The 72,089-nt window shown below is 38.4% G+C and overlaps 1 protein-coding gene across 1 annotated transcript; it reads left to right on the top strand.

Moving 5' to 3' along the window:
* Window positions 1–13,853: 13,853 nt before the first annotated feature.
* Window positions 13,854–60,228, top strand: LOC309817702 (H(+)/Cl(-) exchange transporter 4-like; the record flags this gene model as incomplete). The annotated part of the gene is made up of 5 exons (XM_082646967.1): window positions 13,854–14,002; window positions 18,381–18,480; window positions 22,718–22,905; window positions 42,216–42,324; window positions 60,155–60,228. Exons 1-5 carry the CDS (start codon window positions 13,859–13,861, stop codon window positions 60,226–60,228), a joined length of 615 nt encoding a protein of 204 aa, XP_082503093.1. The 5' UTR covers window positions 13,854–13,858.
* Window positions 60,229–72,089: the final 11,861 nt, after the last annotated feature.

Here is a 72,089-nt window from a genome sequence, read left to right as displayed (position 1 = left end):
TGCTATGCGGCTGCTTCCCACTGGCTATCTGTTTTACATTTGGTAGTGTATATATGTCCATGCCGCTCTCTCACTTTGTCCCAGCTTACCCTTCCCCCCCCCCATATCCTCAAGTCCATTCTCTAGTAGGTCTCCATCTTTATTACCGTCTTGCCCCTAGGTTCTCCTGACCTTTTTTTTTTTTTTTTTAGATTCCATATATATGTGTTAGCATACGGTATTTATTTTTCTCTTTCTGACTTACTTCATTCTGTATGACAGACTCTAGGTCCATCCACCTCACTACAAGTAACTCAATTTTGTTTCTTTTTATGGCTGAGTAATATTCCATTATATATATGTGCCACATCTTCTTTATCCATTCATCTGTCGGTGGACACTTAGGTTCCTTCCATGTCCTGGCTATTGTAAATAGTGCTGCAATAAACATTGGGGTACATGTCTCTTTTTGAATTATGGTTTTCTCTGGGTATATGCCTAGTAGTGGTGTTGCTGGGTCATATGGTGGTTCTAGTTTCACATTTTTTTTTTTTTTTTTGCAGTACATGGGCCTCTCACTGCTGTGGCCCCAACCCGCTGCCGAGCACAGGCTCCAGAAGCGCAGTCCCAGCGGCCACGGCTCATGGGCCCAGCCACTCCGCGGCATGTGGGATCCTCCCGGACCAGGGCACGAACCCGTGTCCTTTGCATCGGCAGGCGGACTCTCAACCACGGCGCCACCTGGGAAGCCCCTATTTTTACTTTTTTAAGGAACCTCCATACTGTTCTCCATAGTGGCTGTATCAATTTACACTCCCACCAAAAGTGCAAGAGGGTTCCCTTTTCTCCACACCCTCTCCAGCATTTATTGTCCGTAGGTGTTTTGATGACGGCGTTCTGACTGGTGTGAGGTGATACCTCATTGTAGTTTTGATCTCCATTTCTCTAATAATTAGTGATGTTGAGCATCTTTTCAGGTACCTCTTGGCCATCTGTATGTCTTCTTTGGTGAAATGTCTATTTAGGTCTTCTGCCCATTTTTTGATTGGGTTGTTTGTTTTTTTGATACTGAGCTGCGTGAGCTGTTTGTATATTTTGGAGATTAATCTGTTGTTGGTTGCTTCATTTGCAAATATTTTTTCCCATTCTGAGGGTTTTCTTTTGGTCTTGTTTATGGTTTCCTTTGCTGTGCAAAAGCTTTTAAGTTTCATTAGGTCCCATTTGTTTATTTTTGTTTTTATTTTCATTATTCTAGGAGGGGGGTCCAAAAAGATCTTGCTGTGATTTATGTCAAAGAGTGTTTTTCCTATGTTTTCCTCCAAGAGTTTTATAGTGCCTGGTCTTACATTTAGGTCTTTACTGCATTTTGAGTTTATTTTTGTGCATGGTGTTAGGGAGTGTTCTAATTTCATTCTTTTACATGTAGCTGTCCAGTTTCCCAGCACCACTTATTGAAGAGACTGCCTCTTTTCCATTGTATATTCTTGCCTCCTTTGTCATAGATTTTTTGACCAGAGGTGTGTGGGTTTATCTCTGAGCTTTCTGTCCTGTACCATTGATCTATATTTCTGTGTTTGTGCCAGTACCATACTGTCTTGATGACTGTAGCTTTGTAGTATAGTCTGAAGTCAGGGAGCCTGATTCCTCCAGCTCCATTTTTGTTTCTCAAGATTGCTTTGGCTATTTGGGGGTCTTTTGTGTTTCCATACAAATTGTAAAATGATTTGTTCTATTTCTGTGAAAAATGCCATCGGTAATTTGATAGGGATGGCATTGAATCTGTAGATTGCTTTGGGTAGTATAGTCATTTTCACAATGTTGATTCTTCCAGTCCAAGAACATGGTATATCTTTCCATGTGTTTGTGTCATCTTTGATTTCTTTCATCAGTGTTTTATAGTTTTCTGAATACAGGTCTTTTCCCTTCTTAGGTACATTTATTCCTAGGTATTTTATTCTTTTTGTTGTGATGGTAAATGGGATTGTTTCTTTGATTTCTCTTTATGATCTTTTGTTGTTAGTGTATAGGAATGCAAGAGATTTCTGTGCATTAATTTGGTATCCTGCAACTTTACCAAACTCATTGATTAGCTCTAGTAGTTTTCTGGTGGCATCTTTAGGATTTTCTTTGTATAGTATCATGTCATCTGCAAACAGTGACAGTTTTACTTTTTCTTTTCCAATTTGTATTCCTTTTATTTCTTTTTCTTCTCTGATTGCCATGGCTAGGACTTCGAAAACTATGTTGAATAATAGTGGTGAGAGTGGACATCCTTGTCTTGTTCCTGATCTTAGAGGAAATGCTTTCAGTGTTTCACCATAGAGAATGATGTTTGCTGTGGGTTTGTCATATATGGCCTTTATTATGTTGAGGTAGGTTCCCTCTATGCCCACTTTCTGGAGAGTTTTATCATAAATGGGTGTTGAATTTTGTCAAAAGCTTTTTCTGCATCTGTTGAGGTGATCACGTTTTTTATTCTTCAGTTTGTTAATATGCTGTATCACATTGATTGATTTGCGTATGTTGAAGAATCCTTGCTTCCCTGGGACAACTCCCACTTGATCATGGTGTATGATCCTTTAATGTGTTGTTGGATTCTGTTTGCTTTTGTTGAGTTTTTTTTGCGTCTACGGTCATCAATGATGTTGGTCTGTAATTTTCTTTTTTTGTGATATCTTTGATCTTGGTATCAGGGTGATGGTGGCCTCGTAGAACAAGTTTGGGAGTGTTCTTCCCTCTGCATATTTTTGGGGGAGTTTGAGAAGGATAGGTGTTGGCTGTTCTCTAAATGTTTGATAGAATTCGCTTGTGAAGCCGTCTGGTCCTGGACTTTTATTTGCTGGAAGATTTTTAATTACAGTTTCAATTTCATTACTTGTGATTGGTCTGTTTATATTTTCTAACTCTTCCTAGTTCAGTGTTGGAAAGTTGTATCTTTCTAAGAATTTGTCCATTCTTCCAGGTTGGCCATTTTATTGGCATATAGTTGCTTGTAGTAGTCTCTTATGATCCTTTGTATTTCAGCGGTGTCAGTTGTTATTTCTCCTTTTTCATTTGTAATTTTATTGATTTAAATCCTCTCCCTTTTTTTCTTAGAGTCTGGCTAAAGGTTTATCAATTTTGTTTATCTTCTCAAGGAACCAACTTTTAGTTTTATTGATCTTTGCTATGTGTTCTTCTTTTCTATTTCATTTATTTCTTCTCTGATCTTTATGATTTCTTTCCTTCTACTAACTTTGGAGTTTTTTTTGTTGTTGTTCTTCTTCTTTCTCTACTTGCTTTAGGTTTAAGTTTAGATTGTTTATTTGAGATTTTTCTTGTTTCTTGAGGTGAGATTAAATTGCTATAAACTTCCCTTTTAGAACTGCTTTTGCTGCGTCCCATAGGTTTTGAGTTTTTGTGTTTTCATTGTCATTTGTTTTTGTGTATTTTTTAATTTCTTCTTTGATTTCTTCAGTGATCGCTTGGTCATTTAGCAGCATAGTGTTTAGCTTCCACGTGTTTGTGTTTTTTACAGTTTTTTTTTCCTGTGATTGATTTCTAATCTCATAGCATTGTGGTCGGAAAAGATGCCTGATGAGTCCAGGAGGGATATGAACTATTACTGTACCCATTTTACAGATAAGGAAATTGAGGCACAGAGAGTTTAAGGCTTGGGTAGAACCCCATGGCAGACATAAGTTGGCCTGGACCTTAGCACAGAAGTCTGGTTTTTCCCGGGAAGCAGAGCCAATCAGATTTAAGAGGATGGACAAACCAAAAACTGTTAAAAGAAACTTTGTTGTTAACTTGAATGCTGATTTAGTAACTCAGAATGAGGCGTGGGCTAGAATTTTCAGGAAAGGTGCTCTCTGTTCTCTGTACCTGAAGTGCTCCTGGAAGCCATGGCACAGAGCCAGGGACTGCTTGGGGGTGTTCTTGGTGGCTCCTACCATCCTTTTCTGAGGGTCAGATGTCCCCCAAATCATCCTGAGGATGCCAGTGCAGAGGAGACTGGTCTGGACTCATGAGGCTGTGCAGGAGTCAAACTGACAAGCTAATTCTCTTTGTACTTTTCTTTTTTTCTAGGCTGTCTCATCTGCTCACATATTTATTTTTGAGTCTGTTTATCCTATGTGTGATAAAATTGGGACTTAGACATTTTTGGTAGGTGCGTAGATGGAACCTAAAAAAATTCTGTAATGGGGCCTTGCCTTTGTTACCGCGGCGGTTCAGAGATAACCACACACTTAAAGGAACTCAAAACACTTCAGTGAAGATTGACCACATGCCAGAGACAGTGATGGGAGTGCAAATATAAGTAAGTCATTTTTCGTCACTGCAGAGGGTCATGGTGGAGTGGGAAGATGTTCCAGCCACAATGTAATTAGGAGTTCTGATAATGCTTTGGGGCAGAGTGACATCAGCAAAATGGTAAGATAGAAAGCTGTGGCTATTGTTCCCTCACAGAAACAGCAATAACAATGATATAGAGACCTTTATGAGAATTCTAGATTCCAGTCAGGAAGTTGCAGGACCCCAGAAGAGCACAAAGCCAAAAACAGTTGCTTTGAAACAGATAAGAGGAGTGATTTCACTTTACCTGTGTCGGCCCCTCCTCCAAGATGGCACAGTTCAGCAGTGAGAGAGACTGCCTGCAGTTTCTCCTCCTGGGGAAAGAGAGAGTAGAACGTGTCTCCAACGTCTCAACCTTTCAGAGCCCTACCTCAGGGCTCGCCTTCCTCCCCACTTATAGCACTGATGGAACCAGCATAGGTTGGAGGCCTGAGGGTAGCTGAGAACAGTGAAAGTGGTGGGCGGCTTGTGGCAGCTGGCATGGATTTGCATGATTGGGAGAAGACCCTCAACTTGAGGCTTCTCACTCATGAGGGAGAGGAGTAAAGAGTGCGTCCAATGTCCTGGCTTTTCTGAGGACAGCCTGAGGGGACTGGTTTCTGTTTAACTTCATTCCTCATTTGGAGCAAGAGACAGGAAGAGAGGTGGAGTTTGCATCCAGCTCTCTGGATTTTTGCAGGGCTGCCTGAGGAATTGATTTCTCTTTGGTCTGATTAGAGGTACGGACAAGGAGCTGCCTGGTTGCCACTGAGAACCCAGGAGAGTGAGGTGGCTTGCTGCTATAGAACCAGAGAACTTGCAGAGCCAAGGACAGATACCAGAGGGAGCAAGAGAACAAATCTCGTGAACAAATAAACTGGCAAGTTCCTTTAATTAGTACTTTACACGCACAGGTCCAGAGAAAATGCATCAGCAGAAAAGGTTTGAGAGGCCTCCAGATTTTCTAGTTGGGCTGACTAGTGAAGGTCCTTCTCGGTACAAAACTAGTTTGTAAAGACTGGGAGAGGTGGCTCTCTTTTCACATGTGTAGATACCAATAGCAAAGTTGAAAGAACATGATGAATGGGCAAACACGACTCAACCAAATAAACAAAATAAATAACCAGAAACCAATCCCAAAGAAACACAGGTATATGATTTACCTGATAAAGAATTCAAAGTAAACTGTCATAAAGATGCTCAACAAGCTCAGGAAAACAATCCATGAATAAAACGAGCATTTTAACAAAGAGATAGAAAATATAAAAAAGAAACAGAAATTTTGGAGCTGAAGAATATAATAGTAGAACAGAAAACCTCACTTGAGGTGTTCAACAACAGACTTGATGGAACAGAAGAATCAGTGACCTCAAAAGCAGGTAATTGGAAATTATCCAATCAGAGGACCAAAAAAAAAAAAAAAAAAAAAAAAAGAGTGAAGAAAGCCTAAGGGACTTAAGGGACTCCATCAGGTGAAAAAGTACATGTATATGGGAGTCTCAGAAGAAGAAGAAGAGAAAGAAAAGGGCAGAAAGCTTATTTAAAGAAATAATGACAGAAAACTTACCAAATCTGGGAAGGAAAATGGACATCCAGATCCAAGAAACCAAAAAATTCTGTAAAAGATGAATGAAAGAAGTCCACACTGAGTCACATTGTAATCAAACTGTCAGGAGTCAAAGATAGAACTGTGAAAGCAACAAGAGAAATCCACTCATGTCATACAAAGACCCCCATAAGACTGTCAGTGGATTTCTCAGCAGAACCTTTGCAGGCCATAAGAGAGTGGGATGACATATTCAAAGTGCTGGGGAAAAAAAAAAAAAAGAAACCCCAGCTAACCAGGAATTCTATATCTGGCAAAACTGTCCTTAAAAAAATCAAGGATAGATAAAGACTCCCAGATAAACAAAAGCTGAGGGAGTTCATCACCAAGAGACTTGCCTTAGGAAATGCTAAAGGGAGTCCTTTGAGGTGGAATGAAAGGATGCTAAACAGCAACACAAAAACATTTGAAAGTCTAAAGCTCGCTGGTAATCATATGGACAAATACAGAATACTGTAATGCTGCAGTGGAGGTGTGTAAATCAGTGAATTCTGGTATAGAAGTTAAAAAAATAAAGTATAAAAAAGAACTATACCTATAAAAAATGTTAACAGGTGCACAATATAAAATATGTAACTCATGACATCAATAATATAAAATGTGTATGGGGGGAGAGGTAAAAGTGTAGAGTTTCTGTATGTGATTGAAGTAAGTTGTTATCAACTTAAAGTAAATTTTTATCACTATGTTTTATGTAAGCCCCATGGTAACCACAAGAAAATACTTATAGAAGATACACAAAAGAAAATGAAAAGGAATCAAAGCATGTACCTACCAAAGAAAAAAATCAAATGAAACACAAAGGAAAACAGTAAGAAAGGAAAAGAGGAACAAAAGAGCTACAAGACAGGCAGAAAACAATGAACAAAATGGCAGTAGTAAGATCTTTCTTATCAATAATTATTTTAAATGTAAATGGATTAAACTCCCTAATCAAAAGACTTCACGTGGCTGAATGGATTAAAAAAAAACCAAGATCCAACTCTATGCAGGCTGTAAGAGACTCACTTTAGAATTAAGGACAAATAGAAGCTGAAAGTGAAAGGATAGAAAAAGATATTCCATACAAATGACAACCAAGAGAGCAAGATGGCCAGAAGAAACAGAGGACTTGAACAGTGGTATAGATCAAGTGGACCTAACAGACATTTGTCGAATGTTCCACCCAACAGTAGCAGAATACACATTCTTCTCAAGCACACACAACATTCTCCAGGATAGATCTCATGTTATGTCAACAGAATAAGTCTCAACAAATTTAAGAAGATTGAAATTATACCAGCTATGCTCTCTGATCACAATGGAATGAAACGATAAATCAGTGGAAGGAAAATAGGAAAGTTCACAAACATATGGAAATGAAACAACGCACTCTTGAACAACCAGTGGGTCATAGAAGAAACCAAAAGGAAAATTAGAAAATATCTTGAGACAAATGAAAACAAAAACACAGCATACCAAAACTTATGGGATGCAGCAAAAGCAGTATTAAGAGGGAAGTTTATAGTGATAAACACCTACATTTAAAAAGAAGATTCTAAATAAACAACCTGACTTTACACCTCAGTGACCAAAAAAAGAACAAACTAAGCCCAAAGTTAGCAGAAGGAAGGACATAATAGTGATTAGGGGAAATAAATGAAATACAGAATAGAAAAGCAGTTGAAAAATCAATGAGACTAAGAGTTGGTGTTAACATCAATTTTTTGTTAAATAGCCCCATCTTTTTGTTAAAGGTCAACAAAATTGACAAAGCTTTAGCTAGACTAAGAAAAAAAAGGAGAAGACTCAGATAAAATCGGCAATGAAGGAGGAGACATTGCAACTGATGCCACAAAAATAAGAAGGATTATAAGAGACTCCTATAAGGAGTTATATGCCAGGAAACTGGATAATCTAGAAAAAAATGATAAATGCCTAGAACTATACAACCTGCCAAGACTGAATAATGAAGAATAGAAAATGTGAACAGACCTGTAACTAGTAAAGAGGTGGACTTTGTGATAAAAAAGCCTCCCAACATAGAAAAGCCCAGGACCAGATGGTTTCATTGGTGAATTCTATCAAATTTTTAAAGAAGAATTAATTCAGTTTCTTTTCAAACTCTTCTAAAAGAAATTGAAGAAGAGGGAACACTTCCAGACTCTTTTATGAAGCCAGCATTACCCTGATACCAAAGCCAGAAAAAGACACTACAAGAAAATAAAATTGGAGACCAGTATCCCTGATGAGTATAGATGCAAAAATCCTCAACAAAATACTACAAACTGAATTCAACAGCATATTAAAAGGATCTTACACCATGACCAAATGGGATTTATCACTAGGTGCCATGATGGTTCAACATCTGAAAATAAACCCATGTGATACACTACATTAACAGAATGAAGAATAAAAATTACATAATCATCTCAATAGATGCAGAAAAAACATTTGACAAAATTCAACACCCTTTCGTGATTAAAAACATTCAACAAGCTAGGATAGCTTGTTGAATATGAAAAGCCCACAGCTACCCTCATACTCTGTAGATCCTCTCTTGCCTTTAAGGATTGGATAAAAGACCTAGGTGTCCTTTGTGTCTTCCAAAGTCCCTGTGTAAATATGGTTGTGTAAGAGAGATGCTCTTTCTTCAGGATGGTCACCTCCAGTGTGAAGTTCGATTCCATCCTGTCTCTGTTGCCAGCTGTGTTATCTGTTGCTGCAACTAAGTTAGTTGTCCTCCCTTGCAACTAACTTAGCCATCTTCATTTCTTCTCTCCCTTGGAGCCCACGTAAACCATACCTGTTAAACATTGTTATGATGCTGCTACATGACAACCTTTTCAAAAAAACCCGGTGGCTTAAAACAATAACCATTCATTTTTCTCACGGTCTGCAGGTCAGCTGGGTGGTTTGATTGGGTCAAAGCCAGCTGCTCTTGGCTGGGCTCACTCATGAATCTGTGCTTGGTGAGCCTGGATGATCTAGGATGGCCTCAGTTGAGATGACCCACCTTGACTCCCTGTGGTCGCTCATCTTCCAGCATCTAGCCTGGCTTCTGCTCATGGCAGAAGGCCCAGGAAGAAAGCAGAGGCCACGTCGCCTTTGGGGTCTAGACTCAGTACATGCATGCTGTCACTTCCACTGCATGTCCCAAGGCCAGCCCTGATTCAGGAGCTGGAGAAATAGACTCTACCTCTTAATGAAGAGGAGCCGCAAGGTCCCACTGAAAATGCTGTAGATGCAGGGACAGGTAGAGAATCTGAGCTGTTTCTGTGTTCAGTCCACCGTGTAGATCGGGAGTCAGCAAACGTTTTCTGTAAATGGCCAAATAGTAAACATTTGAGGCTTTGGGGGCCATTTGGCCTTTGTCATAACTACTCAACTGTGCCGTTGCGATGTGAAAGCAGCCATAGACAATATGTGGAGTGGGCATGGCTGTGTTCCTCTAGAACTGATTTACAAAGTCAGGCAGCAGGCCGGATTTAGCCCACAGCCTGCAGTTTGCTGTGCTCTGACCTCGACGATCCAGACCAAGTAGGAATCTCAGATGCAGGATCTAGGATGCTGTCCTTCCTGAAATCATAAGCAGAGGTGTCATCTGCCAGCAGAAGTGCTCTTATTGGCGAGAAGAAATAAAACCAGGTGAGAGGAGCAAGGGCTCCCCTCTAAGGTGCAGATGACTATAGTTGACCCTTGAACAACGTGGGAGTTAGGGACACTGACCCCCAGCGCAGTCGAAAAGCCGCGTCCTGCTCTCACTGCCTCAAAACCAAAGGAATTGATGAATGACTCACCCAAGGGCAGGAAGCTGAAACAGTCTGGATAGAATCAGAACTCAAACCCTAGGTCTTGTGATTCTACATATTGGGCTCTCTAATCGAACACAAACTTTTCCCCTCACATAGGTAAAGATCTGTAAAACGAAAATACAGGTATGATATTTATCGAACTAAATCCACGTATAAGTGGACCCACCCAGTTCAAACCTGGGTTGTTCAGGGGTCAGCAGTCTTTGCATCCCTTTGGGTGCCGTATTGAACTTACACAGGTTAAGTTTATTTCTCATCAAGTCCCTGGAGTTCATTCCTTTTTGTTCCTGTGTTTGGCTGGATTCTCATTTCCTATCCATCTATATCTCCCAGGGGATCCCAGACAGAATTCTTTCCATTTTTCTTTTCTTAAAGTTTTTGGCCATGCCACACAGCTTGCAGGATCCTACTTCCTTGACCAGGGTTCGAACCCCTGCCCTCAGCAGTGAAAGTGCTGAGTCCTAACCACTGGACCACCAGGGAATTCCCTCTTTCCGTTATTTCTGACCTGGATGCCCTCTTCTTACGCTTCTGGTCCTCCTGTCTTTCTTAACCCGAGCTTCAGAAGCGAAGTCACCACCTCCTTCTGGGCCCCCAGGGAAAGCCTCCAATTAGATCTACGGATTAGATCATGTTTATTTTCCTTTACCAATTATGCGTCTGATTGTCAGGACGATGACATGCTCCACCAAAGTTTAAAGATACATTTGTTCTCCAGAGTGACTTTTTGTTTCAATCATTATTGCCTGGAGTTGTTGCTTGACTAGAGATTTGGTTAAATTTCAGGTAACATGAACTTCTTTTTTTTTTTTTTTTTTTTTTTGCGGTACGCGGGCCTCTCACTGTTGTGGCCTCTCCCGTTGTGGAGCACAGGCTCCGGACGCGCAGGCTCAGCGGCCATGGCTCACGGGCCCAGCTGCTCCGCGGCATGTGGGATCTTCCCGGACCGGGGCACGAACCCGTGTCCCCTGCATCGGCAGGCGGACTCTCAACCACTGCGGCACCAGGGAAGCCCATGAACTTCTTTTTAATAGAATGTCCAGGTCTCTGCAATTCTTCGATCTGCTGGCTCGGGTTTTCTTACACGGGCTACCCATTGTGGGTCAGCAGCCTGCCATCTTCTTTTTCCCCTCAGAGATTTTCTTTACCGCATAAAATACAAGGCTATTACCATCTTGTTTTTCTAGAAATGAAAATGAAATCTTTGCTTTCTAATTTTATTCCTTCCCTTTTATTATTGGTTGCCACTGACTTCTGCAATATGATTCTTCCCTGGACATTAATCAGTGGGTATAGTTTTCAGCTTGACATGGCTCAGACTTCAAACTTTTAAAGTAGCAAAGTTGCATAGACAGTCAATAAATCAATAACTATCGCCATTTTATTGCTTGTAAGGTGATTACTCCACTTTGCCTGTAGCGACTTTTCAATTTGATCAAAATGCAGTTTTGTCAGGTCGTGGTTGAGTCCTCCAGATATAAAAATACATAAAGCAATTGAGAGAAGCCTGTGCTCAAATATTTTAATAACTACCCTGCACTTCTTTAACCATCTTATTCCGGCACTTTTGTGGTTCCCGTCCTATAATTCAAATTTCCATGCTCTTTGCCAAAGAAATTTTGGTTTAGTGTTTATTCCAACCTCTTGTCTTTGTAAGAGTGTATTATTTTTCTTGCTAACTGGTGGTGAACATTGGTCCTGCTGCAAAGCGTTTTCTCTGTGTCTGATTATTTCCTGTGTGATCTGTAAATCAGGTTCTGATGGTGGTGTAACATGGAAGATGACTTGGTTTATTTGAGATTGTTTTCCAGACAATGGGAGGCGGAATAATAGGAGCGGAATTATTATCTTAGGCAGGAAAGGAAGAAATCCTCCACTTTGCTTACTGCCCTGGCAGCAGGCACCCTTTTGACTGTATTTTAAGGAAAATTAGAAGTGAGGGCCTGCACTCAGGGCTGCTTGCCCGGGGCAGTGTGCTGCCAGCCTGGTATGGCTCTTTGTCTTAGTCTGTTCCTGCTGCTATAACAAAATACCACAGACTGGATGGCTTATAAACAACAGACATTTATTCCTCACAGTTCGGGAGGCTGGCAGTCTGAGATCAGGGTGCCAGCATGGTCAGGTGATGGTTCTTTTTCCAGTCACAGATTTCCTATTGTGTCCTTACATGGTGGAAGGGGCAGAGGAGCTCCCTGGGGCCTCTTTTATAAGGGCACTAGTCCCATTCTTGAAGGTACTGCCCTTATGACCCAGTCACCTCCCAAAGACCCCATCTTCTAATACCATCTTTTGGGGGTTAGGCTTTCAATGTATGAATTTGGGTGGGGAGACACACACGTTCAGACCATAGCATGGCTCACGTGGCAGGTTGTCCTGCCTCCTTGTCATCCCCATGGCATCCCCCCCGCCCCCAGTGCAGAGGACCACTCCCTCTGTGGATCACCTTGGCTCCCACCAGTGAGTTAAGTCTTAGCATTTTCACTCTGCTGTTGCTGTACGTCTCGAGTATCCGCAGAGGTTGTCTGCCTCAGTGGTCCGCTTTATCTCCCAGGAGAACCGGTTACTGGTTTGACTACAGTGATTTGGTTTTGAGTGGTATGCCTCAACCCTGTTTCCCCCAGGCCTCTCATGTTGATGCCCTGCTTTTGCAGAAGGTGAGGTTTTCCAGAAATGGTTATAGTTGACCCTCATTATGAGCGGTTGGTTCCGTATTTGTGAATTTGCCTGCTCACTAAAATGTATTTGTAACATCCAGAGCCATACATGGGGCGCTTGCCCAGTCATTCGCACAGTGCACGTGCAGAGCCTCAAAAAGTTTGAGTTGCCAGGAATGCACGATCCCAGCTAAGGTTGGAGAAATTGGTGCTCTGCCGTCTTGTTTCAGTGCCCAGACCGGAAACAAGCGTTCTTTTCACAGTCTCTTTAGTGCCATATTTTTCGCATTTTTGTGCTTTTTTTATTGGTAATTTTGCCGTTTGCAGCGGCCTTGAAATGCAGGGCAGGAGTGTCTGTAGTGTTTCGAGAAGCCTTCTGTCTGTAGCCTTCACGAGAAGGCTGTGCTGGGCCTCATGGAGAGAATATGTTTGTTAGACAAGCTTCCTGCAGCGTGAGTAACAGTGCTGTTTGGCTATGAGTTCAGTGGATGAACCAACGATATATATTTGATAAGGTGTCTTTAAACAGAAACACACAAAACAAGGTTGTATATTGATTGGTTGCTGAAGATGTTCTGACCAGAGGCTCGAAGGGACCTATCCCTGTAATTTCTCTTGGGGACGGTGATTTAGTACTCACTAATTAGGTGGCCATGGTGACTTTATAGCACAAAACTACCACAAATAATAAGAAAGTAACATTTGTCAGAAACAGACTCACAGACTTAAAGAATGAACTTACGGTTACTGAGGGGAAGGGTGGAGGAAAGGGATAGTTAGGGAGTTGGGGATTGACATGTACATCTGCTGTATATAAAATAGGTAACCAACAAGGACCTACTGTGTAGCACAGGGAACTCTGCTCAATATCCTGTAACAACCTAAATGGGAAAAGAATTGGAAAAAGATACATGTATATGTATAACTGAATCATTTTGCTGTACACCTGAAACTATCACAACATTGTTAATCAACTATACTCCAATATAACATAAAGATTTTAAAAAAAAATTAACGTTTGTGTCTCCCCAAAATTCATATGTTGAAACCTAATCCCCAATGTGATGGTGTTGGGAGGAGGGGCCTTTGGGAGGTGATGAGGTCATGAAAGCTGAGTCCTCATGGATGGGATTAGTGACCTTATAAAAGAGACCCCAGAGAGCTCCACCAGATGAGGACACAGTGAGTAGATGGCCGTCTGTGAACAGGAAGTGGGCTCTCACCAGACACTGAATCTCTAAGTAAGTGCCTTGATCTTGGACTTCACAGCCTCCGGAACTGTGAGAAATAAATGTGTGTTGTTGATGAGCCACCCAGTCTGTGGTATTTTTGTTACAGCAGCCTGTGCTCACTAAGACAGACTGTATGTATCTTTCATCACAGCAGAGGTGCCTATGCTGAAATGTCTTTCCTGTGCAAAAAAATAGCACACGTGGATTGTTCTGCCAGGTCTGTGCAGATGTTCTGCTCACGTTTTTAACGACAGGTTTTCTCTCCCAGGTGTAAGTAGCATGGTCAATGCAGGAGCGATGAGTGGCTCTGGAAACCTGATGGATTTCCTTGACGAGCCGTTCCCTGATGTGGGGACGTATGAGGACTTCCACACCATCGATTGGCTGAGGGAGAAGTCACGGGACACCGACAGACACAGAAAGGTACATGCTGTTCATAAGGACACTGTGAGGGGAATCCCTTCGGAGGGCTGGGCCATGCTTCTATCGGACAGTCACTGAGCTAGAGCTTGGGTTCATGTGTCATGTGCTGAGCTAGGTTCTAGAGAAGAGAAGGGCTAGTGGGAGAGGCAGAGATGTGGACAGGTAATTCTAATACCAGGTGCTTTGGGTGGAAGGCTATGTCATACAGAGGTGTGGTGTGGAGGGCAAGGAGTGGGGCTCTGGAACCAGACAGATTGGGTGCATCCTGACTTTGACATCTTTAGGTTGGCTGACTTCTGGGGTGCCATTTCTGGACCCCATCTTCTCATCTGTAAGGATGGAGTTAATTATACCAGAAGATTAAATCGGGCTCTATGTGTATGAAAGCACATATTACAGTGCCTGGCCTCTCGTAGGCAGTCAATATATATTTTTATGGGCTGCAGTAAAGTTATGTATCAAGTGCTGTGGGGTCATTTAGGAGGGATGTTTAGGGAGGGAGTTTTTAGAGAGGGTGCGATCTCAGTGGGGTCTTGAAGGATGACTAAGAATTTGCCAGGCAGAGGAAGGGGAAAGGATTCTCATCAGGAGTGGCTTTTTTAGGTCACAGAGGCATGAAATACCGTGGCACATTTAGGCAGTTCAAGGAGCTCTAAGGTTTGGTGGCAGATTCACGGAAGGGGAGGACTAGAGATGAGTCCGGCCACGTGGGCGATGGGGCCACATTGGGAACCACTGAGTAGACCATGAAGAGGAGTTTAGATTTCCTTTTTTTTTTTTAAGATTTATTTTATTATTTTAAAATTTTATTTATTTTTGGCTGCGGCGGGTCTTAGCAGCAGCACACGGGATCTTCGTTGAGACATGCGGGATCTTTTCGTTGTGGCGCGTGGGCTTCTCTCTAGTTGTGGTGGGTGGGTTTTCTCTCTCTACTTGTGGCTCACAGGCTCCAGGGTGCGTGGGCTCTGTAATTGTGGTCTGTAGTTGTGGCACACGGGCTGCAGAGCACGTGGGCTCTGTAGTTTATGGCACGTGGGCTCAACTAGAGTTGAGGTGCGCCAGCTCAGTAGTTGTGGTGCGTGGGCTTAGTTGCCTCACAGCATTTGGGATCTTAGTTTCCTGACCAGGGATCGAACCTGCGGCCCCTGCATTGTAAGGTGGACTCTCCACCACAGGACCACCAGGGAAGTCCCTGGATTTCCTGTTTACTTATTTATTTATTTGTTTGTTTATTTTTGGCTGTGTTGGGTCTTCATTGCTGCACGTGGGCTTTCTCTAGTTGTGGCGAGCGGGGGTTCCTCTTTGTTGTGGTGCGCTGGCTTCTCATTGAGGTGGCTTCTCTTGTTGTGGAACATGGGCTGTAGGCGCACGGGCTTCAGTAGTTGCGGTGTGTGGGCTCAGTAGTTGTGGCTCGTGGGCTCTAGAGTGCAGACTCAGTAGTTGGGGTGCACGGGCTTAGCTGCTCTGCAGCATGTGGGATCTTCCTGGACCGGGGCTCGAACCCGTGTCTCCTGCAATGGAAGGTGGATTCTCAACCGCTGTGCCACCGGGAAAGCCCTGGATTTCGTTTTCATGGCCACAGGATACAAGAGAGATGCACTGCCAGGGGAGAAACAGGAAGCTTGGAAATGAGCTCAGGAGAAAGAGGAAGAAGATCTGACAGAGGGCAGTGAAGTGCCGATGGAGAGAGGCTTGGGGTCCAGATCCTTCACAGGAGCCGTTGCCAGGATGGAGGTGGGCAGTGGGGCCAGGATGACGCCCTGGCTGTGGTCAGAAGAGGGTGATGCCTTGGATGACGAGAGGAGGGAAAGGGGACGCGGCAGATTTCAGGGGGAGGCCACTGAGTTCGGTTTCAGGCGCTGTGAGTTTGAACTGTTTGTCCAGCCTGTGGCTGGAGCGGGTACGCAGGCGAGAGAAGCCTGTGCAGTTCAAGGGCAGGGTCAGGGCTGTTGGTGGAGCGTGAGGGGTCCTTGGCATGCGACTGGGTGCTGAAGCTTTAGAAGCGGCCCAGGTGGCCTGGGTCTGGAGAGAGAGGTCAGGAGCAGTTGGGCCCCAGAGCAGTGCCAGAGTTAGTGGGTTCTGGGGGGCAGGCTGGGGCTCAGTGACGGATGCTTAGCGGAAGCAGATAGAGGTGAAGGAGGGCAGCCAGCAGAGTGGCCACAAGTGAAAGGCGGGAGAGAGTGGCGAGGACGGGGCCCCCTCCACGGAGGGGTCAAGTCGGAGACGAAGCAGCCGTGAGGGGACCGTCGGCGACCGAGGGCGAGCAAATCCAGCGCAGCGCGTGTCCGCTCAGCGCCGGTTCCTTGGCTCGCAGCCTCGCCCGCACGTGCGCATGCTCTATATGGCTGCTCCTGTGCTACAACAGCAGAGTCCAGTAGTTGCCACGGAGACCATCTGACCTGCCGAACTGAAAATATTTACCTTCTGTCTCTTTACAGAAAATGTTTGCCAGCCCTTGCTCTAAAGGGTTATGAGGGGAATGATGATCTCAGGAATGTAGGTTTCTGTTAACACAGGGAGGCAAACGGGTGCTCTTACAATGTGTTTAGATGTAACCATCTGCCTGGAAAGCGTGATCCAGGCTGGCTCATTCAGCCTTCTTGCTGTTAATCAAAACTACAGTGAGGTATCACCGCACACTGGTCAGAATGGCCATCATCAAAAAATCTACAAACAACAGTGCTGGAGCGGGTGTGGAGAAAAGGGGACCCTCCTACACTGTTGGTGGGAATGTAAGTTGATACAGCCAGTATGGAGACCAGTATGGAGGTTCCTTAAAAAACTGAAATTAGAGTTATCACGTGATCCGGCAATCCCACTCCTGGGCATGTATCCAGAGAAAACTCTAACTTGAATATATACATGCACTCCAATGTTCATAGCAGCGCTATTTACAATTAGCAGTAATCACGCCTCGGATAAACCTCATTGGCTATGATACTGCCACTGCACAAAGCTAACAGCACTATTGACAATAGCCACGACATGGAAGCAACCTAAATGTCCACTGACAGAGGAATGGATAAAGAAGGTGTGGTACACGTATACAACGGAATATTACTCAGCCATGAAAAAGAATGAAATAATGCCACTTGCAGCAACATGGATGGACCTAGAGATTATCATACTGAGTGAAGTAAGTCAGAGAAAAACAAATATCGTATGATGTTGCTTATATGTGGAATCTAAAAAACTGGCACAAGTGAACTTATTTACAAAACAGAAACAGACTCACAGACATAGAAAACCAACTTATGGTTACCAAAGGGGAAAGAGGGTGGGGGAGGGATAAATTAGGAGTTCGGATGAACAGATACACACTACCGTATATAAAATGGATAAACAATAAGGTCCTACTGTATAGCACAGGGAACTATATTTAATATTTTGTAATAACCTATAATGGAAAAGAATCGGGAAAAGAATATATAGGTATAACTGAATCACTTTGCTGTACACCTGAAATTAACATTGTAAATCAATTATACTTCAGTTAAAAAAAGAAAGCTCTTGGGACTTCCCTGGTGGTGCAGTGGTTAAGAATCCACCTGCCAATGCAGGGGACATGGGTTTGAGCCCTTGTCTGGGAAGATCCCACATGCCGCGGAGCAACTAAACCCGCGTGCCACAGCTACTGAGCCTGCGCTCTAGAGCCCACGAGCCACAGCTACTGAGCCCATGTGCCACAACTACTGAAGCCCACACGCCTAGAGCCTGTGCTCCGCAACAAGAGAAGCCACTGCAATGAGAAGCCCATGCACCTCAACGAAGAGTAGGCCCTGCTCGCCACAACTAAGAGAAAGCCCGCGCACAGCAAGGAAGACCCAACGCAGCCATGAAGAAAGGAAGGAAAGGAAGGAAGGAAGGAAGGAAGGAGGGAGAGAGGGAGGGAGGGAGGGAGGAGGGAGGGAGGAAGAAATGAAGAAAGAGAAGGAAAGTTCGTTCTTGTTGTTAACATGTAGCCTGGAAAATGAAAGAAGGAATTGAAGTCTTTGTCGAAGAGGGTCTTTTGTGAGCAGACCTTACGATTTAGGCTAAAATAATGATTTGTATTCAAAACGGTGACACCGAAGTGATGTCTTCCTTCAGAATGGCTTTGAAATAATCAAAGATCACATCACACTTAGTGAGGTTTTTTTAAGTAAGTGAACGTTTTTGGGCTCTTTGGAGACTACCATGGCATCTTTCTAGCTCTGTGAACTAGAAAGCCCGTTTAACCACTGTGCTAGGTAACTGGAAGAGTCACGTTAGCGGCAGTCTAGTTGCTTCATTATATTCGTTTTCTCAATCACCGTGTTTCCTGAGGAAACAGTTTCAGAGAAGGAAGCCTGAATTGGAAAGTGTATCCACATCAGCTCCGATGTCTTTCTGCGTCTAGATAACCAGCAAAAGCAAGGAGTCCATATGGGAGTTCATCAAGAGCTTGCTGGACGCCTGGTCGGGATGGGCGGTGATGCTGCTCATCGGCCTGCTGGCAGGTACGTGGAGTGTTTCTCTTGTACTTCAGGCAAGGGGGCTGTTACTTGAAATACCTAAGGGCACAATACATGACGGTACACTTAACATAAATCTATCATCAGTAAAGCAAAAAGACCCCCAGGCACGGACAGGCCCAGGTATGGTCATTGGAGCGCAGTACCGAGAAGGCGGGTTGGCCCTTTCCACACTGTACAAAGGTTTACCGCCATGCTGGATTTTATTGAAAACACACCTTCTATAGTACTTGGCCACGTAGAAGGCGAGAAAGGACGGGAACATGTTGGTCTCTAAAAATAAAACATATGAGACTGGCCTTTACTAACACCGGCAGGCCCTGAGATGAATTGTAAACATCGAGAGACGCTCACGGTAACGCGAGACACCACAGGGTCTGAGGTAGGCCCGGGGCGGGGGGGGTGCCTCCAGCCCATGGGTTGTTCTGACCCTCAGGGACTCCGTGTCCTTCATTTTTATAATCCCAGCACCATGTTTGTGAGCAGTAGCTGTTTCCAGAATGAATGAATGAGTATCTGGAGGGGACACCTCCCCTTTTCATAGAAAATGCACAGCCCTCCATGGAAATTGTTTCCTGAAACTTACTTGCTTTTAGGAGGCTGTGAAGGTTAACGTCTAAGGAGAAAAAAATTTGATCATGCTGAAGAGATTCCCTTAATAAACTCCCCCTGCCTGTAGTAACACACTAGTTCTGCTTATAGGACTGATCAGAGAATGGCTGTGTGATACAGGTTGAATATAGTACGTACTCGCAGAGCACCTGCGGGGCATAGGGTAAAATTTTGTGATTAGAGGACTTTGATTTCTGGCTGCCCTGTCACTCGTTACATCTACAGTGGTAAGAGGGGCCTGGTTGCCGGGGAGGGGCTCCCTCTGCCTGGCATGTCCTAAAGGGCCCAGGAGAGTGCTGAAGGGGCAGTCCTCTCCTTCCGGCCACAGCAGCTACCCACCCATTCCGCCCATCCTGTCCTTCTCCTCCCAGTGGCACTCCCGGTATATATTGGGAGCAGTGCTGGGAGGGAATTCGAGTTCATGGACATATGGCGTTTTGCCACCCATTCGTTTGGCTCTATGAAGTCCTTTAAAGGTAGGTGGGGTGGGGGGAGGGCGGGGAGGGTAGTTTGCTGCGAACTTCGATGTCTTTCTTTAGAATAGATTTATAAAACTGTACCCTGTGTTATTCTTGGCTCCTGGGAAGGAGGGATGAATACGGGAAATGAAGGAATCAGAGTAGATGTCTTGGCGTCCTGCTGGAGTCACACAGCATAGATTTATCAACTGATCTCAGAGCCCTGTCGGGCTATCTTTAGCAAGTCAGATACCGACCATCGGGCTTCACTGTTAATCCGATTTCCATCAGTTCTTTCAGGAAGAATCACCTGGGGAATTAAAAAAAAATTCTGCTGCCCAGGCTTCAATTAAATAGTAGCTCCCTGGAGATGACACCCTATCATTGAGTAAAGCCCCCTTTCCCCTGTGATTCTGATATGCAGCCAGGGGTGAGGACTGCTGGAGAAGGGCGATCCCATGGTCACATCAGCAGATGAGTTATATAGGAGGGAGGCAAGAAAGATGATCTTGGCAGTGAAGGTGGCGAAAGTGTTCTTTTGATCTGGATGAAGGAAAAGCCAGAAAACTGCCCCATTCACCTTCCCGTTCCCCAGTGGCGAGCCCCAGGGGTCCCACTGTCTGGCTTGTCACCTCCGTAGTGGCAGGCAGCCCGGCATTATATTCCGACGCCCAAGACGGAGAGGCCCAAGCTGCGGCTCCTCTGCAGGGCGTTAACCAGGAGCCACCACTGGGTGTCGCTGTTGTTCCACACAGGGCAGTTTTTGTTCCAATGTCGTCATCTGCTTGAGGTGTTCTCTGACCACCTTTTCTAAAAGCACGTCTCCCTCTCTGAGCCTCGTCGCCCTCGCCCACTATATGTATGTGTGTGTGTGTGTGTGTGTGTGTGTGTGTGTGTGTGTGTGTGTATAACAGCTTTATTGAGATATAACTCACATACCATACAGTTCACCTAAAGTGTACAACTTGGTGGTTTTTAGCGTATTCACAGTTTTGCAACCATCACCAAGGCCAATTTTAGAACATTTTCATCAGCTCCCAAAGAACCTTCCTACCCTTTAGCTATCAGCCCCAGTGCCCCTAGCCTCCGCTCAGTCCTGGGCAACCGCTAATCTACTTGCTGTCTCTGTAGATTTGCCTACTCTGGACATTTCATAAAATGGAATCATACAATATATGGTCTTTTGTGACTGGCTTCTTTTACAGCATAACGTTTCCAAGGTTCATCCATGCTGTCGCATGTGTCAGCGCTTCATTCCTTTTTGTTGCCATTGTAGGTGGACCACATTTTCTTTCTCCATTCAGCAATTGATGGGCATATGGGTTGTTTCCACTGTTCGGCTTTTGTGAATATGCAGTTGTGAACATTTGCGTACATGTCTTGTGTTGGGTGTATGTTTTCATTTCTCGTGGGCAGATGCCTAGGAATGGAAGTGTTTGGTCAGGTGGTGACTCCTTGTTTAACTTTTTGAGGACGTGTCCGACTGTTCTCCTGCACCATCGTAGGAAATGGCTGCCATTGGAACGTGCTGTGTTCTCCTCTCTAGCACCTACCACCTTCTGTTGGAGCCCCTCATTTACTTACTTATTCAATCTAGTGTCTTCTCGCAAAGCTGAGATTCCACGAAGGCAGGGACCTGAGTTTGCTTTGTTCACTGCTGTACCCCAGGGTGTGGAACAGTACGTGGCACGTAGTACGTAGGTGCTCAATAAATAGCCCTTGAGTGAATGGATGGACCTGAGTTTCCTGATTTTCATTCGTTTGTTGCTCTCATTCATTCAACATGGATATATAGTTCCAGCTATGTACCTGACGTGAATACAATGGCCCTTGCCCACTTAAAGGGGACACAGGGTCTAGACACCTGGCTTGATCCCCACCGTGGCACACAAACCAGACAAGAGACTCCCCCCACCCTTATAGACTAGTTGGAGTGTGTGTGTGTGCATGTGAGGGGTGCGTGTGTGTGTGTGTGTGTGTGTGTGTGTGTGTATACACATATATATAGATACTGATCATATCAGGATGTGATAGGTATGGTGATGGGGAGTGCCTGGGAAGTATACTTAGCCCAGACTTAGGAAATCAGGGGAGGCTTCCTGAAGGAGGTGATATAAATGCCAGCATCTGGAAGATAAATAGGAGCTTGCCGGGTTGGGGGAGGACAGTGCTATCTGAGGCGGTGCAGAGAGGAGGGCCTGGTGTGCCAAGGAACACTGTGCGTGGGATTCGTGATGGAGAGAGAGGAGCCTGGAGAGAAACGTGGGAACGGCGGTCAGAGCCTGCACGCTGCTGAGGATTCGGGTGTTCTGGCTAGAACAGTGGGCGACTGCTGATGGAACCAGGAGAGTGGCAAGGCCAGGTCGCCTGAGGCTGGCGTATGGCTGCCTTTGGGAATTGATGTTCTAATAAGGACCCAGTAAAAGTGTGAAAAGTTTGGTAGCGCAAAGGTATTCCCTGCCTTCGTAAAAGACTGGAATGGGTTATTCTAGAAAGAGACCTAAAATGGCCTTCTCTGACCCACTGCACACTCGATTTTATCCCACTCCTATCGGCCTTTCAAGTAGTTATTTACTTATGTAGCTCCTCAGTCCTTTATCCATAATTTTTTAAAAATCCAGAAAGTTCTAACAAGTGAGATTTTTCAAGCTGGATTCCATTTGATGGCAAAACTTTATTTCAATGACAAGGCAGTTATAAATGGTTTTGTCTCCATTTTGTCTGAATTGTCAGATTTCCTGGAGGATGTGTGTGTGTGTGATGCCAGCATCCTGCCCCAGAAGCCGCTGAGGGGGTTACGTGATTTATAGGGTGTAGGTACCCTGTTTCTAAGATTCGGAGGGCTGGTTCTGAAAGCTGCTCGGCCCCAGGGGCTTGCGGTGGGGGTCAGCGCTGCAGGTCTCTCCCTCCCACCCTATCGAAGACCCCCGAGGACAGCGTATCATTGGCCTTTGTGTCTCACTGGGCTGGGCACCACTTTTGCCACACCTGGTGCCCTGCCACTCGCTCAGGTGACCTCAAGACTGAAGAAAGAGGCTTCCTGGGTGCGTGGCAGCCCGGGGCACGGGCATCTTCGCCTCGCCCTCTGGGCGCACGTGCTGCCCTGGCCCATGCCTGCCGTCCCTCTGAGTGGCTCTCGCTGCTTCTTCCAGGCACCCTGGCCAGGGTCATCGATCTCGCCGTCGACTGGATGACAGACCTGAAGGAGGGCATCTGCCTGTCCGCCTTCTGGTACAGCCATGAGCAGTGCTGCTGGACTTGCAATGAGACCACGTTTGAGGACAGGGACAGGTGTCCCCTGTGGCAGAAGTGGTCGGAGCTGCTGGTGAAACAGTCGGAGGTGGGTGCAGGGGCGGGTCCTGGCTGGGAGCCCCATGGCTGGTGTGGGGGGACGTCCGAGCTCTCACCTTGCAGTGTCTCTCCTGACCATCGTTGTGGCTACTACGAGTGCCACTTGGCTTTTTCTAGCTCTAGGGTTCAAACTTCACTTGGAAAATCCTTTTCCACTATTGCATGTGCACTATGTATGTATTTTCTTTAAAGCCTTTTGTTTGGCTTTATTTTTCTTACTGAGAGAGATCTCTTGATCATGCTGAAGAAATAGGGTTGATTTTTATCCCTTCTGATTGAGAAGAAAAGTTTTTTAATAACAGATTTAGTAAGACATGATCCATATTCCGTGGGGCGTACCCATTAACGGGTACAATGCGATGGCTTTTAGGATATTCACAGAGTTGTGCCACCATCACCTCGATCTAATTTTAGAACTGTTTTTTTTTAACATTTTTTTTTATTCAAACAGAAAGTCGCAAAAATTATAATTATCCTCATCAGTTCACTCAGTCCCATGTTATTAATTTTTTCATCTTGGTTTTTTGTTAGCACTTTTATGAATTCATCAGTTTTCCATTAGAGTTCTGAAAATGCTTATTCATTCAGTTCAGCAGTATAGTCAATTACCAGAAACCTGTACTTGTCAGAGCCTTTTCCATGAATTCCTTGAAGATGAAACCCTTTTATAGGAACATTTTTGCAAAAGCATCAGAGTATACCCAGAACTGTCTGTAAATGACAAAAGACTTAAAAATGGCCATGGTTAAAGATTTGATGAAAGTTCATAATAATGCAGTTGACAAAGAAATTTAGTTATTTCTGAGATATACGTTTTAAAGTAATAACTAGAATTATGACTTATAACATTATACCAGAACATATAAGATTTTTAGAATTTCATGTAATGTCTGAAACATTTATATTAACATATTTCCATACAAATAAGCCAAAGAAAGTTTAGTATTAGTTTCTTTTTTTTTTTTTTATACAACACGTTCTTATGAGTCATCAGTTTTATACACATCAGTGTATGCATGTCAATCCCAGTCGCCCAGTACAGCACACCACCATCCCCACCCCACCGCGGTTTTCCCCCCTTGGTGTCCATATGTTTGTTCTCTACATCTGTGTCTCAAATTCTGCCCTGCAAACCGGTTCATCTGTACCATTTTTCTAGGTTCCACATACATGCGTTAATATACGATATTTGTTTTTCTCTTTCTGACTTACTTCACTCTGTATGACAGTCTCTAGATCCATCCACATCATCCACATCTAAACATGACTCAATTTCGTTCCTTTTTATGGCTGAGTAATATTCCATTGTATTCTTTATCCATTTTTATGGCTGAGAAATATTTCATTGTATTCTTTATCCATTCTTTATCCATCTTCTTTATCCATTTGTCTGTCAGTGGGCACTTAGGTTGCTTCCATGACCTGGCTGTTGTAAATAGTGCTGCAATGAATACTGGGATGCATGTGTCTTTTTGAATTATGACTTTCTCTGGGTATATGCCCAGTAGTGGGTTTGCTGGATCATATGGTAATTCTATTTTTAGTTTTTTAAGGAACCTCCATACTGTTCTCCATAGTGGCTGTATCAATTTACATTCCCACCAACAGTGCAAGAGGGTTCCCTTTTCTCCACACCGTCTCCAGCATTTGTTGTTTGTAGATTTTCTGATGATGCCCATTCTAACTCGTGTGAGGTGATACCTCATTGCAGTTTTGATTTGCATTTCTCTAATAATTAGTTATGTTGATCAGCTTTTCATGTGCCTCTTGGCCATCTGTATGTCTTCTTTGGAGAAATGTCTATTTAGGTCTTCCGCCCATTTTTGGATTGGGTTGTTTGTTTCTTTAATATTGAGCTGCATGAGCTGTTTATATATTTTGGAGATTAATCCTTTGTCCATTGATTCATTTGCAATATTTTCTCCCATTCTGAGGGTTGTCTTTTCGTCTTGTTTATGGTTTCATTTGCTGTGCAAAAGCTTTTAAGTTTCATTAGGTCCCATTTGTTTATTTTTGTTTTTATTTCCATTACTCTAGGAGGTGGATCAAAAAAGATCTTTCTGTGATTTATGTCAAAGAGTGTTCTTCCTTTGTTTTCCTCTAAGAGTTTTATAGTGTCCAGTCTTAACATTGAGGTCTCGAATCTATTTTGAGTTTATTTTTATGTATGGTGTTAGGGAGTGTTCTAATTTCATTCTTTTACATGTAGCTGTCCAGTTTTCCCAGCACCACTTATTGAAGAGACTGTCTATTCTCCATTGTATATCTTTGCCTCCTTTGTCGTAGATTAGTTGACCATAGGTAGGTTTATCTCCGGGCTTTCTATCTTGTTCCATTGATCTGTGTTTCTGTTTTTGTGCCAGTACCATATTGTCTTGATTACTGTAGTTTTTTAGTGTAGTCTGAAGTCAGGGAGTCTGATTCCTCCAGCTCCGTTTTTTTCTGTCAAGACTGCTTTGGCTATTCGGGGTCTTTTGTGTCTCCATACAAATTTTAAGATGATTTGTTCTAGTTCCGTAAAAAATGCCATTGGTAATTTGATAGGGATTGCATGGAATCTGTAGATGGCTTTGGGTAGTATGGTCATTTTCACAAAATTGATTCTTCCAATCCAAGAACATGATATATCTCTCCATCTGTTGGTATCATCTTTAGTTTCTTTCATCAGTGTCTTATAGTTTTCTTCATACAGGTCTTTTGTCTCCCTAGGTAGGTTTATTCCTAGGTATTTTATTCCTTTTGTTGCAGTGGTAAATGGGAGTGTTTCCTTAATTTCTCTTTCAGATTTTTTCATCATTCGTGTATAGGAATGCAAGAGATTTCTGTGCATTCATTTTGTATCTTGCAACTTTACCAAATTCATTGATTAGCTCTAGTAGTTTTCTGGTGACAGTTTTACATCTTCTTTTCTGATTTGTATTCCTTTTGTTTCTTTTTCTTCTCTGATTGCCATGGCTAGGACTTCCAAAACTATGTTGAATAAGAGTGGTGAGAATGTACATTCTTGTCTTGTTCCTGATCTTAGAGGAAATGCTTTCAGTGTTTCACCATTGAGAATGATGTTTGCTGTGGGTTTGTCATATATGGGCTTTATTATGTTGAGGTAGGTTCCCTCTATGCCCACTTTCTGGAGAGTTTTATCGTACATGGGCGTTGAATTTTGTCAAAAGCTTTTTCTGCATCTATTGAGATGATCATATGGTTTTTATTCTTCAATTTGTTAATACAGTGAATCACATTGATTGATTTGCGTATGTCGAAGAATCCTTGCATCCCTGGGATAACTCCCACTTGATCATGGTGTATGATCCTTTTAATGTGTTGTAAGATTCTATTTGCTAGTATTTTGTTGAGGATTTTTGCATCTATATTCATCAGTGATATTGGCCTCTAATTTTCTTTTTTTGTAGTATCTTTGTCTGCGTTTGGTATCAGGGTGATGGTGGCCTCATAGAATGAGTTTGGGAGTGTTCCTTCCTCTGCAATTTTTTGGAAGAGTTTGAGAAGGATGGCTCTTCCCTAAATGTTTGACAGAATTCACCTGTGAAGCCATCTGGTCCTGGACTTTTGTTTGTTGGAAGGTTTTTAATCACAGTTTCAATGTCATTACTTGTGATTGGTATGTTCATATTTTCTATTTCTTCCTGGTTCAGTCTTGGAAGTTTATACCTTTGTAAGAATTTTTCCATTTCTTTCAGGTTTTCCATTTTATTGGCATAGAGTTGCTTTTAGTAGTCTCTTAGGATGCTTTGTATTTCTGCAGTGTCTGTTATAACTTCTCCTTTTTCATTTCTAAATTTATTGATTTGAGTCCTCTCCCTCTTTCTTGATGAGTCTGGCTAATGGTTTAGCAATTTTGTTTGTCTTCTCAAAGAACCAGCTTTTAGTTTTATTGACCTTTGCTATTGTATTCTTTGTTTCTATTTCATTGATTTCTGCTCTGATCTTTATGATTTCTTTCCTTCTGCTAACTCTGGGTTTTGTTTGTTCTTCTTTCTCTAGTTCCCTTAGGTTTAACATTAGATTGTTTATTTGAGATGTTTCTTGTTTCTTGAGGTAGGCTTGTATAGCTATAAACTTCCCTCTTAGAACTGCTTTTGCTGCATCCCATAGGTTTTGGATCATCGTGTTTTCATTGTCATTTGTCTCTAGGTATTTTTTGATTTCCTCTTTGATTTCTTCAGTGATCTCTTGGTTATTTAGTAACGTCTTGTTTAGCATCCATGTATTTGTGCTTTTTACTTTTTTTCCCCTGTAATTCATTTCTAATCTCATAGCCTTGTGGTCAGAGAAGATGCTTGATATGATTTCAGTTTTCTTAAATTTACTGAGGCTTGATTTGTGACCCAAGATGTGATCTATTCTGGAGAATGTTTCATGCACACTTGAGAAGAAAGTGTAATCTGCTGTTTTGGGATGGAATGTCCTATAAATATCAATTAAATCTATCTGGTCTATTGTGTCATTTAAAGCTTCTCTTTCCTTATTTATTTTCTTTTTGGATGATCTGTCCATTGGTGTAAGTGAGATGTTAAAGTCTCCCACTATTATTGTGTTACTGTCGATTTGCTTTTTTATAGCTGTTAGCAGTTGCCTTATGTATTGAGGTACTCCTATGTTGGGTGCATATATATTTATAATTGTTATATCTTCTTCTTGGATTGATCCCTTGATCATTATGTAGTGGCCTTCCTTGTCTCTTGTAACATTCTTTATTTTAAAGTCTATTTTATCTGATATGAGTATTCCTACTCCAGCTTTCTTTTGATTTCCATTGGCATGGAATATCTTTTCCCATCCCCTCACTTTCAGTCTGAATGTGTCCCTAGGTCTGAAGTGCGTCTCTTGTAGACAGCATGTAGATGGGTCTTGTTTTTATATCCATTCAGCAAGCCTGTGCCTTTTGGTTGGAGCATTTCATCCATTCACGTTTAAGGTAATTATGGATATGTATGTTCCTATGACCATTTTCTTAATTGTTTTGGGTTTGTTTTTGTAGGTCCTTTTCTTCTCTTGTGTTTCCCACTTAGAGAAGTTCCTTTAGCATTTGTTGTAGAGTTGGTTTGGTGATGCTGAATTCTCTTAGCTTTTGCTTGCCTATAAAGCTTTTGATTTCTCCATCAAATCTGAATGAGATCCTTGCAGGGTAGAGTAATCTTGGTTGTAGGTTTTTCCTTTTCATCACTTTAAGTATATCATGCCACTCCAAAGACACAGTAATCAAAACAGTATGGTACTGGCGTAAAGACAGACATGTAGACCAAAGGAACAGAATAGACAGCTTATAAATAAATCCATGCATCTACAGATCTTTGACAGGGTACACAATAGGGAAAGGATACTGTCTTCAAAAATTGTGCTGGGAAAACTGAATATCTACATGCCAAGGAATAAAACTGGACTCTTGTCTCATATAAACAGAAATCAATTCCAAATCAACTAAAGACTTAGACATGAGATCTGAAACTATAAAACTCCTAGAAGAAAACAGGGGAAACCTTCATGACATGGTCTTTTCAATGATTTCATGACTATAACACCAAAACTACAGGCAATAAAAACAAGAATAGATGAGTGGGACTACATCCAACTTAAAAGCTTCTGCATAGCAAAGGAAACAATCAACGGAGTGAAAAGGCATCGTACAAAATGGGAGGAAACATATGCAAACAATATATCTGATAAGGGGTTAATCTTCAAAATATATAAGGTACTTCTACAACTCAATAGGAAAAAACTAATAGTCCAATTAAAAATGAACTAAAGGCTTGAATAGGCATTTCTCCAAAGAGGACATTCACATTCACAGGGGCAACAGGTATATGGAAGAATGTTTAAGGTCACTAATCATCAGAAAAACACATATCAAAACCACAATGTGGCATCAACTCACACCTGTTAGAATGGCTCCTGAAACCACATACAAGGCCCTGTGTCCCTGTCCTTTGAAGTAAAAGGCTTTTGCTTTAGTCTCCTAGATTTCCCCTGAGTCTCAAAATACTGACTCAAGAGTTAGTAATTAGGAAATGTGAAGATGTAAAAACAAAGAACACTCATTGGGTTGGGAAACTGGAAAAATTTAGATTATAAACCAGTCACATAGCAGATTCACCAAACTCCCAGTTCCATGAAAGACAGAGATAAAAGTCTGACACACATTCCTAAGTTGTTTTTATAGGAAGCAGATCCCTGCCAGCTGAAAACTGCTGACTGCAAGCACATAGACTCCAGACTGGCTGAAACCAGAAGATTGGTAATGCTTGAAAATTAATCTTGATGCCAACCAATCTGAGAATTGTGCACAAGCTAATCATGCCCCCTGCAGCTCCCTCCCTCTCACTGCCTTTAAAACTTTTGTCTCCTAACTGGCAATTGGAGATGCTCTTAGGACATTAGTTGGCCACCTTCCCAGGTTGCTGACCTCCTGAATAAAGCAACTTTTCCTTTTCCACCAACACTTGTCTCTCAAGTATTGGTCTTTCCAGTGGTGAGCTGCTGAACTTGGGTTTGGTACTGGCCTTTTCTGGATATATCTACATATATACAGATATGTATACTAGATATATGTCTATATAAAATGACACAAGTTGGTGAGAATGTGGGGAAATTAGAACCCATGTACACTATTTGTGGGAATGCAAACTGGTACAGCTGCTGTAGAAAACGATATGGAGCAACACATTTCTGGGTATTTATTCAAAAACATTGAAATAATTCCTTTGTACATTTTTGTAGTGAGATTAAATAATTAAGGTGAAGTAGATATGATGGTGAGTATAAGCCAGTGATCTTGAATAAAAGAAACTATGATTAAATTCATAGAGAACTTTTCAAAACTATAAACACACACTAATGGAAGAATTAAAAAGAGATCCTAATGGTATAAGAAAGAATTTGGAGTGGGGGAAGACTGAAAGACAGACCCTCCAGATTTCAGACAGAGTTTTGCAAGAATAGCAAAAAATAGATGCAGAGCTGATAGAGAGATGGATCAGAGCAAAAAATGGAAAAGCAGTTGGTGTAGAAAAAGAATCTGTTGAGTAGGAGACAGTTTGTGCTGTACCACTAAGTGAGGCTGAGTCCACAATGGGTTGCTAGCTAAGAAATTCAGTCCTTATGCAGGAATAAATTAAAAGTGGTTCTTATATTTGCAAGGAATGAGAAATAATTCTCATTAAGTTGGTCTGCATCTGATATTTTGTTGACTTGTGGGCAGGTGCCATTGATGTCAAATGAATGAATGAATGACTTACAGCAGTGAATTTTAGAATGTTGCAATGAAACCTTGATGTTTTTATTATTTTTCTTATGTTTGTCAGAGATGTGCCTATTTAAAGGACTCTGCTTCCCATAGAGTGATTCTGTTTTCAAGATTGAATGTACAGAAAATGAGGACAGACTAGGGATTAACTTTTTTTTTCATCATTTACAGAACACAAGAGGGTTGAATGTTTTCATCTTTCTTGATTTTTTTCACTAATGTGTTCCAATTTATTTTTGACTACACTGTGTCCATCTAACAAGTGTCTTGGAAGAACTCAGAAAGCCTGACAAGCATCCTCTAACGTGTATCATAAACAATTTACTAAAGTGTCATTACCTTTCTAAATGGATAATGAGCTATCACGAGTAACATAAGACATCAAAATATTCTACAGAAAGAGAAACATTGATAATTTAGATGAATTTTTCATTTATTCTTCAGGAATTTATCACAACTTCTAAAAGAGAATTCCGTCTTTGTCTTAGACTATTAATCTAACAATAACTTTTTTGGCTAAGGTATTTTCATTGCTGATGATTGACAGGATTTTTAATAAAAGTGTATGTATTTGTAGCAAATTAGTTATTGAATATGCAAATCAATGTTTTGAACGTACATAAAGCAATAATACTTATTTGCTTTACCATAGTGTTCTTGTTTTCTCAAGGGATTCATTTAAAATTTTTAAAATTATTAAACTCTTCTACTATGTTAAAATTAAAATGTTTGTTTAGATTCTTGGAATCAGTCACTATTATGGACTGAATATTTGCATCCCCCTAAAATTCGTATATTGAAATCCTAGCCCCCCAATATGTTGGTATTAGGAGGTGGGGGCCTCTGGGAAATGATTAGGTCATGAAGGTGGAGTTATAATTAATGGAATTAGTGCCCTTTAGAAAAGACTCCAGAGAACTTTCTTGTTCCTTCTGCCAGTGTGAGGACACAGCTAGAAGACACCTGTCTATGAACCAGGAAATAGGCTCTCATCAAATTTCAGTTAACTAGCACTTTGATTTTGGACTTCCCAGCCTTCATAACTGTGAAAAATAAATGTTGTTTAAGTCACCCAGTCTATGGTATTTTGTTATAGCAGCCCAAATGGACTAAGTCAGTCTTTGATTCTTCAAAAATTCCAGTCCTCTAAAAGAGTACATGCGGTCATATATTCTGTTTTTAATATTAGTAATTGACTTGAATGTGAGAAAAAAAATCCTCTTATGGATTAATAATAATATTTACTTGCATAATTATTGTATTTGCTTTTATATTTAGCAAGGAGGACAGTTGGTAATATTGTAACTTGGTCTGCATTTATTAGAGATTAAGGTTTGTTGTCTTTAAGCAACTTGGACCCAAAAGCAGAAGTCCATGTACTGAAAAGTATAAGTAATTAAAGCACTACCAAGGAAAGTGTTTTCCTACCTCCAGAGAGGGGGGATTTACTTTTGGACCATGGAAGTTATTACCATTATGGTCATTAGGGGACGCAGAATTTTTCACACTTCAGGCAAAAAAGTATGTCTGTTTCATTCTCTCCTCACGTACTGAGATCTGTGTGTTTTTGTTAAAGGAAGCATTAAACCTGTTAGCACATGCACATTGGATTAGGAACTTTTATCGTGTGAAGGAGCTCTGGCCAGTACAGAAAAATATTACTGGAGACTTGGAGTCAGGAGAAGAATTTTAGCTTAGCACTTATTGGCTAGAGGAATCAACGATTGTTATCTTCCTTAGTGTTTTGTACTGCAAACCTGTTGTTTTTAATTTTCTGAGTTCTGACAACCCACTGAGCTTACAGAAACTCTGAATCAGAACACAATAATTACATGATATTCAGAGGGGCTACATTGCACACAAATTCACAAAGATAGCTTTCCTTTCTTTTTTTTCTGATTTATCATATGATTTCTAAGTATTACATGGATATATTTTATAGTCTGTTTAATAATATAAGTATATATCACATACAAACTCACTTGCACACATACATACGGTTACAATGACACAGTAACATTTAAGAAAAAAAGTAAAAATCAAGAAGAGGCTGATATAAAATCTTTCAAATATAGCTTATTTAACAAGGAGGTGAAACCTGCTTAGAGTTGGCTGTTCCTTCTAATTTCAATGTAACTTTAATGGTCCACACACTGAATTCCCTCTAAATTTGATTGCAACAACTGTCTTGTTGCTTTACATCACAGGACACATTTAAGTTTTTAGTAAGACAATCCTTTAGTAAATTCCAATCTTCTCAAACAAGGTTTTAGGAGAAAAAGTCTTGTAGATTATAGTCAAAACTCTACTTTGACACTCTGTCCTACCCTAGATTATAACCTCTCTCTATATATATTAACTAGCTTCCAGTAAAAGTAATCTACAATCACTGCTCTTCTTCTATTCCATTTATTCTTACTCAAAATATATTTTCCCCATTGTGTATTCTTTCTTCTTTTGTCATAGATTAATTTTTCATATATGTGTAGGTTTATTACTGGGCTCTCTGTTCTGTTCCATTGATCTATGTATCTGCTTTTCTGGCAATAACATACTGCTTTGATTAATAGAGCTTTATACTTTAGTTTGAAATAAGGGCCTGTGATACTTCCAGCTTTGTGCTTTTTTTAAATCAGGATTTCTTTGACTATTTGGGGTCTTTTGTGGTTCCATATAAATTAAAAATTTTTTGTTTCATATATGTGAGAAATGTCCTTGGGATTTTAATAGGGATTGTGCTGAATTTGTAGATTCCTTTATACCTAAAGGTATAAAGTATAATATGGACATGCTAACAATGTTAATTCTTCCAATCTATAAGCTTGAGACATCTGTCCATTTAATTGTGCCCTCAATTTCTTTCAACAATGTCTTACAGTTTTCAGTGTACTGGCTAAATTTGTTGCTAGGTATTGTATTATTTTTGTTGTGATTGTAAATGGGATTGATTTCTTAATTTATCTTTCTGCTAGCTCATTGTTAACATGTAGAAATGCAACCAACTTTTGTTTATTGATTTTGTACCCTTTGACTTTATTATATTTGTTTATTACTTCTGATAGTTTTTTGGTCAGCTTTCTATATCTCAAATCATGTCATGCACAAATAGTGACAATTTTACATCTTCCTTTCCAATTTAAGTGCCTTTATTTCTTTTTCTTGCCTAATTGCTCTGGCTAGGACTTGCAATGCTGTATTGAATAAATGTGGCAAGAGTGTACATCTTTGTTTTGTTCCGGATTTTAGGATAACTTTCAATTTTTCACAGATGAGAATGTTGTTAACTGTGATATATTTGGCCTTTATTATGTTAAGGTATTTTTCTTTTATATACATTTTATTGAGAATTTTTATCATAAGTGAGCATTGAATCTTGTTGAATGATTTTTCTGCATTTATTGAGATGATCATATGCTTATTATCCTTCATTTTACTAATGTGGTGTATGATATTGACTGCTTTTTTTATGTTGAAACCTGCTTGCATCCCTGGAATAAATACCACTTGATCATAGTGTGTATGATACTTTTAAAGTATTGTACTTGATTTGCTAACATTTTGTTGAGGATTTTAGAGCCTACATTCATCAGAGATATTGACATGTAATTTTCTTTTTTGTGCTTTGTTCTTGTCTGGTTTTGATGTCAGGTGATGTTGGCTTCCTAAAATAAGTTAGGAAGCATTCATTCAAGTTTTTGGAAGAGTTTGAGGAAGGTAGAGATAAATTCTTTACAGGTTTGGTAGAATTCATCTGTAAAGCTATTAAGTTCTAAAGTTTTATATTTTGGGAAGTTTTTGGTTACTGTTTCAGTCACCTTGCTAGCAATAGATTCATCCATTTATATTTTCTATTTCTTTATGATTCCATCTTGGAATGTTGTATGATACTAAGAATTTGTCTATTTCCTTATAGGCTGCCCAATTTGTTGGCATATAGTTGTTTGTAGTATTCTCTCATAATCCTTTGTATTTCTGTGTATCTGTTGTACTTTCTTCTCTTTCATTTCTGATTTTATTTACAGAGGCTTTTTTTTTTCTTAATGACTGTAACTAAAGATTTGTCAATTTTGTTTATCTTTCCAAAGAACAAGCTTTTAATTTCACTGATCTTTTCAATGGTCTTTTTAGTCTCTATTTCTTTTCTGTGCATTCTCATCTTTGTTTTTCCATTCCTTCTACTGACTTTGGGTTTTGTTCTTTTTCTAGTTCCTTTTAGTAAGACTGTTTACTTTAGATATTTATTTCTTGAGATAGGCCTGTATTGATATAATCTTCTCTCTTTTGCTTTTACTGTATCATATAGATTTTGATATGTTGTATTTTCATTTTCTTTTGTCTTCTGGTAATTTTTGTTTCCTGCTTTGATTTTTTTGTTGACCCACAATAGTTTAGTATCATGCTGTTCAGTCTCCCCATATTTCTGATTTTTTCAGCTTTCTTCTTATAGTTGATTTCTAGTTTCATAACATTGTGATAATAAAAGATGTTTGACATGATTTCAATCTTCTTAATATCATTGAGATTTGTTTTGTGTCCTATCATATGGTCTATCCTTGAGAAAGTTCCATGTGCACTTAAGGAAAATGTGTATCCCGATTCATTTGGATGGAATGTTCTGTACAGATCTATCAAATCCATCTGGTCTAATGTTTCATTTAAGACCACTATTTCCTTGTTGACCTTCTGTCTGGATGATCTATCCATTGATGTAAGTGAGTGATAAATTCCCCTACTATTATTATCAATTTCTCTCATTAGGTTTGTTAATAATTGCTTCACATATTTTGGTGTTCCTATGTTAGGTGCATATATAATAATAAGTGTTATGTCTTCTTGATCAATTTTCCCCTTTATCATTCTATAGCATTCATCTTTGTCTGTTACCCTTGTTGACTTGAGGTCTATTTTTTTTCTTATATGAGTGTGGCTACACCTACTTTCTTTTGGCTGCCATTTTCCATCCTTTCATTTTGAGCCTATGTTTGTCTTCAGAGCTGAGGTGAGTCTCCTGAAGGCAGCATACAGTCAGTCTTGTTTTTTAATCTACTGAGCCACTCTGTGTCTTTTGACTGATGAATTCAACCTATTTATATTTAGGGTGATTATTGATAGATGAGGACTTATTACTGCCATTTGATCTTTTGTTTTCTGTTTGCTTTATATCTCCATTTTTTCTTATTACTTGGGCTTCTGTCTGTTTTTTTGGTTTTGTGGTTTTCTATGATGATTTTCTCTGTTTCCTCTTTTTAATGTTAATGTCTCTGTTCTAAATTTATGTTTTGTGGTTACGATGAGGTTTGTATCAAACACTGTATAGATAAAATAGTCCTTTTTCTGCTGATAGCATCTTATATTCATTTACCTATACAGGTTCTGTCCATTTTCTCTTTCCCTTTTGTGTTTTCCAAATTTTCCCTTTATACATTATAAGTTTGTTACCAAGTTGAAGTAGCTATAGTTATTTTTTCTCTCTTTTATCATTTAAACTTTATGCTATAATAAAGTGTTTATAAACCTATTCTGATATAGAGTTGCAATTTTCTTATTCTTATTGTCTATTTATCACCTTATTCATTATTTTATATACTTTTGATTTTTTGTTTTCTGGTAGCAGAGCTCCTTTCAACATTTCTTTTAAGGCAGGACTAGAGTTGATGAGCTCCCTCAGCTTTTGCTTGTCTGAGAAAGCCTTTATTTCTCCTTCATATCTGAAGGACAACCTTGCTGGATACAGTATTCTTGGAAGACAGGTTTTATTTTTCAGTATTTTGAAATGTCATTATGCTCCCTCCTGGCCTGTAGTGTTTCTGCTGAGAAATCTGCTGATAACTTAATGGGGGTTCTTTGTAGGTTATCATCCCTTTTTCCCTGGCTGCTTTTAAAATTCTTTCTTTGTCATATTTACTTTTGACAACTTTAATATAGTCTGTCTTGGGAGAGGTTTTTTTGCACTTCAGTAACTAGGTATTCTCTTAGCTTCCTGGACTTGTATATCCAGTTTCTTTCCCAGGTTTAGAAAGTTCTCAGGTATTATTTGCTTAAATTAACTCTCTGCTCCCTTCCCCTTCTATTCTCCTCTGGGATACCCATTAACCTAATGTTGCTCTTCCTAAAAGACTCAGATATGTTTCATAGAATTTCCTCATTTTATTTTATACCTTTATTCTTTTCACTCTTTTACTTGTGTCATTCTAGATTTCTATCTTCAAGCTCACTAATTCTCTCTTTCATATGGTCTGCTCTCTTCCTAATGTTTTCTAATGCATTCTTCATCTTGTTTGTCAATTTCTTCAGTTTCAGAATTTCTGTTTGTTTCTTTTATAGAGTTTCAATCTCTTTGGTAAAGATTCATTTTGTTCATTAATTTTATTCCTGAGCATACTGAACTGCTTTCTGAGTTGTCTTATAGCTCATTGCTTTACTTCATGACAAATATTTTGAAATCTCTATCAAATTGCAATATGCAGTGTCACTAAGTTTGGTTTATGGAGAATAGTAATTTTCTTTCTGTGGTACAGTGTTACTGTGGTTCTTCATGGTGCTTGATGATTTTTTCCTCAGCTGATGCATTTGAAGCCTCTCTCTACTTGATTGTATTGATTCAATAGGTGAGAAATTAGAGGTCCTTTTTGTTGTTGCAATAGGCATTGATATAGCATAAGTTTTCAGTTTCTCTCACCTGAGCCGCCTCTGGTCATACTTGAGAGTCAGTAATTTTCACCCTCCATGGCCTCTGCCAAATGTGTATTCCTGTGCCCTTGTTACCACCACTTATGCTTCCAGGGTCATTGGTGCCTTGCTGCTGTCAATGTCACTGTTGTTGCCACCTGGGTTCCAGGATGGTCGGCTCTTCCTCCATGCCTGGGATTGACACAGGCTCTACTGCCTCAATGGGAAGAAAGGTAGGGAATCTGGGCACCTCTGCCATGCTCAGTGTTAAGTTTGCAGGCTCTGCCACTGTGGGTGGGTGGGGGCTGGAGGTGGATATGATGTCTCTGTAGTTGAGGTGATGGTGTCCCTGTCCCTGCTGCAGCTGCTTCTCTGTTGCCTGTGGCTGGGGTCCTGGGTCATGAGTTCCACCTTCCCTGCTGCTGCTGGATTCTCTGCAGCTACAGGCTCAGCTGCCATGACTAGAGAGCCAGGATTGAAGGCACTGCCTCTGCCATTCACCTTGTTCTGCGTCCTCTGTGTGTTCCAGTCCACGCTCCTTTAGATGGACAGATATGAGGAATTCTCCAGCGTCCTGGTTTGTCAGGCAGAAGCACCTTTGTTGAGTTGTGTATAGTTTACTAGTTGTAGATTGAAGGGGAGAGACAAAGAGAGTATACTGTGTTGCTGACATCACTCAAGGCCCGTCTTTCAAATGAATTATTCTATGTCACAATGTCCTGCTGATATAGATGATGTGCAGCAGGAATGTAATGACACATAGAACTGATGAGGTAGTGATATTTGCAAGCCAGTTGTTAAATATTTGAAAATTATCCCTGCCAAAAGTAACAACTACCAAAATGAACCTGCCATCTGTTCCTGTAAACAATCTTGTGATTTCCACATGAATTCTCTGCTTACATAAGCCAATCTGGTCATTCAAATTCTGAAGTTTTCTATCTTTTTATCTATAGTTATTCACAAATACCATGGCTTCTGAAGTCATCCTCTCACTCATTGCACAGCATCATTTCTTGTTTAATTATTCCTATTGACTAACTTTATCAATTCTTGACATAGTCTAACCTTTTCAATCCTATACTTCAGTTGCTACCTGAGTGAAAACTACATGTCATTCCTTGTTCAAACTTCTTAAATGGTTCCTTCAGGCACCAACCTATAAATATATACTCTTTTGTATTTTATTCAGGATCCATTATGCTCAGACTGCGTGATGAATTTTCCAACATCAAGTCTTCCTCCATCTCAATTCACATTAAAATCTATGTCTCCCCAGTAATAAATTACTTCTACTCCCACTCTCCCTTTCCTAGGCCTTTCCATTACTAAGCCTGTGTGTGTGATGTTTTGTCTGCCTGCAGTGACAGTCTATGTATTATGTATCTGGTGGACACTTGATCATCCCTCAGATCTCTACCTAACTACAAACTCCCTTACTCCCCTAAGGAGATCAGAAGCCTTCCTTTTCTGTTTTCCTATATTGGCCCTGTATTTTGTTTGTATTTCAGTTAGAGTAAATACCTATCTGTATTAGAGTTACTTGTGTATCTCCTTGAGTCTTAAGAACATGCTTTTAATTAATGTATGCTCACAAAAATTAAATTCTATATGAAAACCCACCTTTTATTTGGGAAATATATAATAGTTATGAAATGAGAACAATCCAAATATAAATGACTAAAGATAAATTTATGTAAATTTTTAGAATCTTTTAATCCATTTTTGAACTATTCATTCAAAAGACGTTTATTGAGAACTTACTATGTAACAGAAATTATCCTTGCCTTGGGGGGATAGAAAGGTAAACAAAACAGATATTTTCTAATCTTATTGAGCTTATAGGTTGGTTTATCTAGGAAAAAGTCAATAAAGTATATTAATATAATAGAAAAAGGCCCATAAGTCTATTTAATGATAAATAAATATACTGCTAATGGAGTAAAGCTGAATCTAAAGAAATTCCATATGCTTACAGATATATAATTTCCTTATTTTGTTCAAGGCATATGTGTCACTTCAACTATGCAAGAGACTTTTGTCCTTTATGTATATTTGTTGTGATTTTTTTAAGTTTATTTATAATGGAACCATAATAGTTATCAAATAGTGAGTAGATTTATACCCAATTTATATTACTTGTGAGAATTTAAAATAATAGCATTTTATATTTCCAAAAATATAAAAATAGTATGTTCAAATATGTAGAGTACAATGATAAATACAGTAGGAGAAAATATCCATAAATGGTACACTTATGGTACATTAAGTTATTGTTACACTTAACAAGCAACGTCAAATTTTTAAAGTAATGGCCTATAATAACAAAGTGGAACCAAATAGTCAATACCATTTAAGTCAGCATGCAACCTCTCATCCTAAAATACAGGTTAACAGGTTAATGATAACATGAGCTAATTACCTAAATGGAGATTTAGCGAGTAGGCTGGCATAAGCTCAGAACTCTGTAGAGAGTGTTCTTATGCTTGGGAACCTTTAGTGAAGCAGAGACTAGGGGATGGAGTTCCAGTTCCATTTCTTGAATCATATTTTATGTGTGGATATATGAGCCAACTCCTCATATATCCAGAGAAATCACTAGCATAGGGGTGAAGAAAAGCACACACACTATTTTACCATGAAATATAATGCATGCATTTAGCCATAAGATGGGAAAGCAGCTTGACACTGGAGTAATTCTAAGTAATGAGAACAATACACTTTTAGTACACTTTGGCAGAATGGATGAAGATATATGTATTAGTATAATGCAAAAAAAAAGTTTTTTGAACCCATGTAGATAATCCCACTAACCAGGAAACTTCTAAAGTTTTCCCACTTTTCCTTTTCATGAAATGATATAAGGAATATATTTTACATCATCAACAGAAATACCTGGTTTTCTTCATGAAGATCTGGAAGTCCATCAATAAAGACAACCTCTGATTCTGACAGTGGTTTTCCTGGTACATAACCAATAGATACACTTGCTTTTATAGTCTTCCCTAGAATAGTCAGTTCAGCTTTACATGGATCCAATTCTTGCCGGCAACCATTTAGATAAGAAATTTATGGTTTTAGCATGTGTTGTAAAATCATCTGTTTGACCAATTAATTACGCTATTAACAAAAGAAGAAAGACTTAAGTATATAGATTATCTCACCATAAAACCAGCAAAGCCAGAAGTAGATTAATCTATTCTAAATTAGAAATCCTTAATGATTTTAGCACATAAATATAAAGTTAAACTTTAATGAAACAACAAACTGTAGCAATCACCTAATGAAATAAATCCTGATAATAAACAGATGTTTCTCAAAAATGACTAAAACAATGTTAGAGCATAATAGTCTACTTCAGTTTTTTACATTGTTAATTTTCTCTGTGAGTGAAAATTATTGAAAGGGATCAGGTTTATATATGGTTATCTGGTGTACTATATATCTTTAGGTCGAAAATAGTAATACAGCAGAGAGTAAATAGTTGTGGAAATATAAACCATAGCAAGAAGTATAGCAAGTAAAATTAAAAAAATAATAATTTAAATATAACTTAATTAGGAGATTTCCGGTAATAATTTTTATGTGCCCATTACTTAGAAAGATGATAAATGTTTCAACATGTAGATATGCATGTCTCATTCACTCTAGCCATCTATTTAACTAATCATCTAATCCAGTTATTAGAAACAGTGGCCCATAGGCCAAATCTTGCCTGCCACCTCTTTATAAATAAAGTTTAATTGGAACAGAACCACACATTTCTTTACATATAATCTAAGGCTGCTTTCATGGCAGAGTTGATAGTTGCAACAAAGACTCTGAGACATGAAGACCCAAAAATATTTATTATCTAACACTTTATAGAAAAATTTGGTAGACCCACTGTTTAGCCAATTTATTTGTTTACCTACCCAGCAAGTAACCTTAATTATAATCCTTTTCGAGATACTCATATTGTAAGACACCCATGTAACATTCACCTATGTCATCCTATATTATGAATATGTGACATTCTGCCTCTCCTTTTATCTATCTTTATTAAAGTACAGTTGATTTACAACATCATATAAGTTTCAGGTGTACAAAACAGCGACTCAAATTTTTTATAGATTATACTCCATTTAAAGTCATGACAAAATAATGGTTATATTTCCCTGTGCTGTACAGTACTCTTCTGTAGCCTATCCATTTACTATATGGTAATTTGTACCTCTCAATCCCCTACCCCCATCCTGCCTCTCCCCACCATGGTCCTCCTCACTGGTAACCACCAGTCTGTTCTCTGTACTGGTAAGTCTGTTTCTGTTTTGCTATATTCATTTGTTTTATGTTTTAGATTCCATTTGTAAGTGATAACATAGAGTATTTGTGTCTCTCTGATTGACTTATTTCATGTCTCTCTCTCTTGACTTATTTCAGTAAGCATGATACCTTCTAGGACTATCCATGTTGTTAACAAATGGCAGAGTTTCATTTCTTAAAATTGGGGTTTAGTTGATTTACAATATTATATTAGTTTCAAGTGTACCACATAGTGATTCAAAATTTTTTAGGTTATAATCCATTTACAGTTATAAATTATGGAAGCAGCCTAAGTATCCATCAACAGATGAATGAATAAAGAAGATGTGGTATTTACATAAAGTTTTAATTGAATGATGCAACGGGTAAAGGGTAAATCTCTATGAACTACCATATTGTGATCATACTCAAGTAAGTCCCACCTAGGTCAAGAGGTAGAAACTTACTCTTAAGAATCCCACTCCAACTACAGTACACTTTATCACACACCCTTCAATTTCATTTAACATTATGCTTTCCATATTCATCTTTGGCATTGAATTTAATAGCAGCTTGTTCTTTTTCAACATATTTTATATAGGTATTTTAAAAATTACTTATTCCAGTGTTGGTGTACATTTTGGTGCTATCATGAATATTGATGCTATAAACATGCTTGTATATATTGTTCAGTGCAATATATATGCATTTCTGTTGAGGATTTAACAAAAATCACTTAGAGTTCTCCATATTTGGGATATATGCTCTGCTGGTGTGGCGAACATTTTATTTTTCTTTGCAGTGTCTCACATTTTTACTTTCTTAATAGTGTCTTTTAATGATCAAATGCTCTTAATTTTAATGTATGGCAATTGATCAAACTTTTATATAATGATTCATATTTTGTTGTTGTTCCTTTTCTATGTCATTTTTGAAAATATTATTTTACTACTGACTACTGATCCCACAATCCATAGGGATTGGTTTTTTATATAGTCTCAGGTATGTATCAATCATTAATCAGGGGGGTCGAGGGAAAGAGATGGCGGAAGAGTAAGACGCGGAGATCACCTTCCTCCCCACAGATACACCAGAAATACATCTACACGCGGAACAACTCCTACAGAACACCTAGTGAACGCTGGCAGAAGACCTCAGACTTCCCAAAAGGCAAGAAACTCCCCATGTACCTGGGTAGGGCAAAAGAAAAAAAGAAAAAAACAGAGACAAAAGAATAGGGACGGGACCTGCACCAGTGGGAGGGAGCTGTGAAGGAGGAAATGTTTCCACACACTAGAAGCCCCTTCGCGGGCGGAGACCGCGGGTGGCGGAGCAGGGGAGCTTCGGAGCCGCGGAGGAGAGCGCAGCCACAGGGGTGCGGAGGGCAAAGCGGGGAGATTCCCGCACAGAGGATCGGTGCTGACCGGCACTCACCAGCCCGAGAGGCGTGTCTGCTCCCCCGACAGGAGCACTAAGGTGGTGGCCTCTTTTTACTATATTTGCATTGGCTATGACTATATTTAGACACAGAATGTTTGTTCTTTAGAACTGAAATCACTTACTATGTTTACTGTTTCATTCATTAGGATTGAACTGAAATCACTTACTATGCTTCTTGTTTCATTATGCCACAATAAGATGAGATCCTTTGGTCTCTTTTATTATAATTCTATTTTTAAAAGTCAAAAATAATATTTAAAGATAAACCAAACCATCTGCTTAAACATTCTTTTGCAAAATGTAAGCATAGTAGAGGAAACGTACAGATAGCATGTGCTCATGAGAAATATGCAGGTTTTGGAATCATGCTTCAGATACTTAATCTGTGCTTCTTTGTAATTGGAGAGTAAACCCCAAAGTGTTATGAGGAGAAGTAACAAGCTAATGCTGGTAACATGATTTGCAGAGTTTACTATTTGTCCAGCACATAGTAAACCCTCAGGAATTATTTGCTATTATTATATCTATTTCTATATGATCTAAAGTTTAATTTATTTTTTAGCTCAGGAGAGTGCCTTTTCCATTATGTGATGGCAGTTATTTGAATGCTTTAATTGGAAAAGGATGATGATAGAAAAAAATGCTGTTTCATAGAAAAATAATAGAGCTTTGAAGAACCTGGGTTTTTATTCTTTAATTTTCAGTACTTACACAAAATGTAAAAACGGAGTTCCCAGAACCATGTCGAAAGCAGAGCCCCTTATCATTTCCTGCATTTTGGTCTGTCTCTGCTATGTGCCAAATATACGGATCTATGTGCATTTCTGCCTCACTTTTCCGTGGCTGTCATTGGTGTTACCACCCAGTGCCTCCCCACACCACTGGTAAGCCTCAAATCCAGCTGTCCATCCTTCAAGCAACTCCATGGGTAGAGTTTAAGTGTTCCTCCACGCACACTCGGCATCTTGCACATTCTTCCAGGTAACATTTAAGAAACTTAAGAGTAATTCCTATCTTTATCATGATTAAATTCTTGGACCTTTAAGCAGAGTGGTGATAGAGTTTATCACCCCAACCAGGACACCCTTATACAAGACAAATGGTGAACACAAAGAAACCTAATAAAAAATTTTTACATTCAAAATTTTCCATTGGTTTTTGTATTCAATTTGTTGATAAAGTTTATGTCCTTTATAAAAATAGCTCCACCGTGTATTATGCATAATTACAACAAAAATGTGTACATTTACATGTAATAAAAAGTGACCATCTTTTTAAAAAAGTTTCGTCTATCCAGTGACTTCATTTCTAGTAATACTACACATTTTATTGCACTATGTTGATTAAAATGGCCTGGTTTTAATAGTCCTTGTAATCTTATGACTTGAAGCATTCACATCTTGATTTGAATGCCATAATATATACATACCACACAGTAAGGATTTCTGTCATCAATCACAGAGCAGTTAAAAGCATAAATGTTTGGAGTTACAGGAATTTGCCTTTGTTATCTATGAGAAAAATTTCTTCCAATGTGTACTGTGAAGTATAGATTTGTGAGGTAAAACTAGGTAGCTAGATATTACCTTCTACTGGTAAAACACCATGACATTTTTCACAGGTATCTAGTCTGAAAAATGTATTTGCTTGGCATGTATTTCAGTGGGAGAAAATGTTTGAAACAGGTGGTATTATGCTTGGCATATACTACATGCTCAATGTAGATTCACTTTGACTGTTCCTCTTCAGTTTCAGTGTCTCATACTGTCATCTAAAGGCATTCGTCCCCTTCTCCATCTCCTCTAGTTCCTCCTCCCCTTCTCTTTTCCTTTCTCCTCTCCTTCTTTATGTAATAAGTAATTCCTCAGAAATATGAAAGTGTCAAATACTACTCCTATGCACACTCAATGCCTTACCTGTTTTGCCCCACCCAGCATTTCCAACAAGTCCACTAAGTGAAGGGATGTCTCTAGGCTGCCACCTACCCTCCCAGCATCAAATGTGTTCACACTCCATTTCTAATGCCTCATGTCTGGATTCTTTTCTTTGAGTTTTTCTTTAGCATGTAATGTGTGATTTTTAAAATTTTTATTGGACTACAGTTGATTTGTTTTTTATGTTGTGTTTATTTCAGGTGTAGAGCAAAGTGAATCACTTATGTATACACTATCTTTTTTAAATTATATATTTTTATGCAGCAGGTTCTTATTAGTTACCTATTTCATACATATTAGTGTATATATCAATCCCAATCTCCTAATTTATTCACCACCACCATCACTCTACCCCCTGCTTTCCCCCCTTGGTGTCCATAGCTCTGTTCTCTACATATGTGCCTCTATTTTTGCCCTGCAAACCGGTTCATCTGTACCATTTTTCTAGATTCCACATATATGCGTTAACATATGATATTTTTCTCTTTCTGACTTACTTCACTCTGTATGACAGTCTCTAGGTCCATCCACGTCTCTACAAATGACCCAGTTTCGTTCCTTTTTATGGCTGAGCATTCTATTGTATATGCGTACCATATCCTCTTTACCCATTCGTCTGTCAGTGGGCATTTAGGTTGCTTCCATGACCTGGCAGTTGTAAATAGAACTGCAATGAACATTGAGGTACATGTGAATTTTTGAATTATGGTTTTCTCTGGGTATATGCCGAGTAGTGGGATTGTTGAGTCATATGGTAATTCTATTTTTAGTTTTTTAAGGAACCTCCATACTGTTCTCCGTAGTGGCTGTATTAATTTACATTCCCACCAACAGTGCAAGAGGGTTCCCTTTTCTCCACACCCTCTCCAGCATTTGTTGTTTGTAGATTTTCTGATGATGCCCTTTCTAACCAGTGTGAGGTGATACCTTAATGTAATTTTAATTGCATTTTTCTAATAATTAGTGATATTGAGCAGCTTTTCATGAACTTCTTGCTCATCTGTATGTTTTCTTTGGAAAAATGTCTACTTAGATTTTCTGCTCATTTTCTGATTGGGCTGTTTGTTTTTTGGTATTGAGCTGCTTGTATATTTTGGATATTAATCCTGTGTCAGTTACTTCTTTTGCAAATACTTTCTCCCATTCTGAGAGTTGTCTTTTCATCTTGTTTATAGTTTCCTTTGCTGTACAAAAGCTTCTAAGTTTCATTAGGGCCCATTTGTTTAATTTGTTTTTATTTCCATTACTCTAGGAGGTGGGCCAAAAAAGATCTTGTTGTGATTTATGTCAAAGAGTATTCTTCCTATGTTTTCCTCTAAGAATTTTAGTGTCTGGTCTTACATTTAGGTCCCTAATCCATTTTGAGTTTATTTTTGTGTATGGTGTTAGGGAGTGTTCTAATTTCATTCTTTTACATACAGCTGTCCAGTTTTCCCAGAAGAACTTATTGGAGAGACTGCCTTTTCTCCATTGTATATTCTTGCCTCCTTTGTCATAGATTAGTTGACCATAGGTGCGTGGGTTTATCTCTGGGCTTTCTATCCTGTTCCATTGATCTGTATTTCTGTTTTTGTGCCAGTACCATATTGTCTTGATTACTGTAGTTTTGTAATATAATATGAAGTCAGGGAGCCTGATTCCTCCAGCTCCATTTTTTTCCTCAAGCTTCGGATATTTGGGGTCTTTTGTGTTTCCAAACGAATTGTAAAATATTTTGTTCATCTTCACTATCATTATTCTGAATTCTTTTCTGGAAGGTTTCCTGTCTCCACTTCATTTCATTGTTTTTCTGGGGTTTTATCTTGTTCTTTCTTCTGGTAAATAGTCCTCTGCCTTTTCATTTTGTCTGTCTTTCTGTGAATGTGGTTTTTGTTCCACAGGCTACAGGATTGTAGTTCTTCTTGCTTCTGCTGTCTGCCCTCTGGTGTATGAGGCTATCTAAGAGGCTTGTGCCAGCTTCCTGATGGGAGGGACTGGTGGGCAGAGCTCAGTAAAACTTTAATCTGTCTGCTGTTGGGTGGGGCTGAGTTCCCTCCCTTGTGGTTGTTTGGCCTGAGGCGACCCAACACTGGAACCTACCTGGGCTCTTTGGTGGCGCTAATGGCGGATTCTGGGAGGGCTCACACCAAGGAGTACATCCCAGAACTTCTGCTGCCAGTGTCCTTGTCCCCATGGTGAACCACAGCCATGCCCCACCTCTGCAGGAGACCCTCCAAAACTAGCAGGTAGGTCTGGTTCAGTCTCCCCTGGGGTCACTGCTCCTTCCCCTGGGTCCCGATGCACACACTACTTTGTGTGTGCCCTCCAAGAGTGGAGTTTCTGTTTTCCCCAGTCCTGTTGAAGTCTTGCAATCAAATCCCACTAGACTTCAGAGTCTGATTCTCTAGGAATTCCTCCTCCCGTTGCCGGACCCCCAGGTTCAGAAGCGTGAAATGGGGCTCAGAACCTTCACTCCAGTGAGTGGACTTCTGTGATATAAGTGATCTCCAGTTTGTGAGTCACCCCAAGTCTTTTTTTTTTTTTTTTTTTTGATTCTTTTCCCATGTAGGCCATTACAGAGTATTGAGTAGTGTTCCCTGTGCAGGTTCTTATTAGTTACCTATTTTATATATAGTGTGTATATGTATGTATAGTGTATAGTGTGTGCATATGTCAATCTCCCAATTTATCCCTCACCTTCTTATCCCCTGGTAACCATAAGTTTGTGTTCTACATCTGTGACTCTACTTCTGTTTTGTAAATAAATTCATTTGTACCTTTCTTTCTTTAGATTCCACATATAAGTGACATCACATGATATTTGTCTTTCTGTGTCTGAGTTATTTCACTCAATATGACAACCTCTAGGTCCATCCATGTTGCTGCAAATGGCATTCTTTTTTTTTTTTCTTTTTTTTTTCTCGCTTTGTTTCTGCAGCACTGGCTACTCCAGCCCACTTGTCTTGGCCAGGCTCCCTAAATTTCAATTTATCCAGGACCCCAGATTCCCACTTTGTGGAAAGGATGCTAGAGAGAGACAGAAATATTTTAAATGGATAAACATTCTAATAATTAAAAATATTCTCTTAGAACTATATTAGTTCTGACATTAATAGCTTTGCTGGAAGACTGCCTTACCTGACTTGCCAAAATGTGCTAGTGCCACTGTCATTATGCCATTCATTAGTCAGCCTCCTTTGTGATGCATGTGTACTCCAAAGATTAATCATGAATCCAGAAAGGAAACAACCTTTCTAAGGAGATAACACAATATGCAACTAGTGGTACATAAAAATATAAACATTAGAAGCTAAAGCCTGAAAATTCTAGTAAGGAAATAAATGGTTCGTATTTGCCCTTTTACTTAGTTAAATTGTTAGAAGTATCACTGGAATATTAATTAAGTGATAGTAGTCTATTAATCTAAAGTGATAGAAGGTATATTGCATTAACAAACAACTAAAATTTAAAAAAAGAAGTTAGTGGATTTTATATTAGAATTTGTACAGTAGATTTTTATACTTCTAATATGTTGGCAAACATTTTTCTATTTTGGATAAATTATAAATGGATTTATTTACATTTTGGAAATATTATGCACATTTTTGGGTACAGTCAACACACACAGGCAAACACATGCATACATGCACACACATACGCATATACAGAAAAGCTCAATTTTCTGACCACCAGATACCAGGGTTTCATAAATTTTAATTTAAAAACCCTTAACCAGAGTTGACATCCATTTAGCAAAAAGTATTTTAAATTCAGATTTTATACTTCCATGGTGCAGTTACAATAATATACTATAAGTTTCTGAAGAAAACTGTGAACATATTTGCTTATGTTGCACATTGTCTAATCTCTTTCTAAATAAAATGGAGACAACTTTCTCTCCTGTCTGGTAATGTCAAAGTGCAAGCAAATTAAAGAGGCATTGGAAAGAGACTTGGAAAATATTAGTAGACTAGGATAGAGCACCTAGAGCATTCCGAAGTTGTAATTCCTGTAAAGAAAATATTTTGCCACGCTAATTCATCTGTGCTGAGAGGACTACTAGGAGTACTGAAAGACAAAAAGGAAGAGAGGTATTTCATTCTTTTTGTTTTAAATTTTTATTTCTAATTCAGAGACTTTATCACTTAAAAATAAACAGCTAATAAAGTACCAAACTGCAGCAGGTATGACTCTAAACAAGAAGGAATATAAAAACTAAACAGCAGAGCTGCAAATCAAAAATAATTAAATGTAAGAAGTCATCCAGAGGGAATTTCCAGAAGCCCATAAAAAGGGAAAATCTGCTCACAACTAGAAAAGGGAGGAAGGGTTATAAATAAGAACAGGCAAAAGCCAAACTATTGACTGAATTGCAAGAAAATAAAACCCCAAATTTAAAAAGAAGAGGCCACTTTATGATAGAAATACAGGACATTTGGCTAAAAGAATACTATTCCATTGAAAGAAAATTGTATTAGGTACGGTGTACATACATCAGCGTCTTTGAGAATCTTTCTCCATCCTCTTGCTATCTTTCCAAGGCCACCAGACCCCTGCAGTGACCCCATGTTGTTTATGAGGCCAGGTCTTTCATCCCATTGCCTTCTGTCTTTACCAAAGTGGATCTCAACAATCCAACCAGAGTCAATGTGCCATCAGAGATGACTGCAAGAACTCCTCTTGTCCCTACACTTAATATTCATCCCCAGGAGGCTAAGGAAGTAGAGTTTTTTCCTTCTTTCCAGAGCCACCTTCTCCACAGCACAAGGGATCTGTGATCAGGGTCAGGATACTGGGAAGCCCACAGTTGCCAGAGGGGTCAGCTGAAATAGTACTATTTCAGCTTATTTGTGAGACACATGGCTGAGAGAATCTTCGCCAGAATTCAGTGGTGTTGAATCTTTTTCCTGTTCACATAGTGCTGGAAAGACTCACATGTAACAAAGATGATTTCATGCATTCAATGTACAAAACTTAATTTCTGAATAGAATATATTTCCATGCATTCTATCCTGGTAGTCCTGTTAGTCACAAAGGAAGGAAATTGCCTGTCACAGGTCTCTTGGGACAGAATCACTTGCCTGTCTCTCCTCAACTCACTGTCCACAGAGCAGCCAAAGTTATCATTTTTTCCCTTTTTTTGTTTTTCTTTTTTTTTTTTCCATGAAATCTGCTTGTGGCACTCACTTGATTAAAAGCTTCTTGAGTTAGTTCATTTTCTATACTATGTAGTCCAGGTTTTCACCACCTGGTCTCTTTGAGAGATCTTTCCTGATTTCCCAGGAAAAATGTACTGCTTCCAGGATCATTGTCTTCTTTCCTATACTATATACCACGTAGTTGTATAATGTCCTGCTTCCCTATCTGCTCTGTTTCTGCCATTCTACTCTGAGTTCCTGTTTTTCACTTTTTTCTCTCATACTCAGCACTTTATGGAAACCAAGTGCTAAGTTATTAGTTGTCACAGGTGGAATGAGTGAATGAGTCAGTGAGTAAAGGGAAAAGCCTATCTCTGACTGGGGCTTGGCTCTGCCTACAGCCTTTAGTTCCTTCCAGTCTCTGGTTCCTCCTAGTGTAACTGGATTGGATAAAGCACCACTCTTAAACTTGGAGTATGTGGCCACAAACACTAGGTCCATTATATTTCTCATGAATATTATATTTTGTCTTCTCAGGGCCTGTTTTCCAACGTACAATATGAATGATTTCCTAGAGAAATGACAGCAACAAAGACGTAATGCAGCCAAAAATAAAATAAGGCAATGCTTTGTTCTGTGGCTTTAGCATTTCCTTTACTTTGTAGAACTGTAGGATGACTTATTGTAGGGGAGAGAAACAGTAGAATGGGTCAAGTTGCTTGAATTGAAATGAGCAATGTAAACAAGACAAATATAATCATGCATTAAACCTTTTCTTTCCTTGAATACCTACTGTTGTTTCTTTTTTCTTTTTTGTGGTACGCGGGCCTCTCACTGTTGTGGCCTCTCCCGTTGCGGAGCACAGGCTCCGGACACGCAGGCTCAGTGGCCATGGCTCACGGGCCCAGCCGCTCCGCAGCATGTGGGATCTTCCCGGACCGGGGCATGTACTCGTGTCCCCTGCATTGGCAGGCGAACTCTCAACCACTGTGCCACCAGGGAAGCCCTGTTGTTTCTTATATGTTTCTTTTTCTTTTGTACACATGTATCATTAATGATTCCCTAGTTTTAATGAGTAAACATTTCTAAATATGTCTGCCATTTCAGTAAACTTAATTAAATTTCTGCTGGAAGATTTAATAATACATTTTCTGAGTCATAGATGATATCAGATTTTTATGTTTCCTTCAAATACTGTCTTCAAAATATAGCAACATGAAATAGAATGTGGATATTTTACATGGATAAGGAGTTACAAAAAGCATTCCAGGCAAGCAGAAAAGCATGGGCTCAGAAGCAGTATGGCACAGTGTGATTACAAGGCAACAAAGAACCCACAGGCAAGAGTGGGATGAGCAAAAGGATGGGGGAAGGAAAAATAGAGGGATGAAGGCATTACAGAAAGAATAGATTACACTGAACAGTTTAGGCAGAGGGGTGACATAGTGAAAGGACCTGTACATTAAGTCTCATAACGCGCAGATGTGATAGGTAAGCAAAGCAGCTCAGAACTACGCCATTAACCTGGGCACATCCCGAGGACAACTTGGACTGAACTATGGAAGTGCCACGTAAAACAGTGACTGATGAGGGTGATTTGTCTGTTTTCAGAAATAAGAAATCTTGGTAACTATTTTAGCAAAGGTAGAAGAAGAGAGATAAATCAAATCAACTGTAAGTTTTCCAGCCTACTTAAACGAGAGTGGTAATGACATACATACAGACAAAGGCACTGGGTATAAATGGAGGTGCATCAAATACACACTTTTTAAAAAGATATTTGTATTCTCCATTTTCATTTGTGGCAGTTTTCATACCTCTCTATCTTCCACGTAAGACAGCATTTATTATCTTTCATAGAAACACCTATGCTAACATGTATTAATGTAGGAAGTATTCTAAGTGATTTACAAATTTTGATTTGATTTGTCCTTGCAATATAAGATAGTTCTGAAATTATTATTACAAAATTTTACAGATTAGAAAGCTGAAGTACAGAGAAAAAACAAGGTCACAAAGCTTATAAGTTCTGAGGACAGTTTTTGAACCCAAGTGGCTTCTGCTCTTATGTTCTGGTATCTATGGCTTCCTTCCTCCCAAATAGCCAGTTTAGGATATTCAAGTTGCATTTGTTCTACCTTTTTTAACTCTTACCTCCTCCATTTTTTCTTAAAATTCAGATCCTCTTCATTTTCTACTCATCCTGTTACAATAGCAGCCTTACAGCTGGCCTTATTATCCACACCCTTCCTAGTTTAAAGAATCTTCTATTTGGGAAAACTAATTATGCTCCACTATCACACTGAAAAACTTTCAGTGGTGGGTTGGGGTGAAGGTGAGATAGGTGAAGGGGATTGAGGTACAAACCCCTAGCCATGGGGATGCAATATACAGCATAACGAATGTGGTCAATAATGTTGTAATAAGTTTGTATGGGAACAGATGGTTACTAGACTTATCATGACAATCGTTTCATAAGGTATGCAAATGTTAATTCACTATGTAGTACATCTGACGCTAACATAATATTGTACATCAACTTTATTTTCTTATTTTTTTATTTTTATTATTTTTACATTTCTATTGGAGTATAATTGCTTTACAATGGTGTGTTAGTTTCTGCTTTATAACAAAGTGAATCAGTTATACATATACATGTGTTCCCATATCTCTTCCCTCTTGCGTCTCCCTCCCTCCCACCCTCTCTATTCCACCCCTCCAGGCGGTCACAAAGCACCGAACTGATCTCCCTGTGCTATGCGGCTGCTTCCCACTATGTACATCAACTTTATTTCAATTAAAACAAAACTTTCAATCATATCCAATAACGTTTGATATGAAGTCAAAATAAGCATAGAAGGTAAGACCATTTACAATCTGATGAGTGAATTTATATCTGACTTCATTTCTCCAAACTCTGCTCAACAAATCTGCTCTCCAAACAGAGTCTCACTGACACCCTGAGCTCTGCCTTATGTTTCATGTCTCTTGGCTTTTGCATACACTATTTCAACTGAAAAGGAAATTTCCATGGCTAACCAGAAAACCCGTGATCAGCTTTCACACTTGTAGATCATGCTGTGTTTTGGCCAACAACTCTCTGGGTCTGATTTCGTTTTGTTTTTAACATGCACTTGGATTCTTGGTTGCCATGCCATGCCTGTACAATTGAATGTACTGCCCCAATTCAGGAGTGAGAGCTTTACACAACCTTAGTGTCCTGGCTTCATGTTTTTGAGTCAAGCCAGAATAATCTTCTCACATCCCTCAGCTCTTTGTCATCTTTGTGGTTTCTCTCTTTGTACGTAAATATATGACTCTTGCATAAACTCCTGAAATCCCCCTGGCCTCAGAGAGCTTTCTAAGCCTCTGGTCTCTCCTCCCAAATCGAAATGTCCAAGCCTTCAATCTTCAGAGCTTTTTGTTTGCTATGTAACAATGAGCAGTATTTTGCTAAAAAGATGAACAAATCACAGCTACTGTGTGTATTAGAAATATGCTGTTTCCTCCAGTTTGAATATCTGCTTAATTCATCTAAAATGTGGAGCTCATTGCAAAGGCCTCTGAGGAGGTAGGATGCTCTCAGTCGTTTTGTTCTGTTGCAGCAGAGATGTTGTGCAGGGTAACTTTTGAAATTTTGTTGATGACAGCAAACCAACAGGTTTTAGATAAAGCAAGCTCAAGAATCAGTGAAAGATTTATTTAAAATTTAGAACTAGTGAAAGAGAAAGTTCACACTGAATGAAATAATTTATGATAAGAATAAATTGAATAAAATGATGAACATAAATAAATCCAATTTGTTAGCTAAATTAAACATCACTTTTTCTCTTCTTTTGCCCCAGAACATCCTGTTTGAGTTTTCTTAATTATTGTCTAATTATAAATTAGAACAAATTGACAAAGATTACTATTTTTATTTTTTTTAATGTTTACAAGAGATGAAGATAAATGTGAAATAGCCACATCCAATAGTTTCCTTTGACATGTGGTGTGAGAAGATACAAGAGCCAGAAAATAAAACTGCATTCAAACTGCATACATGAGCCAGAATATAAAACTGCATATAGAACTGCATTCAAAACTGAATCTCTGGAGGACACAGCTGAGGATGGAGTGTTAAAACTTATCAAATTCTTTGAAACTACATAATTTACACAATTTGGATGAGCAGGGAATTAAATTGCATATCACCTTAAGATAATAAGTATTATGGCATAATAATATAAATTATCATACATATTTGGCCTAAGGTCATTATTAAGATCAACTTCATTCTGTAATTTACATTTTTCAGCCCATGGCTGGTCACCAAAAAGAGAAACCTACTCCAATTAATTGCAGTAAAAGAGTTTAGTAAAGATAGACCGACACCTGGAAAAGAGGAGCAGTCAGGCATAAGGTCAGAGGAGGTAAGATGGCCTAGGGACCTCTGTATCTGCCGAAGAGCACCGTCACCCCAGAGCTCACCTACTCACTCAGAATCTCCACGTGCCAGTACTGCTTCAGGGTTTCCACAGCCTCCTCTACCAAGATGCTGGTCAACTCTAGTTTCAACCCAGCATGCATTTAGCTCAAGTATCTACCAGCATCTGACTAAACACACACTACCTGTCTTAATTCTAGAGGGTCAAGAAAATGATAATGGCATTGCTGGCTTAGAATTCAGGGTGCAATCGGTTAGTGCAGTGACCCTGAGTCAGAGGAGTTTTCTTAGGAAGAGGGTTAATGCTAAAGTATATTAACCTATATGTAAGCCACATAGCTATTGTTATTAAATAACCTTTTTATAAAAATTAATTATATGTTATGTTGTAATTTTGTCTATTACAATGAATGGATATATGGTATCTACATGTACTTTAGAAATTGATTTGTAAGGTTATGGGCCCGTAAGGAGAGTTTTATTTATTTATTTAAACATTTTATTGTAGTATAATTGCTTTACAATGGTGTGTTAGTTTCTGATTTACAACAAAGTGAATCAGCTATATATATACATATATCCCCATAGATCCTCCCTCTTGGGCCTCCCTTCCACCCTCCCTATCCCACCTCTCTAGGTGGCCACAAAGCACCAAGTTGATCTCCCTGTGCAATGTGGCTGCTTCCCACTAGTTAGCTATTTTACATTTGGTGGTGTATATATGTCCATGCCACTCTCTCTTTGATTTCTTCAGTGATCCCTTCGTTATTAAGTACTGTATTGTTTAGACTCCGTGTGTTTGTATTTTTTACAGATTTTTTCTAGTAATTGATATTTAGTCTCATAGCAATGTGGTCAGAAAAGAAACTTGATATGATTTGAATTTTCTTAAATTTATCAAGGCTTGATTTGTGACCAAAGATATGATCTATCCTGGACAATGTTTCATGAGCACTTGAGAAGAAAGTGTATTCTGTTGTTTTTGGATGGAAGGTCCTATAAATATTAAGTCCATCTTGTTTAATGTATCATTTAAAGCTTGTGTTTCCTTATTTATTTTCATTTTAGATGACCTGTCCATTAGTGAAAGTGGGGTGTTAAAGTCTCCTACTATGATTGTGTTACTGTTGATTTCCCCTTTTATGGCTGTTAGCATTTGCCTTATGTATTGAGGTTCTCCTATGTTGGGTGCATAAATATTTACAATTGTTATATCTTCTTCGTGGATTGATCCATTGATCATTATGTAGTGTCCTTCTTTGTCTCTTGTAATAGTCTTTGTTTTAAAGTCTATTTTGTCTGATATGAGAATTGCTACTCCAGCTTTCTTTTGGTTTCCATTTGCATGGAATATCTTTTTCCATCCCCTCACTTTCAGTCTGTATGTGTCCCTAGGTCTGAAGTGGGTCACGTGTAGTCAGTATATATACAGGTCTTGTTTTTGTATCCATTCAGCCAGTCTATGTCTTTTGATTGGAGCATTTAATCCATTTACATTTAAGGTTGTTATTGATATGTATGTTCCTATTACTATTTTCTTAATCATTTTGGGATTGTTATTGTAGTTCTTTTTCTTCTCTTTTGTTTCCTAGAGAAGTTCCTTAGCACTTGTTGTAAAGCTGGTTTTCTGTTGCTGAATTCTCTTAGCGATTACTAGTCTGTAAATGTTTTAATTTCTCTGTCAAATCTCAATGAGATCCTTGCTGGGTAGAGTAATTTTGGTTGTAAGTTTTTCCCTTCATTGCTTTAAATATGTCCTGCCATTCCTTCCTAGCTTGAAGAGTTTCTGCTGAAAGATCAGCTGTTAACCTCAAGTGCATTCCCTTGTATGTTATTTGTTGTTTTCCCTTGCTGCTTTTAATATTTTTTATTTGTATTTAAATTTTGATATTTTGATTAATGTGTGTCTTGCCATGTTTCTCCTTGGATTTATCCTGTATGGGACTCTCTGTGCTTCCGAGACTTGATTGACTATTTCCTTTCCCATATTAGGGAAGTTTTCATCTATAATCTCTTCAAATGTTTTCTCAGTCCCTTTCTTTTGCTCTTCTTCTTCTGGGACCCCTATAATTCGAATGTTGTTGTGTTTAATGTTGTCCCAGAGGTCTCTGAGACTGTCCTCAATTCTTTTCATTCTTTTTTATTTATTCTGCTCTGTAGTGGTTATTTCCACTCTTTTATCTTCCAGGTCAATTATCCGTTCTTCTGCCTCAGTTATTCTGCTATTGATTCATTCTAAAGAATTTTAAATTTCATTTATTGGTTTCATATCATGGTTTGTCTGCTCTTTATTTCTTCTGGGTTCGTGTTAAACGTTTCTTGTATTTTCTCCATTCTATTTCCAAGATTTTGGATCATCTTTACTATCATTTCTTAGAATTCTTTTTCAGGTAGACTGCCTATTTCCTCTTCATTTGTTTGGTCTGGTGTGTTTTTACTTCACTTCTTCATCTGCTTTGCATTTCTGTGTCTTCCTATTTTGCTTAACTTACTGTGTTTGGGGTCTCCTTTTTGCAGGCTGCAGATTCATAGTTCCTGTTGTTTCTGGTGTCTGCCCCCAGTGACTAAGGTTGGTTCAGTGGGTTGTGTAGGTTTCCTAGTGGAGGAGACTGGTGCCTGTGTTCTGGTGGATGAGGTTAGATCTTGTCTTTCTGGTGGGCAGGACCACGTCCGGTGGTGTGTTTTAGGGTGTCTCTAGCCTTATTATGATTTTAGGCAGCCTCTCAGCTAATGGGTGAGGTTGTGTTCCTGTCTTGCTAGTTGTTTGGCATAGAGTGTCTAGCACTGTAGTTTGCTGGTCATTGACTGGAGCTGGGTCTTAGCATTGAGATGGAGATCTCTGTGAGAGCTTTCACTGTTTGATATTATGTGGAGCTGGGAGGTCTCTGGTGGACTAGTGTCCTGAACTTAGCTCTCCCACCTCAGAGGCACAGGCCTGACACCCAGCCAGAACATAAGACCCTGTCAGCCACACAACTCAGAAGATAAGGGAGAAAAAAAGTAAGTAAGAAAGAAAAACTTTTGGGAAGTCTGAGGTCTTCTGCCAGCATTCAGTAGGTGTTCTGTAGGAATTGTTCCACAAGTGGATGTATTTCTGATGTATTTGTGGGGAGGAAGGTGATCTGCACGTCATACTCCTCTGACATCTTGAAGGTCTCTCTCCCTGCTAGTTTTGGAGGGTCTCCTGCAGAGGCAGGGTGTGACTGTGGCTCACCATGAAGACAAGGACACAGGCAGCAGAAGTCCTCAAGTTTTATTTTTAACGTCTGTCAATAAATGTTATGAATAAGATATAGAATGCATACACTACTCATACGCACACCAAAATGTATCCATTTCCTTTAAAGACAATGAGCAGTCAACAGAGGATGGTAGATCGCCTTTCCATTTATGAGTATCAGAATTCTATTGATTGCAACAAACAGATGATAAGTAAACTGACACCTGGTTAGAATTGTAGATTATAGATAGTTCATGTATCACAGAGGCACAGCTTGACCTTGGAAGAAAGGTTGAGATAAGGATGTGGAATAAAAGAAATATTATCTAGTGTTTTTATGATATTAGTATTCTGAACATGTTACTCTTATTATTTGAACTATTCTTATGTTATTTTACACATTCTTATAACCAATAATATTAATATTTTAAGCCCAACTCTTCTGTACAAAAATACATTAGGTAGCTACAGAATTGGAAAAGGGCTTTATGATTTTTTATGGCCTTAGTATCTTTGTCTCGCAGGTTGGGTTGCCTGAGAAGCAGACTCTATAAGGAGATGGTTGTGCAGGAGGTTTATTAGGGGGTGATAGTAAGATCAACACCTTCCAAAGGCAAGTAGGACTAAACAAAGGGAAAAAAGTTGAGCCATTATGTGGTCTCAGTGGAAGCCCCTGCCAAAAATATGGGAAATTCTGAAGCTGGAATAACACTTCAAAATCATACCCACTTGTGCTAGATGACTGGGTCAGTCCATCTATGATGACTTTGTATAAACATTAGAAAGGAAGGGGTGTTGACAAATAAAGACTTCAGTGAATGAGTGTTGACCTGGGACTGAGACCTGACCTTGGCTAATGCAGCTCTGCCATACGTGTGGGAAGCTGAGAGCTGAGGCCTTTTTGTAGCAGCACTTGCAGCAGCTGTAGAAGTCTGATTTTTATTCCTGAAGGGGGATCTGGGAAGCATACAATGACCACCATACTAATTCCTCCAAAATTATTAATGGCAACTGCTAAGGTCTCAAGTAATAAAAATCAATCCCAAAATTATAAACATATTTTAAGTTTCACCTTATTTGTAATTGTCAGTGATATACTTGTTACCCGTGTTATATAAATCTAGTAGTTCAATAATTTTGAATTTATATCCCAAATGGTTTATATTACATAAATTCATTAAAATAAATGCTCTAGGTCTCTTTTGTTTAATAGGACACTTGCAAAATATTATTAATTTTGAGGGACCACAATTTTCCTCCATCATAGCACTTATCTATTTACTCTTTGATAAATTCCCAGCAACAACAAATTTACATATGCTCCAGGTACAACAAAATATCCAAGTTATAAATATGAAGCTGCATTTAAGCTAGCATCCATGCCTTGGTTAAGTTTTGCAGCTTTAAAAGTAGGCTTAGAATTTGTATTGGAATGATTTTATTTTTCCTTGCTAATCAAATGCCCTGATTTTAAAAGGTTTAATCACACATTCAAACAATGTGTATTTCTCAGAAAAGGAATTGCCTAGACATGGCAAAGTTGAACTGTGTCAACTAAGTACCAATGGTTGTTAAAATATCTTCATCATGTATATCACAAGTGGACTGTGATGTTAAGTTTATTATATTGATTAGCCACAGATTGTTGTTTACAGAAGTGAGTTTCTCCTAGGAGTGAGTTAGTGGAACATGCATAAATATTTTTAAGTCAAAGCAGAGTGAGTTCGATTGTTACTGCAAGAGCCTTAAATAGATTATTTTACATTCTCAGAGCATGCATCCGAAAGAAAACTGTTTTGGAAAACTGAGGTGATAGAGTCAAGATGATGGACTAAATTGGCCATGGCAAGGTTTAGTCACTGTTTTGTCTATTTTTATTATTGATTGCATAACAATGATTACAATAACTGTGTAGAGCTTCAATTTGCTTACTAAGGTGGCTAAGAGACTGACATTGGCAGAATTTTTTTTATGTGGCTTGCTTAAGCAGACCTTATTTCTCATTATTTTAGGACAATGTCAAAAACAAAAGCTAATTTTTCCCCATCTTAAATTCTAAATTAAATTCTATATTTTAACTTTTTATATATTCATTCATTGCTTGGAAATTTAGAAAAAACCAGACACTGATATCTTATGATTGAGTGCATTGTTTTCCAAGAAAATAATAAGTAGCACAGTGGCATGTTTGTTTGTTTGCTTCTAAACAATACCAAACAGTATCCATATTAACAATTCACTAATTTTCAAAATACCCATCTTTTATTTATATATCTCTTTTTCTTAAAAGACAGTGAATGTTTAAGTCTTACATTAGGAGTAAATCCACTTCAGGTAAAATGGTCCCTGCTATTGATGGCTTTCTTTCAACCTGTGCAGAATTCCAGCAGAAACATTGTAACATTAATTGATCCATTAACAGTCTTTGAAATGATGAAAAAAGTCCAATTTGGTTAAAACTAAATAAGCTTAAAGTAGATCTGTGATATTTCTGCACCACAGGAATTTTAAATTATTGCAAGAACAAAAGTAGGCAGGACTATTCTTAGAGTAGACCAAAGCCTGATTTCTCATGACATAAATCTGAGCTGCAATGTAAGTTCTCAATGGTCTGTTACTGCTTTTAGATGCACTTCACATCCTTCCTCTTGCTACAATAGGTCAGAACATAAATATGGATTGCTGATATTTTATTATCAAAAACTTAAAAATTCATTTAAGATATTTCATTCTGTCAAAATAAAACATATATGTTCTGTCAAAACTGTTATTTTTCCTTTGTTAGGTATTTTACTTAATTCAATAGCCAATGTGAAATAATTTTACAAAGTGAGCCAATTGCTTTAGGTACCTGTAAAAACATTTTGCAGTTAAATTCTCCTGGCAGGAACACTAAGCGCTTCAAAGACAGATAGTCGTTGGGATGTGTTTTCTAAGGCTGAGGAAACTGGCTTGATTTGAAGAAAAAAAAAATTCCAGTTCAAATCATCCTTTCAAAGTTTTATGTTATAAAACTCTAGGGGGTCTGAATCAAGGATTACTCATTCTTGTGTGAACCTGATGATGCTTCTTGAGAAAAATCTTGTTTTTAAGCTTTTATAAAACTGTTTCTATGGAATCTAAGTGTTACAATGAATGTTAATAAGAGTTTCTCAGAAAGAGTTCACTGGACTTATAGGTAACTCCCCCAGCCAGGTATTTGGGATCAAGGCCACCAGTTTGGCTTTCTAATTCTTGTAATCCATGTCCAACTGTTTGTTTGGTCACCAAACACTTGTCCTGAAACAGAAACATGGTGTACTGAGGACATATTGCCCCTAAGGCTAGAGAATTACCTTGGCTCTGCATCATCATAATCTCAGTCATGGTCCCTAGTATCTATCCCCTCCTCACATATGCCAAGTTGTGTCTTTATATCCAGCTAGGTCTCTGAAAAGCCACATTCTTGAAATTAATTATCTCAGTCTTCAGCATTATTATCATTCTTGATTTTATAGTTATTTTCTCAAGTTTTAGAGGACTTTTATAAAATTAAGATATTTGAAAATTACTCTTACATTTTAGGAAGTTTCATCAATGACAATTATAATGCTGAATGGTCCCGGTGTAGGGAACCAAATGGCAATGTTTTGCTAGAATTTAGCATGAAGAAACAATATATTTCTTCAAAAATTGCAGTACACTTTTTGTTCATTTATTTATCAAAGAAATATTGGCTGATTACTATGGGGGCCAGACACTGTGCTGGATGCTAGGTACTCAGTAGGGCTCCCGGAAAGCTCACTGTTAGCCAGCAAGACAGACCAAGGCTATGAAGGGCTGTGAGAGCACTGAGGTCTACTTTTTGGGAGACTTGGGAAGAGGTCTCCATAGGAAGAGGTGACATTTGACATGGTGCTCAATCATGAATAAACATTTGTAGGCAGAAGAACAGGAAAAGGTCTTAGGGGCAGAGATAAGTTTTGCAAAAGTGCAGGTGTGAAAGGTAAGCAGAAAAGGTATGTGAGGGTAAGAAAGAGAAATTCGGGAGTTGAGAATGGACAGCTCTCACTGGGTAGGTCATAAAGGACTTGAGATACTGAGCTAAAGAGTATCACTTCCACTCTTGGACCAAGAAGACTTCACAATGTTTTTAAAGCAGGCAAAGGACACTCAGTACTGCTTTTGCCACAACCCATAGATTTTGATATGTTTTATTTTCATTTTCATTTGTCTTTAGGTATTTTTGATTTCTCCTTTGATTTCTTTGGTGACCCCACAGTTGTTCAGTAGCATGTGGTATAGTCCCACATATTTGTGATTTTTCCAGCTTTCTCTTTGCCTTAAAGGGAGCATTGTTGCTGTTTTTCAATACCCATGTAATATCTGCTTATTCCAATTATTAGATATTCAAAAGAGAGACTAAGTAAAGGATGGATTTAATATCTTATATAATTATGATGCATAAACCAATGATATATATGTATTATCATTAAGATTATTCTTTCATTCTTTATATTCTTTATAATTCTATTGATATTAAATGACATGTGATAAACATTAGAAATTCCCAAATTAAAAAGTAGATCACTTCTTTTAGGTTAATTTCCTCAAAGGAGTCAAAGAGAAATCTTGCCACATTACATATGCCTGCATGGTGATATATAGTAAGTATTTAACTTAAGTATGACAAAAGACTTTGACTCATCAATTAATTCATCAGTTTTAAGAATTCTGAAATTATGAACTCAGATATCCCAAAGGATTTGTAAAGATCCTCATCTTGTTCACAGAGATGTTAAGACATAATGGCAAAATGACAAGCTTCAATCCATAGAGATATGAGAAGGTTTTGAGATACCAAGGAACATGTTCAAAAATAAACTATTTACAGATTGAGTCTTTTCCATATGTTTTATTACATTAATTTTTATTTTATTCCTTGAATAAAATTAGAATATTCTAATTAAATATAAGAGAAAGTATATGTGAGAGGAACTGTCTTGTCTATACAATGTTGTGCATATCTATACAATTCTGTGCATACCAATCCTAGAAATTATTATGTCCCTAGGTCACAAGAACTGATTGGAAAATTCACTCTGCGTGGCTCTTTAGCATCTTTTAAGTTAAAAGGCTTTGGGTTTAACAATTTATTCTGACTGAACCACAGGGTTATATAAAGGCAGGTGACCTAGCATCTGTTCTCCCTTGGATTGGAGTTAATGATCATTGCATAACCACGATATTTTTTAGATTTGAGTCCATAATAATCAAAGCCTAAAAAAGGAGAGCCATCTTTGGCTCTCATTCTACTCTCACATTCAATCAATATTAAAATCGTGATTTTAATCGTGATCACGATCACCTCCCAAATCTCTCTCAACCCTACCCATCTTCTCCCTTTTCACTGGCTGCTGGACCCACATTCCCACCTCCCCATCTAGATCATTGCAGTATTTGGTATACTATCTCCTTTGCCAGATAAATTACTCTCAGTAGATATTTTTTTTTAATGCAAACTTGACTATTTAACTCTCCTCCATACAATCCCTAAAAGACCTGTTCTCATTTTGTACAGGATTAAGTCCAAAATCCGATAAGCATTTTTGCTAGTCTCTTGAAGGACTGGTTCCTTACTCTCTCCATTCCTTGCTTCACGTTTTTTTTCTTTTACTTTTGTTATCAAATATATCAGGGTCATGAATTCATCCTTTAAGACTGAAGTCAAAGGACATTTCCTTTTTAAGCCTCATAGGACCCCGCAAAACAGAGTAGGTTACTTTCTACTTTATTCTTCCACTGACGCTTTATGTATTTGTAGCATGTAGCCCTTACACACTGTGTTATATTTTGCTGATGGAAAAGTTAATCAGTCCATTGTAGAAAGAAATGGAAAATTTTATTCCAGCCAAACTGAAGATTATAACACAGGAACAGCCTCTCAGAAAACTCTGAGGACTGTTCTGCCTGTTAGACGTCAAAGCACAGTTATATAGGTTTTTTGAGACAGAGGGCTATACATTAAATGAAGTATCATTGATAGTTTACACAATTCAGGTCTACACATACAAAGCCAGAAGTGAAGTGTGTCACTGGTCATCATGGCCCCTTACAAGATTGAGAAGGAAAGTTATATCCTAAGGAGTTTGACCCTGATGAGTATAAGAAAGAATGTTATCTCCTAAGGAGCTCTGCTTAATGCAGATGCACCACACACATTAAAGGGGAGAGAGGAGGCCCAAAGCGGCAAATAACAATATTGTGTTTAAATGTGTTTATCTTGCCAAAAAATATGAATTGTATTTCATCAATTTGTGTACAGATTTCCTTAATAAATTACAAATTTATTCATTTAAGATATGTATCCACTTTATTTCTATATCTTTTCTATATGTCAGGTCAAAAAACACCCAATAAATACTTGTTGAATAAACAGACAAGTTAATTAATTTAAAAAACATATTTATGGCTTCCTTTGCTAATGCTGGGGTCCAGGAGGGGGTCAACGGCCAGTTCTGCCCCAGGATTAGCGTGGCATGAACATCTCTGCTAAGAAGTGATTGAGATCATATTTTTCAGGCTGAAGTCCCAGTAAATTAGCTCTTCCAAGGATTATTCCTAAAACATTAGCTGAGTGGCTGACAGGGTCTTGGTGCTCCAGTCGGATGTCAGGCTTGAGCCTTCTGAGGTGGGAGATTAGAGTTCAGGACACTGGTATACCAGACACATCCCTGCCCCACATAATAAATGGCAAAATCTCTCACAGAGGTCTCCATCTCAACGTTAAGACCCAGCTCCACTCAACAACCAGCAACCTACAGTGATGGACACCACATGCCAAACAACTAGCAAGACAGGAACACAACACCACCAATTAGCAGAGAGGCGGCTTAAAATCATAATAAGGACAGACACCCTAAAACAAACCACTGGAATTGGTCCTGTCCACCAGAAAGACAAGATCCAGCATAATCCACCAGAATACAGGCACCAATCCCTTCCACCAGGAAGCCTACACAACCCACTTATCTAATAATACCCACTGGGGGCAGACACCAAAAACAACAGGAACTACGAACCTGCAAACTGTGAAAAGGAGACACCAAACACAGTAAGTTAAGCAAAATGAGAAGACAGAGAAACACACAGCAGATGAAGGAGCAAGGTAAAAACCCACCAGGCCAAACAAATAAAGAGGAAATAGGCAGCCTACCTGAAAAAGAATTCAGAGTAATAATAGTAAAGATGATCCAAAATCTTGTAAATATAATGGAGAAAATACAAGAAACGTTTCACAAGGACCTAGAAGAACTAAAGAGCAGACAAACAATGATGAACAACACAATAAATGAAATTAAAAATTCTCTAGAAGGAATCAATAGCAGAATAACTGAGACAGAAGAACAGATAAGTGACCTGGAAGATAAAATAGTGGAAATAACTACCACAGAGCAGAATAAAGAAAAAAGGATGAAAAGAATTGAGGACAGTCTCAGAGACCTCTGGGACAACATTAAACACAACAACATTCTAATTATAGGGTTACCAGAAGAAGAAGAGAAAAAGAAAGGGACTGAGAAAACTTGAAGAGATTATAGATGAAAACTTCCCTAATATGGGAAAGGAAATAGTCACTCAAGTCCAGGAAGCACAGAGAGTCCCATACAGGATAAATCCAAGGAGAAACATGCCAAGACACCTATTAATCAAACTATCAAAATTTAAATACAAAGAAAAAATATTAGAAGCTGCAAGGGAAAAGCAACAAATAACATACAAGGGAATTCCCATAAGCTTAACAGCTGATCTTTCAGCAGAAACTCTGCAAGCCAGAAGGGAGTGGGAAGACATATTTAAAGTGATGAAGAATACAACCAAGATTACTCTACCCAGCAAGGATCTCATTCAGATTTGATGGAGAAATTAAAACCTTTACAGACCAGCAAAAGCTAAGAGAATTCAGCAACAGAAAACCAGCTTTACCACAAATGCTAAAGGAACTTCTTTAGGCAGGAAACAAAGAGAAGGAAAAGACCTATAATAATAACAAACCCAAAACAATTAAGAAAATGGAGATAGGAACATACATATTCATAATTATCTTAAATGTAAATGGATTAAATCCTCCCACCAAAAGACACAGATTGGCTGAATGGATACAAAAACAAGACCCATAAATACAGGGTCTACAAGAGACCCACTTCAGACCTAGGGACACATACAGACTGAAAGTGAGGGAATGGAAAAAGATATTCCATGCAAATGGAAATCAAAAGAAAGCTGGAGTAGCAATTGTCATATCAGACAAAATAGAGTTTAAAATAAAGACTATTACAAGGGACAAAGAAGGGCACTACATAATGATCAATGAATCAATCCAAGAAGAAGATATAACAATTATAAATATTTATGCACTCAACATAGGAGCACCTCAATACATAAGGCAAATGCTAACAACCTTAAGAGGGGAAGTCGATAGTAACACAATCATAGCAGAGGATTTTAACACCCCATTTTCACCACTGAAGATCATTTAAAATGAAAATAAATAAGGAAACACAAGCTTCAAATGATACATTAAAGATGGACTTAATTTATATTTATAGGACATTCCATCCAAAAACAACAGAATTCACTTTCTTCTCAAGTGCTTACAAACATTCTCCAGGATAGATCATATCTTGGGTCACAAATCAAGCCTTGGTAAATTTAAGAAAATTGAAATTGTGTCAAGTACCTTTCCCAACCACACGCTATGAATCAAGATATCAAATGCAGGAAAAAATATCTGTAAAAAATGCAAACACATGGAGGCTAAAAAATACACTACTAAATAACCAAGAGTTCACTGAAGAAATCAAGAGGAAAAAAAATAGCTAGAAACAAATGACAATGAAAACACGATGACCCAAAACCTATGAGATTCAGCAAAAGCAGATCTAAGAGGGAAGTTTATAGCAATACAATCCTACCTCCAGAAATAAGAAACATCTCAAATAAACAATGTAACCTAAGACCTAAAGCAATTAGAGAAAGAAGAACAAGAAAACCCCGAAGTTAGCAGAAGGAAAGAAATCATAAAGATCGTATCAGAATAAATGGAAAAGAAATGAAGGAAACAATAACAAAGATCAATAAAACAAAAAGCTGGTTCTTTGAGAAGATAAACAAAATTGATAAACCATTAGCCAGACTCATCAAGAAAAACAGGGAGAAGACTCATTATCAATAGAATTAGAACTGAAAAAGTAGAAATAACAACTGACACTGCAGAAATACAAAGGATCATGAGAGATTACTACAAGCAACTATATGCTAATAAAATGGACAACCTGGAAGAATTGGACAAATTCTTATTAAAGCACAACCTGCTGAGACTGAAACAGGAAGAAACAGAAAATATAAACACACCAATCACAAGCACTGAAATTGAGACTGTATTTAAAAATATACCAACAAACAAAAGTCCAGGTTCAGATGGCTTCACAGACGAATTCTCTCAAACATTTAGATAAGAGCTAACACCTATCCTTCTCAAACTCTTCTAAATTATAACAGAGGGAAGAACACCCCCAAACTCATTCTACAAGGCCACCATCACCCTGATAACAAAACCACACAGCGATGCCACAAAAAACAAACAAACAAACAAAAAACTACAGGCCAATATCACTGATGAACAGAGATGCAAAAATCCTCAACGAGATACTAGTAAACAGAATCCAACAGAACATTAAAGAAATCATACACCATGATCAAGTGGGGTGTATCCCAGGAATGCAAGGATTCTTCAATATACACTAATGAATCAATGTGATAAACCATATTAACAAATTGAAGGAGAAAAATCATGTGATCATCTCAATAGATGCAGGAAAAGCTTTTGACAAAATTCAACACACATTAATGATAGAAACTCTCCAGAAAGTAGGCATACAGGGAACTTGCCTCAACGTAATAAAGGGCATATATGACAAACCCACAGCCAACATCGTTATCAATGGTAAAAAACTGAAACCATTTCCACTAAGTTCAGGGATAAGACAAAGTTACCCACTCTCACCACTATTATTCAACATAGTTTTGGAAGTTTTAGCCACAGTAATCAGAGAAGGAAAATAAATAAAATTAATCCAAATCAGAAAACAAGTAAAAATTCCACTGTTTGCAGAGGACATGATACTATATATTGACAATCCTAAAGATGCTACCAGAAAACTGCTAGAGCTAATCAATGTATTTGGTAAAGTAACAGGATACAAAACTAATGGACATAAATCTCTTGCTTTCCTATACACTAATGATGAAGAATCTGAAAGAGACATTAAGAATCACACCCATTTACCATTTCAACAAAAAGAATAAAATACCTAGGAATATACCTACAGAAGGAGGTAAAATACCTATATGCAGAAAAGTATAAGACACTTATGAAAGAAACTAAAGATACAAACAGATGTAGAGATATGCCATGTTCTTGGATTGGAAGAATCAACATTGTGAAAATTACTGTACTACCCAAAGCAATCTACAGATTCAAGGCAATCCCTATCAAACAACCAATTGCATTTTTCACAGAATTAGAAGAAAAAATTTCCCAATTTGTATGGAAACACAAAAGACACCAAATAGCCAAAGCAATCTTGAGAAAGAAAAAAGGAGCTGGAGGAATCAGGCTCCCAGGCTTCAGACTATATTACAAAGCTACAGTAATCAAGACAGTATGGTACTGGGACAAAAACAGAAATATAGATCAATGGAACAGGATAGAAAACCCAAAGATAAACCCACACACATATGGTCACCTTATTTTTGATAAAGGATGCAAGCATATACAATGAAATAAAGACACCCTCTTCAATAAGTGGTGATGGGAAAGCTGGACAGTTACATGTAAAAGGATGAAATTAGAACACATTCCCTTACACCATACACAAAAATAAACTCAAAATGGATTAAAAACATAAATGTAAGTCCAGAGACTATAAAACTCTTAGAGGAAAACATAGACAGAACACTCTATGACATAAATCACAGCAAGAATCCTTTTTGACCCACCTCTTAGACAAATGGAAATAAAACAAAAATAAGCAAATGGAACCTAATGAAACTTAAAAGCTTTTGCACAGAAAAGGAAACTATGAACAAGATGAGAAGACAACCCTCAGAGTGGCAGAAAATATTTGCAAACAAAGCAATTGACAAAGGATTAATCTCCAAAATATACACGCAGCTCATGCAGCTCAATGTCAAAAAGACAAACAACCCAATCCAAAAATGGGCAGAAGACCTAAATAAACATTTCTTCAAAGAAAATATAAGATTGCCAACAAACACATGAAAAGATGCTCAACATCACTAATCATTAGAGAAATGAAAATCAAAACTGCAATGAGATATCACCTCACACCAGTCAGAATGGCCATCATCAAAAATATACAAACAATAAATGCTGGAGAGGGTGTGGAGTAAAGGGAACCCTCTTGCACTGTTGGTGGGAATGTAAATTGATACAGCCTCTATGGAGAACAGTATGGAGGTTCCTTAAAAAACTAAAAATAGGACTACCATATGACCCAGCAATCCCACTACTGGGCATATACCCTGAGAAAACCATAATTCTAAAAGAGTCACGTACCACAATGTTCATTGCAGCACTATTTACAATAGCCAGGACATGGAAGCAACCTAAGTCTCTATTAACAGGTAAATGGATAAAGAAGATGTGGCACATATATACAATGGAATATTACTAGTCATAAAAAGAAACACAATTGAGTTATTTGTAGTGAGGTGGTTGGACCTAGAGTCTGTCATACAGAGTGAAGTAAGTCAGAAAGAGAAAAACAAATACCGTAGGCTAACACTTATATATGGAATCTAAAATAAAATAAAATAAAGGTTCTGAAGAACCTAGGGGCAGGACAGGAATAAAGATGCAGACATAGAGAATGGTCTTGAGGACATGGGGAGGAGGAAGGTTAAGCTGGGACAAAGTGAGAGAGTAGCATTGACATATATACACTACCAAATGTAAAATACATAGCTAGTGTGAAGCAGCCCCATAGCACAGGGAGATCAACTCTGTGCTTTGTGACTACCTAGAGGGGTGGGATAGCGATGGTGGGAGGGAGATGCAAGTAGGAGGAGATACGGAGATGTATGTATATGTATAACTGATTCACTTTGTTATACAGCAGAAACTAACACACCATTGTACAGCAATTATACTCCAATAATGATGTTAAAAAACATATTTATGTAGAATACATCATATATAATGCAATACATTTCTGTTTTTTTCTGAATACGTGTAATCAACGTATATAAAGTGAATGCCTTTTATTTCTTAAGAATTGGGAGATATTAGTAACTCTCTCTCTGCTCTCATTCTCATTCTGTTTGTCACACACATACACACACACACAATGATATTTCAGTTTAAACTACTTTTAAAATAATCTTAAAATTTTCCTTGTCAGGTTTATATTTCTACCAGAGCTAACATATTTGGAAGAAGTTAGGAAAATTTTTAAGGAAAAGGAAAAATCAAAATCATGCTTTTAAAATTGGAAGGCAAGATGAGTTTTCAGCTCTATAAGTTGGTCTACAAAAGTATTGCTAAAGGACTAAAGTATGCTGTAAGGTGTTGATGCCCTGACCTGTGGAGATGTAGTAATTCCACTGACGATAAAAGTATGAGCACTTTCTTCTCTCTTCACTGCCTAATGTCTTTGATGGAAAAGTAGTATCAACCTAGACTGCAGAGTGTGGCATTAAAGTTTAATTCTATCCAATCAGGTGGGTAGAGATCAAATTCTGACACTAGATTTTTCTGTGAAAGAGATGGAACTTTCTAAAAACTCTTATAAACCGTTGCAGCAAACCAAAATATTATAAGAGCCAAAAGGATACATTTCCAGCTTCAATTTTATTTCATTACTCAAATGTCTCTGCAAGTATACTGTAAAGTATAATTGGACTGTCTATTCCGCATTTTTCCAAAGCAAACATTTTATTTACTTTATTTCAAAGTTTAACCTTTCCCCCTTATTTAATCCTTTAGATTCCTGGCCAATTTTTATTTTTTGCATTAGTACAGTTATATAATTAGGTAAAAAATTTGTGTATTAATTGAAGAAAATGTAGTGTCAAGTAGTTGGTGTTACATCTTTAGAACATTAAAAGTTCTCCTGTCTTTTTCACTTAAATAATTAAAAAAACAATGTTGATATAATTTTTCCTTTCTATTCAACACAATTTATCAATGAATTATAGCTCAAATTCAAAAACCTACTTTTAAAAATGGGTTATGTTTTTAAAAACAATAAAGAAAATGATCTAAACTTAGAACATTTAATTTCAGCAACTGCAAATGTCAGATTAGTCTGCTATTACAGAGACACACAGTGAGCTCAGTGCTGTTCCAAATCACTATTTCTGTGATTCCTTATCATCTGAGTAAACTATTAAAAAATCTACTTCAAATGTTATAACTTTAAAGCTCTGGGAAATGCATCCATACTTTTAGAAGGGCACTACTTTCAGAAAATATTAAAATATATAAAAACATAATGATTTTAGGATCGGTAATTAGTAGAAGGGATTGAATAATTGCATATTTCCATACAGTTGTATTTCACACAGGAAAAACAGTAAGCATTATAAATAATTCAACACAATATACTTTTGAAGAAAAAGAAGTGTTAAACTCTTATTCTCTCTGCTGATAACCCAAACAAATTAAAAACCACATCATTTAAGAGGAATTGCTAAATTATATGCACTAAAAATGTGTTTTTCATTCAAAGCATATCCTTCATGAAAGGAATGAAATGCCTCAAGACCAAGTGACTTACATATATTTTAATATATTTTTTTACATATGAACTTTAAAAAGAAAGAGCTGCTGAAATGGCTGCATATCTGGCTTACAATTGTGGATTAATGGAATATTCTATAGCAATTTAGCCATAGTAATTCTTTATTTCAATTTCTTGTTTATATATATTAAAATTATTTTTGTTGAAAATGCAAAGACTAGTAGATATGTCTAGAATTACATCAAAGACTGCAATGAATATCTACAAGAGTCAGTGTGATACATTATTTTTATTCTAATTATTTTATAACTACATTTTTTCTAACAACATTTTTTACAACAGACATTGGGAAAGGGAGCTGCATAAAGTAGGAGTAGGCAGAAACATACCCTACTTCTCTTAACTAGTTGTTAAATAGAGGTCTTCCATATAAATTATCTTTATCTCACGAAGTCTTGCCACAGTCTGATTAGATAGTCATTTTCTAACCTATTTAATAAATGAAGAAGCCAAGCTTCAGAGAGACGTCCTGACTTGTTCTCAGTTGCATAAATGGTCAAGCACTATGGGCTCTGAGAGTAACTCTGACATTATAGCCCTTGCTCTTGCCTTAGGTAACAGTTTCTTATCAGATGGGGCATGTCCTTCATGCATCCTGTAAGATGGCTAACCACCTGCCATGAAAACAAAAATAAAAAGAGAAACCTAATTTTATATTAGCTTAATTTATAAAATTCATTTTAATTACTACATCATCATTCACATCTTATCATTTTCATAACTATTATTTCAAAATTGAAACATGTAATTAAATTACTTTTTAACTACCACAGTGAACTCCATGGTAAGAATCAGTTATGTGCCAGTTTTCTACATGTAGACAGATTGTCTGTATGTATGCATCTAGTAAGCTGTGAAAAGATGCTGAGACTAGACTGACTCACCAAAGTTATTTGGCTGAATTATTCAGGTATACATAATTTATTTCAATACCTTTGTTGTTATTTATCCAAGTCA

This window comes from Grampus griseus (genome assembly GCF_964374135.1).
Source record: "Grampus griseus genome assembly, chromosome: Y".
Taxonomy (NCBI): domain Eukaryota; kingdom Metazoa; phylum Chordata; class Mammalia; order Artiodactyla; family Delphinidae; genus Grampus; species Grampus griseus.
This window is presented reverse-complemented; position numbering and strand designations above follow the sequence as displayed.